A 72,089-nucleotide genomic window follows, 5' to 3' on the forward strand; every position below is an offset into this window, starting at 1 on the left:
TCGACCTTGACCTACCCATCCCGCTGTTGCCCATTATATTCCACCCAGACCATTCCATCAGTGAGCTTAATACAGTGAGCTTAGTCCAGCAGATTCGTGAATACACATACCATTAACAGATCGTGCACATATCGTACTACATAAACGGGGCAAGGAAGGGTGTATCATTTTGTTATAGTGTTATATAAAAGTTAAGTAAAGATTCCTTTTTAGACCTAGCAAAGGATTGGGCAGATGTTCCTATGTTTCTTGACCTCGGCATTTGAATGAATATTGTGGTCAGTACTATTTTCAGCAGCTTTTACTTTCCTAACGTGAGTTAGGTACTCATTGGAGCTGGGTAGACTCCAGTGTTTCTTCCAGACTTTTTTCTTCGGTGGGGGGGGGGGGGTACTTGAAATTTTCAGGGGGGGGGGGTGGTAGACTTTCTTAGGGGGGGGGGGGGGCTCCACAATGTGTTTACGTGGATGCCGATGCTGCCACATTATGTCGTGGTATGGGGGTGGGGGTTACCAAAATATCATATTATATGAGGCTTGTGTAGGTCGAAAATGTCCCAGTTTCGTTTCATTTGTGCGTCGAAAGAAAGCTAATTGTAAAGCATTAACATAACTCGTTGAACATAAATTCATCAAATTTTCTAAATACGTCAAAAGGCTGCGACATTAGCAATTACGTTTTTTCCCAGGCCCAAAGTAAAGTTGGTGGAACTGTTGCTCGGGTGAAGCTAGGGATAATCTGTTGCAAGACGTGAAGCCAGGGATAATCTGTCGCAAGACGTGAAGCCAGGGATAATCTGTTGCAAGACGTGAAGCCAGGGATAATCTGTTGCACGACGATCCTTAGGGTGAAGCTAGGGATAATCTGTTGCAAGACTATCCTTAGGGTGAAGCTAGGGATAATCTGTTGCAAGACGTGAAGCCAGGGATAATCTGTCGCAAGACGTGAAGCCAGGGATAATCTGTTGCACGACGATCCTTAGGGTGAAGCCAGGGATAATCTGTTGCACGACGATCCTTAGGGTGAAGCTAGGGATAATCTGTTGCAAGACGATCCTTAGGGTGAAGCTAGGGATAATCTGTTGCAAGACGATCCTTAGGATGAAACCAGGGATAATCTGTTGCAAGACGTGAAGCCAGGGATAATCTGTTGCAAGACTATCCTTAGGATGAAGCCAGGGATAATCTGTTGCAAGACGTGAAGCCAGGGATAATCTGTTGCAAGACGTGAAGCCAGGGATAATCTGTTGCAAGACTATCCTTAGGGTGAAGCCAGGGATAATCTGTTGTAAGACGATCCTTAGGGTGAAGCCAGGGATAATCTGTTGCAAGACGATCCTTAGGATGAAGCCAGGGATAATCTGTTGCAAGACGATCCTTAGGATGAAACCAGGGATAATCTGTTGCAAGACGTGAAGCCGGGGATAATCTGTTGCAAGACTATCCTTAGGGTGAAGCCAGGGATAATCTGTTGTAAGACGATCCTTAGGGTGAAGCCAGGGATAATCTGTTGCAAGACGATCCTTAGGATGAAGCCAGGGATAATCTGTTGCAAGACGATCCTTAGGATGAAACCAGGGATAATCTGTTGCAAGACGTGAAGCCAGGGATAATCTGTTGCAAGACGATCCTTAGGGTGAAGCTAGGGATAATCTGTTGCACGACGATCCTTAGGGTGAAGCTAGGGATAATCTGTTGCACGACGATCCTTAGGGTGAAGCTAGGGATAATCTGTTGCACGACGATCCTTAGGATGAAGCTAGGGATAATCTGTTGCAAGACTATCCTTAGGGTGAAGATAGGGATAATCTGTTGCAAGACTATCCTTAGGGTGAAGATAGGGATAATCTGTTGCAAGACGATCCTTAGGATGAAGCTAGGGATAATCTGTTGCAAGACTATCCTTAGGATGAAGCTAGGGATAATCTGTTGCAAGACTATCCTTAGGGTGAAGATAGGGATAATCTGTTGCAAGACTATCCTTAGGGTGAAGATAGGGATAATCTGTTGCAAGACTATCCTTAGGGTGAAGATAGGGATAATCTGTTGCAAGACTATCCTTAGGGTGAAGATAGGGATAATCTGTTGCAAGACTATCCTTAGGGTGAAGCTAGGGATAATCTGTTGCAAGACTATCCTTAGGGTGAAGCTAGGGATAATCTCTTGCAAGACGGTTCTTAAGATGAAGCCAGGGATAATCTGCTGCAAGACGATCCTTAGGATGAAGCCAGGGATAATCTATTGCAAGAAAATCCTTAGGGTGAAGCCAGGGATAATCTATTGCAAGACGATCCTTAGGATGAAGCTAGGGATAATCTGTTGCAAGACGATCCTTAGGATGAAGCCAGGGATAATCTATTGCAAGACGATCCTTAGGATGAAGCTAGGGATAATCTGTTGCAAGACGATCCTTAGGATGAAGCCTGGGATAATCGGTTGCAAGACGATCCTTAGGATGAAGCTAGGGATAATCTATTGCAAGACGATCCTTAGGATGAAGCTAGGGATAATCTATTGCAAGACAATCCTTAGGGTGAAGCTAGGGATAATCTCTTGCAAGACGATCCTTAAGATGAAGCCAGGGATAATCTGCTGCAAGACGATCCTTAGGATGAAGCCTGGGATAATCTGTTGCAAGACGATCCTTAGGATGAAGCTAGGGATAATCTGTTGCAAGACGATCCTTATGATGAAGCCAGGGATAATCTATTGCAAGACAATCCTTAGGGTGAAGCTAGGGATAATCTCTTGCAAGACGATCCTTAAGATGAAGCCAGGGATAATCTGCTGCAAGACGATCCTTAGGATGAAGCCAGGGATAATCTATTGCAAGAATATCCTTAGGGTAAGCCTGTGATAATCTGTTGCAAGACGATCCTTAGGATGAAGCCAGGGATAATCTGCTGCAAGACGATCCTTAGGAGGAAGTTAGTAATAATCTGTTGCAAGACGTGAAGCCAGGGATAATCTGTTGCAAGACGATCATTAGGATGACGCTAGGGATAAACTGTTGCAAGACGATCCTTAGGATGAAGCCAGGGATAATCTGTTGCAAGACGATCCTTAGGATGAAGTTAGGGATAATCTGTTGCAAGACTATCCTTAGGATCAAGCTAGGGATAATCTGTCGCAAGACGATCCTTTTACAAATTAGCCAGAAATGATTGGGACGCGGTCAAATTAGGAATAAATTCTACGGGACTGTGGCATGGAAGCTGTGGGCGAGGGCAGAGTTGTGGGCATGTCAGATGTTAACTGGGCACCGTGTTGGACAGGGCATTGTGTTTAGGGCATTGTGTTGATGGCATCGTGTCTTGGACAGGGCATTGTGTTGTAGGCATCGTTTGAGGGCATTGTGCAGGGCATTGTGTCTTTGACGGGGCATTGAATCGGGGATATTATTTCATTGATGGGGCATTATATAGAGGGCATCGCGTCTTAGAGTGGGCATTGTATCGGAGCAGTATATCTTTAACTGGGCATTTTGTGCTGAACATCGTATCTTTGATGGGGCATTATCGTCATTGGGGCATCGTATCGGATTGGGCATGTTGAACAAGGCATCACGTCTAAGGCTAGGCATTGCGTCAAGTTTTTTTCCTGGGCATTAAGTGTCGTGGGTATTATTTGTCATGGGGCATTGTGTGTATAGGGAATAATATGATGTAGGCATTGTGTTAAGAGGGCATTGAGTCTTGTGGGAACTGAGTTTCGAGGACATTGTGTGGCGTGGGCGTCGACTACCGAGAGCATTGTATCGTAGATATTGTGCCGTGGATAGGACATTGGGTCTTGGACTGGGCATAAGATCTTGATTTGTCGTAATCTGCACACGATCGTAGTTTCGTGTGGTGCCGTAATATTTGCACTTCTGTGTGACCGTGCCAATCTGAGCCTAACTACGCCCAGTGTACGCATGTCCAGGTGGGACCTTGTTACAGAAAAACAAAAAAAAACAAAAAAATCAAATATATTCACCGGACCCGGACGAAAATAACCGGAACTAAAGAACATTTTTTTCAACCCCCGTCCCGTTTCCTCCTCGCCGACTCACGCGCGCTCGTCCACGCAGTTCTAGCGTCGCCATGACAACGCCAGAGAGATCTGCGCGATCGATATGCGTGGTGACCTGTGCGACACAGCCGTCTCGCGCCCAGGCAGCAACGCGAGAAACGGTGTGACTCACAGATAGGATCTAACCAAATTTTATCCTACTGCGGAAATATATCTAAAAAAAAAAAATTTAAATCCGAAATTTTAGGATAAGTTTATCTAAAGTAAATTCGAAACCTAACTTGTCAAATTTTTATACAATTTATTTTGAATTTTTAAAAATTTCTGGGATAATTTCCTGAATTTTTAAAAATTCTTATAGAAAATAACCGTGATGTATATAAAAATTCAATAAAATATAAAGTTTCGGTATGATCTTATTTGTTTTAAATTAATGAAGGATACTTTGGTCAATCCTACATAGGAAGTAAATTGGCTTAGATTTTCTGACGTGAAAGGTATCATTGAGTTTGAGCGCAGGCGTCCCGCCGGTTTTCGATTGGCCGAAAGCAAACAGAATCAATCGTGGCTGTTTTTTTTTTTAATGCAGTGGCACTGGCATCACAGTTCTGTGTGTGTGGGTGGGTGTGTGTGAGTGAGTGGTAGAGCAAGGGGAGAGCACTTCCATCAAACAGTTTGTTGGTGAGTTCCACCGTTGCTTTTGATGTGCGGACGTCCATGGGTGGTGATGTCACTCGCTAGTGCGTTGGTCTGTTTGTACTGAGACGCGAGGGGTGTGAGAGACGTAGCTGTGTATGTTAATGGCCAGGGATGCTGTCCGGCCGTGGTATTCTTGTCTAGATTACGCCGGTGCCCGTAGAGTTGCAGGATGTCTTTAGGAGACGGCTCCTCCTGAGAAATGTTCACGAACTGAGCCGGCCGCGGAAATTACACACCCGTTCATGTTCCTAGTGGTGAGTCCTACAGTGGAGTCTCAGCGTGTTCAGAAGGGATTTAACGCCGTGTTCCCTGGTGTGTTCGCTGTGTTATTCTCTGGAAGTGTCGTCTAACAGTGCTTGTAAGTATGTCGTGGCCTTGGTAGATTTTAATTGTTGACATGTGACAGTGACACACATACACACACATGCACACACACACACATACATATATATATATGTATATATCTAAATATATATATATATATATATATATATATATATATATATATATATATATATATATATATATATATATATATATATATCCGAACTGCCACTCTAATCCAAACAAGGTGGTGCCATCCACCAAGGAAGGGGGAGGGGAGTGAGTAAGTGTTTGATTCCCGCGTTCTGTACCCGTTTGTCTGGCTACCGAGCCGATATTGACCGTATACGAGAGAGAGAGAGAGAGTAAACCTACACTCAAAGTGTAATGAATGAAATGCTGTCTCTGTTATGATCCTGTTATTGTCACCTCAATGTATGAAAGCAGATTAAAACAATTAATTAAAGATACATTTTATACATGGAAAGTAAACACGATTTGTTTAAAAAGTGTGAATATAAGATACGTAAAGATCGCAATATATACAAAGAATACGTTTTCAAAAATGTACAAATAATTACTTAAAAAATTTATTAGTTTATCGAGCTAATCCCAAGTTTCTGCTGAAAGAAGCTGCTCAAGGGATTAGCAACAGTTATGTGATGGGTACCTTATATGAGGCTTGATCTCCCTCCTAGCCTAGAGTATAGACCTTTTCTGGTGATTTAACCCATTTATGTCTATGTTGTAGATAAAATAATGACTTTTTAAACAATCCTTTTTAATGCCATGTGATACGTAACTCGATGACCCACTTCTATAGCCAAAAGTGTTAAAAGAAGTAGCAATTTAAATGACACCATGATTTAGTTTAATTCCGTCCAGAAGGCAGCTAAGGGTTATGTATGCTAGTTACACGGCAAGAGGCAGCAAGCGAATCAGGAGCAGCATGCGGCTCTTATACCCTGGTCTATGACATTATCCCCGATCAATACCCCCACCTCCCCCTCCCTCGTTATCCTTACCTTAAGTTTAGCAAGCCCCCCTTGTCAATTACCTCCTTTCAACTACGCCCATGATAATTGTACATCGTGAATACCTATTATAAACGTTACCGGAAAGATGATATATCGGCCATTTTATACAAAGCTCAGGCTTTCTACAGCATACCTGGGCTGACAGTACGAAATCGTGAATCATAGTTTCCATGGGGGTTCTATTGAGTACCAAAATGAGGTAAGGGAAAACTTTAAATTAAATTAAATAAGCTTATTGGCTATCGAAAATGTCCTTACTCCTAAACAAAGCAATACTCTGGTTTTTTTAATTGCGCTATAATATTACGGGGGGGGGGGGGGGGGGTTGCGGCAATTTATCTAGTGGGTAATGTCGGATTAGGGGGTAAGTGACGAAAGCACTTACCCCCTCCCCCCTCCCCTTTCCACATTTACACGTAGTTGACTTAATAAACGCGGCTCTTAATTTGAAACAAAATTTCGTTATTGAAAAAAAAAGAAAATTACAAACAAAAAAATAAGAAACATCAATATGCAAATATATCACTTAAATGGTTACCTAAACAACTGAAAGTGCGGACGCTAAATTTATAACTTTGAATTTGGCCATGTATGTATTTTAAAAAAATAGACTATATATTTAGTACATTTATCTTTTTTTTCTTCTTTTTAGTAAAATACCAAACTGAAATCTATACCGTATATGTTCATATAATTGGACGTGGTTTAAAGTGATAATTACCAACTCTATCCCACCAAGCAGTTTACATGTAGCGAGCAAATTAAATTCGGGTACCGTATTTGTTAAGATAAGGTCACTTAATATAATTGGATGGCGTGGTCGGACCGCAGAGTGTGCGGCTGGTAATCAGAAGGTCTCAAGTTCAGATCTCTGGGCTGCGCCGGAAGACGGCCCTGAGTCTACCTAACTCTAACGGTTAACCTACTTACGTTAGGGAAAGTAAAGGCGGATGGGTATACCATTAGCAAACATATACCTAAGCAGTTAAAATTTAATTTAAAAATTGTGTTACCCGACTTACGTTAGGGAAAGTAAAGACTGATGGGCATACCATTAACAAACAATCGTATACCCAAACAGTACAAATGCAATTACAAAAATTGGGACACCTGGCTTAATGAAGGAATGCAAAGGCGGATAAGTATATCATTACTATCATTAGCTAACAATAATATACATGAGCAGTTAAAATTGCTTACAAAAAATTGTACTTATGATCCATGTAAACAGCAAGTTCACATACAATATTGTTGTATATTACAGAGTTTAACGTTTGGTTCAAACTGATCTATTAAAGCATCATTACACGACAGCCTTTAACCTTACCCAGTAAAACATAGCATCCCATTACACGAATTAACATTTCAAGATGCGTAAAATAACTAAGTAATGACGGATATATGGTATACCATTTTATTGTCCATCATCCCCTCCTCACCCCCAACCCCCAACCCCCAGGGAATTGTCACTAGAGCTTTTTGGTGAATTACTTAAAGGTGGATGCAAGAGTGTGCGTGATAGAGCTCTCGTGTGTGTGTGTAGGTGGGGGGAGGGGTAGTCTATACTGGTATGTTTGTGTGAAGAAGCTATGGACGATGTTAAGCATCGATTGAGAACTCCAAGTTTCCAGAATTTTCCCCCGCCATCTTGTTCCGATATTCCCCCTTCTAGTTTCCAACGAGTCCTGATCCACGTGTTCATTTTCTACACCCCCCTCCCCCCACCCCCACCCCGACCCCCGTGTTCCTGGGTTTCACTTCTCGACAAGCTACAAGATGGCGTCTTATAATTTCTTACAAGCATTTATGTGGGGAGAATCTTCAATGTCCCAACACGTCCATAAATTATTTGTCATAGAACAACTGGGCTAATAGAAAAGTTTTACGATGCAAGAGTCAGCCAACATTGCACACACATTTTTTGTATGTCGCTAAGTTCTTCCATCTGTAAAAAAAAATCTTGTGTTGTTTTGTTCTCCAACATCTAACAAAAGACCATCATCACACTAAAGTCCAACATAATAGCCCAGCCATACAGAAAAAAGCCCATTACATAAAAAGCCCAACATGACGCAGAAAGCTCACCATGATACAAAATGCCCAACATCAATGTCCAACATCATACAAAGCCCAACATTATACTAAACCCAACATCACACTAAAGTCCAACATAACTCTAAAGTCAAACATAACTCAAATGTCCAGCAATACAGCAAAAAGCCCAACATGACACAAAAAGCCCAACATCACACAAAAAGCCCAACATCACACAAAAAGCCCAACATCACACAAAAAGCCCAACATTACTCAATACTTCAACATCACACAAAGACCCAACATCATACAAAAAGCCCCACATCACACAAAAGCCCAATATCATACAAAAAGCCCAACATCATACAAAAAGCCCAACATCACACAAAAGCCCTACATCACACAAAGACCCAACATCACACAAAAAGCCCAACATCACACAAAAGCCCAACATCACACAAAAGCCCAACATCACACAAAAGCCCTACATCACACAAAGACCCAACATCACACAAAAAGCCCAACATCACACAAAAGCCCAACATCACACAAAAAGCCCAACATCACACAAAAAGCCCAACATCACACAAAGACCCAATATCATACAAAAAGCCCAACATCATACAAAAAGCCCAACATCACACAAAAGCCCAACATCACACAAAAGCCCAACATTACTCAAAACTTCAACATCACACAAAAGCCCAACATTACTCAAAACTTCAACATCACACAAAAGCCCAACATTACTCAAAACTTCAACATCACACAAAAGCCCAACATCACACAAAAGCCCAACATTACTCAATACTTCAACATCACACAAAGACCCAACATCACACAAAGACACAACATCATACAAAAAGCCCAACATCACACAAAGACCCAACATCATACAAAAAGCCCAACATCACACAAAGACCCAACATCATACAAAAAGCCCAACATCACACAAAGACCCAACATCATACAAAAAGCCCAACATCACACAAAATCTCAACATCACACAAAAGCCCAACATCACACAAAAGCCCCACATCACACAAAAAGCCCCACATCACACAAAAGCCCCACATCACACAAAAAGGCCAACATCACACAAAAGCCCAACATCACACAAAAGCCCCACATCACACAAAAAGCCCAACATAACACAAAAGCCCTACATCACACAAAAGCCCAACATCACACAAAAAGCCCCACATTACACAAAAAGCCCAGTATAACAACAGCATACAAAAACTTCCATTCGCTATCAAACAAGAGTTATTCAACGGCGGCCAAAGAGAAAAATAAAAAACCAGCCACATTTAACGACTGAATAGATTTGCATGCCAAAATTTACACCGATATTAAGTCACGTACCGACCATTTTATGATGGTATTCAGACATTTGGAGCGTTTTTTAGTGCAAAGCAGCAACATTCAGACCAAAGCTTGTTACACTACGTCTATATTGTTTTCACACATTTGGAGCGTTTTTAGTGCAAAGCAGCAACATTCAGACCAAAGCTATGGCTACATAAGGACTTGTTACACAACGTCTATATGTCTGGTCTCCTTCTATGCTCTGTCTTTGCTCACTCTTACGTTATATGGTGTTCTTCCACCTCTCTCCTCTCTCTCCTCCTCTTCTCTCATTCACCCATCTACATCATCTACATGACTCAAAAAAAAAAGAGTAAGGACCCTAGAGCTAGCGATCCATTGGGCAGATGAAATAGAGTTCACATGTTTCTTGACCTCGGCATATGAAGGGAAGGTGTGAACAGAAATTTTCCAAGGTGGACTCAGGGACGTTATACTTACTTGGACCCAGATTCGAACTCGAGACTTTCGGGTTAGCAGTCCAGCTTAGGCCACACCGTCCAATTACTTGACTCGGCGCCCATCTATACCATCTACATCTCTCCCCTTCACCCATTTATACCATCTACATCTCTCCCCTTCACCCATTTATACCATCTACATCTCTCCCCTTCACCCATCTATACGATCTACATCTCTCCCCTTCACCCATTTATACCATCTACATCTCTCCCCTTCACCCATTTATACCATCTACATCTCTCCCCTTCACCCATCTATACGATCTACATCTCTCCCCTTTCACCATCTATACCATCTACATCTCGCCCCATCACCCATCTACAAGACTCAAGCCCCCATCTATTTCTCATTCCCCAAGTCTCTCTCTCTATACCCTCTTCTACCATTTGTTCAAACCCATCGCGTTTTCTCAAGGAAACACGGCTCCACCCTCCCCATTCACCCCCTTCATGCTGATTCCCACCAGGTTTAATAAAACAGGAACCGACTTCAACAGAAAACAGTCTAGAAACTAAACAGACCGGCCGAGGAAAAGACGGCTGTAGCCTATATGTGGAGCATTGATCGTTGCTGAGTCCCAGGCTTTTATTCTAACCCACCCCTTCATCCCCTCCCCCCCCCCCTACCCCGACCCTTTTTGTAACTTAGTGAAGCTGGGACATCAATCACGCAATGGCCGATCAATTTTGGAGTGTGTGTATGTGGGGGTTATAGAGGGGTGGAGGGGAGGTATCCGATAATCGATCTTTAGATATCAGGCTAATTAAGTTCTTTAAGGCAGGTGCAGGTATTAAGCTAATTAACTTTTTAAAGAGAGGCCAGAGGTGCAGGCTGAAATGCACAAGAACATGACAGTCAGATTTAGCGTTGTCTGTCACGGCATTCTAACCCTGAGACTACTGTACAGCAACTACCTAACAGGTGACTACACCATCAAGAGTGTCTATGGTATCATGTGACTAAAACATCACGTGACTGCAGTATCACGTGACGACAACATTTCTTGACTACAGTATCATGTGACTACAGTATCATGTGACTACAGTATCATGTAACTACAACATCACGTGACTACAGTATCATGTGACTACAGAATCATGTGACTACAGTATCATGTGACTACAGTATCATGTGACTGCAGAATCATGTGACTACAGAATCATGTGACTACAGTATCACGTGACTACAGCAACACTTGACTACAGTATCATGTGACTACAACATCACGTGACTGCAGTATTATGTGAATACAGGTTCACGTGACTCTACGGTATCATGTTGCTACGACATCCGTGACTATACAGTATCATGTGACTGCATTATGTAACACCAACTATAAACATACAACAATATCCTAACAGCCCAACACTACAGTACAACAATAACTACACTGAACCATATCACGCCAATGGCGGATAGAGTGGGAGGGGGGGGGGCGGTAGTTTTGAAAACAAATTCAGATGTAAGTCTCTGAGAACCCCGGGTAACCCTCTAATTTGCCTAGTTCCTACCAACATCCACTCCTTCATCATATAAGGAAAAGCTCAAGTTTATAGTAAACGGATTTCAATAAACCAGTTGTGGTGATCAGCTGCAGTTTCTGCTATTAGTCCATGTAATGAAATATTACGCTGAGTGCGGCTCCCAAATATTGTTGTTATGTAAAAACATAACATGCCTCTTTTGAAAAATAAATGTTGCCCACCCTTGAGCTAAACCAAGTTTTAAAATTAAATAATTTCCTCGTTACAAGCTCGACCTTATCTAGCGGAAAATCTAATTGACGAAACATGTACAAATTTTGAGAAACGAGATCTTATTCGCTTTAAGAATCGATACTCAACCCCCCCCCCCCCCGTCCCCCCACCCCTAATCCACTGCTACCCCCCATCTTGCTAAGCACTAGAATGCGGAGTTGCAGAATTTAACGACAAATAAAATTAGGGGGAAAACAATACCCGCGGGAATATTTTGCCCGTCCAAGATATTTAAACATAGGCAATAAATGCCATCTCATTAAAAAGGTTATTTCAGCTAAATATGCATTGAACATGCTGTCTGGCCTTTATGTAAATTTGATGTGAGAGGTCATGGAAATAAATAGAATGGGGGGGGGGATGGGGTGACAGATAGAGTTGAGACAGAGATGTAGATAGATAGATGGGTGTACAGGCAGATCGATGGATCAGCAGATCGACTTACAGATAAAAAGGCAGTCAGACAGATAACGAGATACAGAGATAGACTAATACACACTGATACACACGGATACACACGGATACACACTGATACACACTGATACACACTGATACACAATAGATACACACTGATACACACTGATACACACTGATACACACTGATACACACTGATACACACTGATACACACTGATACACACTGATACACACTGATACACACTGATACACACTGATACAAAGTGGTTGACTGGCTGTGTCAAAGAGACTCTGGAGCTTGTAAAAGGGGCCCCCAACCCCAGATTCAAACTTTCATTGTGCATTTATTCCCCATCATAGCGTGATGATACTCATCAGCTTGATGGAAATTTACGCGACAAATTATTTGTTTTTTTTTTTAAATTAAAGTACTAATAGGCTTAGTACAGTACCGTTCCTGGAGGGGGGGTGGCGCTCGAACTTTTTATCTGTGGACACACGGAATTTTTCCGGTCCAGTCCACTCCTTCTGATACAGATAGGTAAGCAGAGACTGACAGATAAATAGATATGCAGAAAAACAGATCTGCTGCTGATACAGATAGGTATGCAGAGACTGACAGATAAATAGATATGCAGAAAAACAGATCTGCTGCTGATACAGATAGGTATGCAGAGACTGACAGATAAATAGATATGCAGAAAAACAGATCTGCTGCTGATACAGATAAGTATGCAGAGACTGACAGATAAAAAGATATGCTGAAACACACACAGCTGGATAGATAGACAGACAGACACACACACACACACACACACAGATATATAGAGCGAGATTAATCTTAACCAGCGGTGGGTAAACCTTTCAGTAGCGAGCTATTGTCTTTATTAATTAAGCTAAAATAATTGACAGGGCGAAAGCTACAATTTACATCTTACACTTAAAATTTTAGACACTACTTCAAAGCACGTATACTCACAAGTATTTATCTATTAATTGATATTTTCTTAAAGCTAACAAAAAGAGAAACATCTCTTCCATTCAAATACCCGTATATCATTTCCTAAGCCACATAGATCCTAGTTATACATGAGGCCATTCATATTGTAATGTCTTATCAACTTGCTGAGCAGCACGAATGAACATTTTGTGTATTGACAAACAAAGATTGACAATACATCCATTGTTCATTCTTCAGCAAATTTTGTATCCATTCATCTATTTCTGTAAAGATGTGTTTATGTTGTTTTCTTGTTTTGTTTTGTAATGCGTCTTTGAAAAACGGATTTCAATTTTCCGAAACTGAATGCAACGTCAGTTGTCCCATTATCGCGTTTCTCTTCCAAAGAAAATGGTTTTTATCATCCGATTGAGGGACATTTCTGTATGTACGTAGGTTGGACGGCTCTGTTTACACAAGATGTGATCGAGCGAAGAAATCGAGTTTGTATAAAGCACAAAACTTGCAACTTTACACTGGTGACAACAAACAATTTCTTTTTCTTTTATTCAATCTAGTTTCTTGATTTTTCCAACTTCTCGATAGATTCACTTTTGATTTGTTCTAAGAAAAAAACAAACAACCGCCAGTTTCTTTAGAGCCGTTGATGATTGATGTCAGTCTTTTGCCGATTTAGACTCCGCCCCCTTCTATAGTCCCACTTTGGTACAGTCAGCCCCCCCCCCCCACTAATGTAACTTCAACCTACACCTCCCACCCTTAAGCGAGTTTTCTTTTTTAAAACAGGTAATTATGTCTTACATACGGTCAAGATAAGGTATATTAATCAATTTTTGTTACAAATTTATACGCAAACTTAGTGGGAAATAACTTCGAAAATTCAGTTTTAAAAATTATTTAAAGGTTTTACGTAGTATTTTTAAACCGCCCCCCCCTCCCCCCGTCATAACATATCGTAACAAAATACGAATCCTCTCAAGACGATCCCTTTATGGACAAGCAGCTATGAGTAAGAAAAAATTGATAGTTAACAAATTTTAATCACAACAGCTTGTTATAGTTCGAATATTTGGAGTTCTACAACAAGCCTCTGTGTCCGTCGAATTTAACTACTCATCCCAATAACTTCTCTACATATTCTCCAATTAATACATTTATTGTCCTTAACATATCTTTATCTCATTTAGCTCATAGAACTCCGCAGTGAATTCCATCTTTTTATCTCACTTAGCTCATATATCTCCGCAGTGAATTCCAATCATGCTGAATAAAAATAAAACAGACAAATTATGTTTCTCAGTGAGATTTAGGCTGATTGTAATTATTCTGTGAATAGTTTATTTACATACAAACTGGACATTATTGTTTTGAGAATGTATTTTGTCATAGAGGCCAGGCTGTATTTTAAGTCTAAGGGAAGGGAATCGCGTACCTTTTACATCCCTACGTCCAGAACTGCAATGTGTTAACCACACTATCACTTCACATGCCGAGAACACGGAAACAGAAACAGGTGAACTCTGCTTCACCTGCTCCATCAACCCTCAGCTTCGACGGGTAACTGTACTTTCAGAATTACCTAACTTGAAAAAAAAATTTAATCAGCTCAACTAGATTTCTTAAAATTGAAGTTTTTCTCTCTATGAGATCATTTAGTTATCTAGCTTGGTTGTTTAGATCGTGAATAACAAAGCGCCATAGATTTTGTCTCCTAGTGAAACAATTAGGCTGATATCCGCTACTTATTGTGAATAATTTACAACTAAACATCCACAACCAGATGCTGTCGGCTCTGATCAGGTTATGCTAATACAAGTTTCCATAAAACAACGACCTCCCGCGTGATACAACGTCATAGAATATCTCCGTAATGAGTTGCAAGCATTGAATGTTTATTTTGTAACATTAGCATGGCTAATTTAATTTTGGGATGGTCTCATGGTAGTCATCTTTCCGATATAGATACAGTCAAATTCCGGTCCCACACAGTCAACTTTTAGGTCTCACTGCAGTCAACTTTCCGGTCTCACGGCAGTCAACTTTCCGGTCTCACGGTAGCCATCTTTCCGGTCTCACGGTAGCCATCTTTCCTAGTCTCACGACAGTTAACTTTCCGGTCTCACGGCAGTCAACTTTCCTGTCTCACGGCAGTCAACTTTGAATCCCACGGCAGTCAACTTTCCGCTTTCCGGTCTTATAATGGTCAACTTTCCGTCTCACGGCAATCATATTTCCGGTCTCACGACAGTCAACTTTTCTGATCTCACGACACTAACCGTTCCCCATCCTCCAACACTGTATCACACGTCACAAAACGCCAGCCGACTAGTATTACGTCACAAGACTCAACCCCTCCCCCTCACCTCATCAAATACCCATAACTCTGACACTTTTATTTTCCAGAATGACAGAATCTCACATTTCTTAGCTCCCCGCCCCCTCTCCACCCACACGCGCTGCTAGTTGTCGACAATATCTGTCTGTCGCCTCCCCCCCCCCCCCACCTCCATAGACGCTACAACCTTTTTCTACGTGATTTGCACGTTATATTCATGTGCCCCAAATATAAATCACGCAACATATTTTTACAAGCTTGACTGAAGTCAAAACATCTGTTTCTTGCGGGAGCCGGACGTTTTCCCGAAAGACACTTGCCCGAATGCCGTTTGCCCGAAGGCCGATTTCCCGAATGGACACTTGCGACAAATGCCCGAATGGACACTTGCCCGAATGCGACAAACGCCCGAATGGACACTTGCCCGAATGCGACAAATGCCCGAATGGACACTTGCCCGAATGCGACAAACGCCCGAATGGACACTTGCCCGAATGCGACAAATGCCCGAATGGACACTTGCCCGAATGCGACAAATGCCCGAATGGACACTTGCCCGAATGCGACAAATGTCCGAATGCCACTTGCCCGAAAGCCGTTTGCCCGTAGTGATACAAATTACGTGATTTTTTTCCCCGAAAGAGTTCACGAAAAGGTTAATCTCCGCAAGCCATGAAATCACGCACGTGTTTTTTAGTACCCACACAAGTCGAGACAATAGACATCAATTTACTGCGACTCTGTCGTGTTGACGCATTTAAGCAGCTTTTAAGTAGACAACTTTTTAACCGTTCTCAAATGCAGGCCGCAGGGGAGGGAACCACGAATACATCTTCGTTTAGTTCTCTCCCTTTGTGGGGTGCAGTTAATAGAACGATTATTGACACATTTTTTTTTCTCCGTGCTAGTAGTACTACACTGCCTCGCATTAACTTTTTCAGAGCTGTTTGTTTTATAGATTGTGTACAGTTTTATGGAGAGGAGGGTTTTTAAATTCCAGAGTGATAGCATTGCTACTATTCTATCATAACATGTCTAAATTTCTAACATTTTTTATACGTGTATTTTTTTTTTTAAATGATGTATATTTACCCCCCCCCCCCCCCCCCCCGCTTCCACACCCGTATAACTTCTCAATTAACTTCTAATTAGATTTCTGATATTTAGTTTCTTTAAAAGAGAAAAAAACTTGTCCGTTACTGCAATTTATTTTCTGAACACCGGCGATAAACCTAGTCAAATAACGTCTTCAAATAAATATTGTACAATAAAAACAAAAAACAAAATCGCTAAGAAAAATAAAATTTAAACACTATGAAAATGTATATTAATTTATATACCCATACACACATTAGTTATATTATATATAGGCCTATATATAAATGGTTATAAATATACATATAATATACTTTTCTATATGCTGGTGTGTGCTATACAAAACTACTGTCTACTAGGAACAGAAACGTGTGTTATTTAGTCAAAATGTCAGGGGTCAAACAGCAGTACACTCGTGAAAACAAAACAAAAATAAACCTACGGGTCTGTTCCTTACAATTTTAAAATCGATCTCTCAACGATTAAGTTACCCGAAAGAGAAACTTGAAGAAAAAGAGACAGTGAGAGAGAGCCAGAAAAAAAATCGCTACCGATATTACCGCGTTACCATAGCAGCCGAAAGTTTTGTCTGGTAATTATTTGATTTTCTTGATGTTTTATTTGGGCTATAAATCCCAAGGACGAGAGGGAGGCAGATAAGAGGGCAGATAACAGAGGCGGATCAGAGCGACGGATAGGAGTGGTTGACTGACAGAATCAGAGTTTCTTTCAGGCATCCCTTCAGGGGAATGAGATGTTCTTCGGGGCTTAGCCCCCCTCCCCCTCCCCAAACGAAATAGAATTTGTATAGAAAATATATACTTTTACCAGTATCTGCCCCCTAACAAAATTGAGTCCGCCCCCCCCCACCCCACCAGAGAAAAAAGTCTGAAAGAAACACTGCACAGAATAACATGTAATAACACAAATAAATGGCATTACATTTACAAAGTTACATTTTTCTGTCTACATTTCGACTGCAAAACTATATATATATATATATATATATATATATATATATATATATATATATATATATATATATATATGTGTGTGTATGTATGTATGTATGTATGTATTTATATCGATATTTTGAAATGAAAAAAATACAAACACATCAATTTTAGGACAAAAAATAAACTTAACATGCATGCGAGACTCTTATTTGAATTCTAATTCGGCTTTAATTAACATGTTTATTTTTTTCCCCCCAGAATGCATGTGACGAAAGAAATAATTGCAGCATAGTGGTGATTATTGAGTCACGTGGGGGGAAAACCGGAAACGAATGAGCAGAATTGATGTTCTTTGAATTGATGGTCTCTGCCATATTTTAGGCAGGAAAAAAAACTGCAACGTCAGAAATAAAAAATTTGGTCGGAAGTTGTACAAAACTGGCCAGAACAGCTTGCCAAGTTTCCTTTTCTCTGCATATCAGTAAATAATCTGCATCTGGAGGGAGAGAATCCATACAGAGGAGAAAGGCGGTGTAACTCAGAAAGGAAGTTCTGCATATTGACGAAAATTGCAGACTACCATACTGAAATTTATTCAAATTGATATTTTCTGCTCTCCGAACTTGGAGACGATGATGTAAAGGGAGGCAAAAAGAGCTAAAAAATACAATTATAGCCCTTTATTTTATAACAAAAAATCAAATTTCATTGGATTATATTTATTGATTACAAATGGAGTAAAGTAAGAAAGACTACTTCAGAGTTTAAACGTGTTGATTACATAAAACAAGAACACAAAGCTTTCCAGCATGTTGGATTTCATTACCTTCAGATAAGAAAACAGAAAAAAAACAATAACAGACTTATTTTAACAACAAAATAACCAACAGAGACCCAGCTGTGGGGGTCTCAGATCAGGTCCCGTACCGGTGCCCACCCCAACCGCCACAATTCAGGCGCCCGACCCCACAGACCCCATCTCTTATTTTCAGTATCTTTTCGTCTCCATTTCCGCAAAGTGCGCCGCTACCCTCCCCATCGCCAAAATTTCGTTCTCAAACTTCAAAGATTCCTTCGGGTCCGGGATGAATTTCCTGCGACGCCGGTTCTCGTCCGGGGACCTCCAGGGCGAGGCCAACGAGAAGGAGGAGCCCCCGCATGTGGGGCCCCTCAACTTCAAGAAGGGCCCCAGCCCCAGCGCGCCCAACTCCCCGTCCAAGAGTTCGAGCGCGGCCAACATCGGACAAAGGTTCTTCTCCTCCACGGCCAAGCCGGCCATCAACAAGGACAGGTGTAAGACGCTGTTGGTCATCGATGATGAGCACACGGACTGGTGAGTTGATCTCTGTTGTTTTAATTTTTTTTTAGACGTGATTCACTATCTTGTGTTGTCGGCTGATCTCTTTAGTTATGATTTTACCACCATTGTGGTGAGTTGATCTAATGTTGTTGTTTTGTTGTTAGACGTGATTCATTACCTTTGTTGACAGTTGATCTTTATGTTTCATGACTTCACCGCCATTGTTATGAGTTGGTCTCTTTGTTTTCTGATTACATCATCCCTGAGGTGAGTTGATCTCTGCTACTTTTTTTAAGACACGATTCACTACCTTGTGTGGACGGTTGATCTCTTTTGTTATGATTTTACCACCATTGTTATGAGTTGATCTCTTTGTTTTCTGATTTTCATCCCTGAGGTGAGTTGATCTCTGTTGTTTATTTAAAGACATGATTCACTACATCATGTTGTCAGTTGATCTCTGTGTTTTATCATTTCATCACCAAATGTGGTGAGTTGATCTCTATGATTCATAACCTCACAGCAACTGAGGTGAATTGACCTCTTTGTTTTGTTATTTCACCGCCACTTTGGAGAGTTGACCTCTTTGTATTTTTCATGATACACTTTCATGTTTAGTGAGTTGATTTCGTCTCTTTGTGACTATAGTGCTAGAAGAGTTCGAATCTGAGACGGGAAATCCTTAGATTTATCGGTATGGTGTGGTCTAAGGATAGTAACTTTGACTACTAATGCGAAAGTCTTGTCCGTCGATCTCTGAGACGTACTGAAGTCGAGTTGGTGTGAGTAAAATCGGCTGGATACAGTGCTGATCACAGAAACCCTTCATACGCCGTGGTCAAAGTAACAGATGAACTCTACTGTACCTGCATTATAGACAAACTGTTACCGCTTGAAGAAATCAGCCCAAGTTTAAATCTGAACCTTAACGTTAAACTCATCACATGTCTCTTAAACTAACCCTTACTCTTAAAGAAAAAAAAATCTAATTTCAAAGCCCTATATGTTAGCTTCAACCTCACCACCCCCCCCCCCCACACACACACACACACCACCCCTTCCTACATACAGTACTGAACTCAACATCTTTTTTAAAATTCAAATATTATTCTTGCCCAATCACCGCCTAATAAAGAATCTGTTCAGAGCTAGACTCGTTGTTCTCTAATAAAACGGGGAAAGCGAAAATCAATTCCTTCAATGGTCTATTTAGATCTCGCACGCCATTTACTGGTTTTCTAATGGAGTTTTCTAATTGACGTCTTCCCCTTTTCTCTAAAAAAAACAACAACAAAACAACTATGAATGCAATTTTTCAATGGAACAAATTAAAGTCTCGTTAGACAAAAGTCTGATTTTGTCTAAACGAAGAAATTAGATTTCAAATAAAGAAATTAATTTAAATATAATTCACTTTTCATTATTTTGGAGCTGTTTAATTTTATTTTTCAAAAGACTTAATTTGTGTCCAAGAAACATCAGAATTTATAATGAAACTAATATAAAACTGCCCGGAATTTCCCAAGATAGTTTACTTGCATGCTGACTAGTATGCCTACTTTTAAAAAAAAGTTTTAATATAAAGGACTCATGGGATTTTTTGCTTTTAAAATTTTTCTAATAACCGAAAGGAAACGTGAAAAAAAACCGAGTTGATCAATACGAACTGGTTGGTTTCCAGCAAATCATTTTTTTTTTCTTCTCCTTTCCTTACAAATGCCCAACATCCCCCCAGGCAGAACACTACTGAAAAATCTGGCCAGTATTCAAGAACGACAAAAAAAAAAGATAACTTACTTCTTTACCAGCTATGAATTATGGGAAATGATGTAATCAACGTTATAAATTAAATAATGATTGAGTTTAACGTTTTAAAAAATATATTCCTTTTCTGCAACTTCATGGATTATATTGTGTACGTAAGATTCCTGAAGACTTAATGAAAATGGTGCCAGACGTTATTGATGGCTGAGAAATGAAGGGGAAGACTCGTCCCGTCCCCTGTCCCTGGTTACGATCTCCCCCCCCCCCCATCATCTAGTGCAAGTCGAATCGATAGACCATTTCACATCAGAGTTATCTAACACAAGGCGCCTCACACTTGTATCACTTTCTACCCTCAACATCAGCTATTTTTTTACTTTCTTCTCTGATTTAAAAGTATAGTACAACATTTATTGCTCTTCTTCTTTCTCTTCTTCGTTGTACAATTAGTTGGGATTTCTGCAAACCTATTAAGCATTCTGTGTCAGAAATGTATGGTCAGTTGGCTCCGATTTCAGCCTGCTTTTATTTCTGGATTTGCTTTCATAGCTTTTGTCCATCAAACTACAAGGCAGCATTTGTTTGATTTTAGAGTTTTCTCTCCCAGATGAGTTGCTTTCTCCAGCTAATATATGCGCCTCATCTGCCTGTGATCTCGGGACTTTCATGTTTGCAATAGTGCTCTCTCCCACCATATCCAGTCGTCAACATGGCATTTCAAAAGAAAAGCATAATCTGCCCCCCCCCCCTCTTTCCCCAGATATTGATACCACTCACGTTTCGGGCTCACAATGCATATTTGGGGAAGCGCTGTATATTTTTAAGCTGACAGGATCGAATACAGCCCATGTAAGTGAATACTTAAAATAACAATTGGAATGTATAGTATGTATACACCCGCAAACGTAATATGGCGATTGTAATGTACATTTATTTTTCTCAAATAGCCTACAACATTAGCTTACAAATGTTGAAGGTGTAGCTCAATATTACTACGACAGTTTTCTATTTGACTTTAAACCCCTTTTGATTTTCCCCTAGCGCACGAGGTAAAAAAAATTTATGTATGTAAACCTCAATCCTTTAATAGTAGCGACAACAAGCTTTTGTCGTCATAAAATCGTTTGAACCTCAGGGTTCGAACATAATGCCTTTAATTATTTTAATAGAGAGCGTTCGTATCCCGATTCTGGAAAACCTGCGTCAATCACCAGTTCGGTGACACACTGTAAAGGGTACGCACCAAACTGATCGGGAAAACACTTGTGCAACCAGCTGCGTCACTAGTTTAGGTGTCACCCGGTGCAACCGCCTTGTGACGTCACTGTGTGTCACCCTTACCTGCATCTTCACTGCGCCAGGTGGGATGCCGGAAACACACCTTGAAATACCTGGAAGAGAGGACTTGTCTTGGTGTTCATGGAACAAAAATGTCGATGCTATTCTTGAATTAAAACTCCTTAACATTGGGGTATACGAACTTAGTGCTTACCATCTGTTATGTTTTAGTTTGTAGACTAAAGTCACCTTCGACACTTGTTAAAAGCAATTAATTATTATTCCTATCCCCTCCCCCAACCCCAAATTGACAGTCCCGTCAATCACCAACACATTTAATACCAAACCCCGACAAAATGTGTTGCTAAATTCCCCTTAAGATCAAGAGTTATTCACTAAAGAACAAATTACGGAACTGAAAAAATCCGCTAGCCGGGAGTGATGGAGATTTTCTCACCGGTATAGTGATCGATCTACGCTTCAAGCCGTGATAAAATATTCCGGGGAAAAATGTTGGGCTACACCGGAACTGTTAAGAATATAATTTTTCAAGGATATTTTGATTTTTGTTTGATTCAAAAGTTCTGATGGACGTACTGGCCCTGTTTAAGTTTGGTAATTTTAAGTTTTAGTGAGCAAAAGATAAGAAAATTTTTAAGACTAATCAGCATATGCTGTTTTTTTTACAAAATTAAAATTAAATCTTTTTGCACAAATTAAAAGCAAGAGAAAAATAAAAGACCGCAACACTGGACCACAACATTGGACCACAACACTGGACCACAGCATTGGACCACAACACTAGACTACAACACTAGATCACAACACTAGACCACAACATTAGACCACAACACTAGACCACAACACTAGACTACAACACTAGATCACAACACTAGACCACACCATTAGACCACAACACTAGAACACAACACTGGACCACAATACTAGACCACAATACTAGACCACAATACTAGACCACAACACCAGACCACAACACCAGACCACAACACCAGACCACAACACCAGACCACAACACTAGACCACAGCATTGGACCACAGCATTGGACCACAACACTAGACTACAACACTAGATCACAACACTAGACCACAACATTAGACCACAACACTAGACCACAACACTAGACCACAAAACTACAACATTGGACTACAACACTAGATCACAATACTAAACCACAACACTAGACCACAACACTAGACCACAACACTAGACTACAACACTAGACCACAACACTAGACCACAACACTAGACTATAACACTAGACCACAACACTAGACTACAACACTAGACCACAACACTAGACCACAACACTAGACTATAACACTAGACCACAACACTAGACCACAACACTAGACCATAACACTAGATCACAACACTAGACCACAACACTAGACTACAACACTAGACCACAACACTAGACCACAACACCAGACCACAACACTAGACCACAACACTAGACCACAACACTAGACCACAACATTAGACTACAACACTAGACCACAACACTAGACCACAACACTAGACCACAACACTAGACCACAACATTAGACTACAACACTAGACCACAACACTAGACCACAACACTAGACCACAACACTAGACCACAACATTATACTACAACATTAGACTACAACACTAGACCACAACACTAGACCACAACATTGGACCACTACACAAGACCACAACACCGTCCGACTTCATTAAATGTCTCAATCATCTAGGAAGAACATAACATTGACATTTCTGTCTGTTTGATAGGGGTTCAAGGTACAGGGTGCTTAACTTTACACCTACAACAGTGGTTCTTAACTTGGGTTAGATCGAACCCCAGGGATTTCGGCGAGTCAGTCTCAAGGGTTCGACGAACGTCTAGACACACATCCGACTACTATGGTTCACGATCAGATTTAGTCAGTGCGGACATTAGAACTATTAAGTACGGTTCGGTGAATGCGCTTATTAAACTAGTGGGGTTCGTTACTTCCAAAAAAGGCTAAGAACCACTGAGCTACAAACAAAGAAACAAAACATCCATTAACAGAAATAGCCCCAGTCCACCTGATCTCTTATTGCGCAATACAACAACCTGCAGAAAAAAAACCCCACTGAAGTTAATAAAAAACAAATAAGCTGACAAAAACCATGCCTCAGATGTGAGCGACGCTAAAAAGAACCACAGACCTTCATGAGGGTAATGCCATGTCAATACAAACAGTACTAAAATGTAAAAATAGAACTTACTGGTTCAAGTGCACACACATTATTGTGGCGCTATGGTCATGTAACTGGTTGGCAGAGTATCTTCCAGGCATCTCTTCGGTGTGGGGGGGGGGGGGGACACTTGATATTTTCGGGATGGCGGTCGCCATTTTCCGAGGGGGGGGGGCGGACACTGGTAAAAGTATGTTTTCTATGTAAATTCCCTTTCGTTGGGGGGGGGGGGGGGTAGACTTGCTTCGGGGAGCCCCCTCGAATAGATGCCCCCAAAAAAAGTCTACCGCACCCCTCCCCCCCCCCCCACCCCAAAGTCTACCCCCCTCCCCCCCCCCCCCCCGAACGAAATGGAATTTATTCAGAAAATATATACTTTTGACAGTGTCCACCACCCCCCACCTCGGAAATTTTAGTCCACCCGTCCCCCAAAAATTTTCAAGTACCCCCCCCCCCCCCCCCCCCCCCGGAAAAAAAAGTCTGGAAGAAACACTGCTGGTTGGTGCTGTAAGACATGTCATTGAACACCTAGACGGAAGTACGTCATTTTAAAATAGCTCTTGTTACCTTGACATTTCGTTATTAATAATCGCAAAATTAATCCTACTTTAGAGATTAGCAGTTTATTTAGAGATTATTCCAATTTTTTTCTTCTTTTAAAAACACCCCCACACACACTATCAATAAAACAGATTTTTCTTTTTGTTAATTTAAAAATTGCCGTTAGAAGAAAATTATATTGGCAACTTGAGGCAACGAACGACAAAAAATGTTTTTCAATTTTCATCAACAAGGTGGCTTGTTATTTTTTAGACCAGATTTTTTTAAACAACTTCTTAAAAATTTTGTTTCCTAAGAAATTGTGTAAAACGCTAGGAAAATTCATTAACTAACGCATTTCTTGACAAGCTAAACAAAAAGTGCGTTGTTTTGTTAAAAGCTTGTTTTTTTTTCTTACACGCCGAGTGTAGAGATTATTACATTGTCGTCATACCCGGCTGGTCTTAAGTTTGTTAAGGTTGCGGTACATAAGCACAGCAAAGATAAAGATATATATGTTGCCCTCTGGGATATATATATATATATATATATATATATATATATATATATATATATATATATATATATATATATATATATATATATATATATATAAACACATTTAATATACACACACACATATATATATATATATATATATATATATATATATATATATATATATATATATATATATATATATATATATATATATATATATATATATATATATATGTAACTGGGGTAGGCCTAACTACCAGTTACAAATGATAACGAACGAGAAGCCGAGACACAGTGTTGGTCTGATGCAACCGATAACAGGTGGCTTATTGGGTCGGGCTGATAACAACCTCAAAGCCAACGCGTGCTATTTTGGGAAACGGTATTCAGACGGCCTGTCAACTTTGATGGATAGGATGCAGATGTTATTTTACGGACGGTACGTTTGAACTACGCAACTGGTGGTCGGAGATCGAGTACAAGTATCGATTACGGAGGAATACAAGTACGGAGACGAGTACGGATACAAGGCATAAATAGGAGGGGACGGCAGAACTCTCTCTCTCTCTTCCCGTTTCAGCGAGCTCTCTTCCCGTTTCAGCGAGCTCTCTGCCCGTTTCGAGGCTCTTGCCTCTTTCATCGCTCGCTTAGATCAGTCAGTCTGTGTGACTATGTCAAGTCGGTTATAGAACGGGTTAGCCGAATTGTGTTAAGGAGGATTATAGACATGTGGATTCATTTATATAAAGCCTAGTGAAGGACTGTTAGGGGTCAGTTGATTCAGACTATTATTGAGAAGCATTCCTGTTGATTTATTGTGTTATTATGAAGCATTTCTTGATTCATGTAATAAAGGATCAATAGCGAACCTGCATCTTGAGTATCTATACTGTGGTCAATGTTGTCTAGAATGAGTGGTTAAACTCGTTAACACGTGGCACTACAGGCAATTAGGTCTCATTACATGTGGCGTTGCGAGCATGGTAACTGTTGGCTCGTTACAATTGGCGTTGTCGGCAGGATAAATGTTCGCTCGTCACAATTGGCGCTGCGAGCAGGGTCACATTTGGCGCTGCGAGTAGCCTAGGTCACATTTGGCGTCGTCGGACAGGATGAATTCAACTAGACTTGCCGATTTAGGCACCTATAGTCAACCTTGTGCATAACTGTGTTTAGTGTGTGTGTGAATTCGGACATTCAGGAACTGTGAAAATTGAGGAACGAGGAAAAATTTTTCATACACACACGGTAAGAAAGAACTCTTTTTTTTTAGTACTTAAGGAAGAAAATGTCTACTCTGGACGAGAAGCAGACCCATATAGTGGTCCTACCCAGAGAGTCCCATATTAACAAATTTTACGGGGACGGAGATCCAACTTTAACCAACAGGTTCAGTGAAGAGGTCAAAGCGGCCTGGGCCTCGAGACATATGTCACCAGAGGAAAGATTAAGACTGCTGATGGGCAGTATAGGTGAAACGGTTAGGGCAGAGGTTAAGTGCCACGATAGGACCGTCCAATCAGATCCAGATAAGGTGCTGGATCTGATTATGGAGACCTTTGGGGAGAGACGGTCGGGAGTGCAACTGCTATCGGGATTCGTGGGCTTAAAGCAGAGAATGGCGGAGAGTGTGATGGAGTACTCACACAGGATGAACAGGGCCTTTGATTTGGTAAAGGGCAAATCACCGGACATTGATGTACGCCTACTGAGGGACCATTTCATCGAGGGGCCAGCAACCCCGATCTTAAGGAGAGAGTTGAAAGAGGAGGTCCACAGAGACCAGCAGTTGACCTTCCTTCAGGTCAGGAACTCAGCGATCCGCAGGTCCGAGGATGAGGACCAATCGAACTGTTCGGTGGACAAAGTCTCTGTGCCTGAACAGAGACAATCCCCACCCACAGGGGCCGACACGATGGAGACCATGATGGCTCAACTGTTGGCCCACCTAGAGAAGGTTGACCAACGCTTGAAGTGGTTGGAAAGCAGGTCAACAGCTGAGAATCAGGAAAAGAACGGGACAAAACAGGGACGGGTTGGACGGCCGCGTCCTGCCAAGCCATCACTCCAATGGACGGCAGACGGTCGACCAATTTGTTTGTCTTGTTCACAACCCGGACATATGGCACGGTACTGTCCGGTGAAACGATCGCCCTCTGTAAGGCAGGTCAAGGCTACAGAGCGGCGAGGTAATGACTTGGTAAACAAAATGACACAGAAACACAGTAGGGAGAAAAAGAAAGGCAAAACACAACTAATGGAAAAAATGAACTGTGAAATGAACTTGAATGTTGAAAAGTTTCAAGTGAACAATTTGTTGGTAGAGAAAAATGATGATAAGAAGAAAATTGGTAGACTTAATAAAGGAATTCAAAGTCTAACCAGGAAACTGGATAGGAAAAGTTCATGCAAAGTAAAAGCACAGGAGAAATGTTCATCTTTAGAGTGTCTGTTATCGGAAGAAGTAAATAAAAATAGTGGACAACAGAACAGTGTTGGCAAACTAGAAAAAGTATCAGATATTGAAAAAGAACTTCAAATTACAGCAAAGTTGGGATCCATCGAACAGCGATGGGCAGCAGAATTGGCACTCTTTGACCTGGAGAGAAAATATCGCCCAGGGCAGTCCAATGGTAATGCTGACGCGTTATCAAGGAATCCTTACGAGAGACCGGGCGATGAGGAAGAAACGCTGACAGGAGTATGTGAGGTCAGAGCGTCAACAGATATCCCTCATGGGGTACAAGTGATGCAGAACGGGCAGACCGGGGTGGAGCACATATCCACGGAACCCGAACATATGGACAGTAGTGATTTTATTTGCCTTAATCACAAAAAGATAAGAGATACCCAGAGAACGGATAGTGGCTTACAACCGCTATTGAAATACGTCCAGGAACAAAAATTCCCAGGAAGAAGGGAAAGAGAACAATTTGGTCGAGAAACAAAGAAAATACTGAGTCAGTGGAACCGTCTCAGTATAAAGGATGGTGTTCTCATGCGGAGAATTCATGACCAAATTGATGGCACAATACACCAGGTGGTGGTGCCTGGACAGTTAAGAGAAGAAGTGCTAAGGTTGGCACATGACAGGGCAGGACACCAGGGTCAGGACAGGACGCACAAAATATTACGACGGAGGTGTTACTGGCCCAATATGGAAATGGAGGTCAAACGCCATTGTGAGGCTTGTGTGAGGTGTCAGCATGCGAAAATGCCAGTTGTCAAAATGAGACAGCCATCAGGACACCTACTAGCGACAAAACCACTAGAGATTGTGGCGATGGACTTTACGTCGTTGGAGCAATCATCGGATGGGACGGAACATGTGTTGGTAATGACTGATGTATTCACCAAATGGACTGTGGCGGTGCCCACACGAGATCAGACTGCCAAAACAGTGGCAAAGGTCTTATTAGAACATTGGTTCATCAAATATGGCATACCAAGACAATTACACTCTGACCAAGGAAGGGCCTTTGAGTCAGAAGTAATTAACCAACTGTGCAGTCACTACGGGATCAACAAATCCAGAACAACCACATTTAATCCGAAAGGAAACGGACAGTGTGAACGGTTCAACCGCAGCATGCATGATTTGCTGCGTACGCTAGAACCTGAACAGAAAAAACGTTGGCCTGATTTTCTCCCAGAGTTGGTATATCTATACAACTGCACACCCCATGCCACAACCGGCTTTACGCCATACATGTTGCTGTTCGGACGGGAGGCTCGACTCCCTCTTGATTTGTTCCTAGGAAAAAGGGAGAGTATGACTGGCTCATACACCGCACTGGAATATGTGAATGAACATATGAGAAGAATTAGAGAAATGTACAGGGTAGTACAGGAAAGACTAGAACATGAATCTCGGCGAAGGGAACCGCCGATACAGACGAAGGACCCGCCACTCAAACTGAATGACAGGGTATTACTGCGTAGCCACCCGTTAGGCAGAAACAAAATCCACGATCTCTGGGGACAGGAGATATGGCAAGTCGTGGAGATGCCTAAAGCAGCAGGTGGCCCCTTTAAGATAAGACCCATCGATCACGCCAAACCGGATCGGTGGGCGAATATTGCTCAATTAAAGAAATATTGGAATAGGCAAGAAGAGCAATTACACACAGAGAAACCCAAGACAATTAGGGAACCGGAAGTTATAACGGAAATTCACATACCCATTCCGGAACCATATCACCATCAACAGAACAACCGCGATACGCAAGGGGAGGATACCGGCAACAATGAGGATCCCGGTCCCTCCAGAAGCAGAGAGACAGTAGACCATCAGATAAGTGGTCCGCGGAGAAGTTTAAGGAACAGAAGGAATACGAAATTTTTTGTCAGCAACCATCAATTCTTTCATGGTCGCGCTGGTATGAAAACAGACTGTTCAAAGAGCTATAGAAGTGAACTGGTGAAGGCACCAAATGGAAAGGGTGGATGTGAATTCTAGAACTGTTTTGTGTCTCAGGAAGATGATGTAGACACAGTCGATATGTGAAATAGGTAGAACTGTCAATCGTATACGAATGGAACGTCGTGGACAGTGAGTGGAACAATAGATTTTTTTACGACTGTGCGATTGACTTTGGAGGAGTGCACCTGCCAGGCGTTGTTTGTGGTTGAAAACACACAAAAAAAGCAGGGGTGGATGTAACTGGGGTAGGCCTAACTACCAGTTACAAATGATAACGAACGAGAAGCCGAGACACAGTGTTGGTTTGATGCAACCGATAACAGGTGGCTTATTGGGTCGGGCTGATAACAACCTCAAAGCCAACGCGTGCTATTTTGGGAAACGGTATTCAGACGGCCTGTCAACTTTGATGGATAGGATGCAGCTGTTATTTTACGGACGGTACGTTTGAACTACGCAACTGGTGGTCGGAGATCGAGTACAAGTATCGATTACGGAGGAATACAAGTACGGAGACGAGTACGGATACAAGGCATAAATAGGAGGGGACGGCAGAACTCTCTCTCTCTCTTCCCGTTTCAGCGAGCTCTCTTCCCGTTTCAGCGAGCTCTCTGCCCGTTTCGAGGCTCTTGCCTCTTTCATCGCTCGCTTAGATCAGTCAGTCTGTGTGACTATGTCAAGTCGGTTATAGAACGGGTTAGCCGTATTGTGTTAAGGAGGATTATAGACATGTGGATTCAGTTATATAAAGCCTAGTGAAGGACTGTTAGGGGTCAGTTGATTCAGACTATTATTGAGAAGCATTCCTGTTGATTTATTGTGTTATTATGAAGCATTTCTTGATTCATGTAATAAAGGATCAATAGCGAACCTGCATCTTGAGTATCTATACTGTGGTCAATGTTGTCTAGAATGAGTGGTTAAACTCGTTAACACGTGGCACTACAGGCAATTAGGTCTCATTACATGTGGCGTTGCGAGCATGGTAACTGTTGGCTCGTTACAATTGGCGTTGTCGGCAGGATAAATGTTCGCTCGTCACAATTGGCGCTGCGAGCAGGGTCACATTTGGCGCTGCGAGTAGCCTAGGTCACATATATATATATATATATATATATATATATATATATATATATATATATATGCATATAAACACACATTTAATATACACATGAATATTTTTATATTTTTACATATAGTATAGTATTATATTTATACAAATAGTATTATGTATTATTAATACTAATAGTTTCGCTGTCTGACAAGAACGCTCTGTCTGACAAGAACGCTTTGTCTGACAAGAACGCTCTAGAGAAAACACAAGCAAAATAAAAACATGCACAGTAATTCGAAAAACGAAATATGACGTCGACACATTTAGCGTAGAGTAGAACATAATCTCAAGGCGGAAAGTGCACACAGTAAAATGACGTCATTGATTATCGCGTAAACATTGAAAAAAAGGAAATGTTGTCTAATCTAAATGGTTTGCGTGAAGAGTTTCTTGCATACAATTCTTCGGGTAGGGGCGAAGCCCCACCCCCCGCGTAAGAACGTCTGAGCCCCCCCCCCCCCCCTCCACAACTCAAAAGAAATTTCCTCATCGATACTCTATAATAAAATTACCGCCTAATTAATGTGTCTAATCTAAAAAGTGGTTTTCTTGCAATGGGACGGTAGACATGTTTTTTTTTTGGGGGGGGGGGGGGGGGGGGGGGGTGGTGTGTGGGTTTGTTTCAGTGTTTCTTTCAGACTTTTTCCTCCCCGGAGAGGGGTGGGGGTACTTGAAATTTTCGGGGGCGGGGGTAGAATTTTCTGGGAGGGGGCGGACACTGGAAAAAGTATATAATTATATTTCGTTGAATGGGACGGTAGACATGTTTTTTTTGGGGGTGGGGGGTGGTGGAGGGGTGGGGGGGGGGTGGTGTGTGTGGGGGGTGGGGGTGGGGGGGGTGGTGTGTGGGGGGGTGGGGGGTGGTGTGTGGGGGGTGGGTTGGTTTCAGTGCTTCTTTCAGACTTTTTCCTCCCCGGAGAGGGGTGGGGGCACTTGAAATTTTCGGGGGCGGGGGTAGAATTTTCTGGGAGGGGGCGGACACTGGAAAAAGTATATAATTATATTTCGTTGAATGGGACGGTAGACATGTTTTTTTTTGGGGGGGGGGGGGGGGTGGGGGGTGGGGGGGGCGGTGTGTGGAGGGGGGTGGTGTGTGGGGGTGAGGGGTGGGGGTGGGGGTGGTGTGTGGTGGGGGGTGGGGGTGGTGTGTGGGGTTGAGGGGTTGGGTTGGGGGTGGTGTGTGGTGGGGGGTGGGGGTGGGGGTGGTGTGTGGGGGTGGGGTGGGGGTGGTGTGTGGGGGGGGTGGGTTGGTTTTAGTTTAGAGAAAAGAGACAGCACTATCAGCCTAGCGCCCGTTGTACCCTTCCTCAACGGGCCATTTTTCTCGTACAATAATAATTACCCCCGAAAATACGCAATTGTTTTAGGTAGTTAGAGAGGTCATTATCAAAAGTAGGGGAAATAAGTAAAACTATTTATTACAAATCTATATAATGTTTGAATTAATTACGTATTTCCGTTTTATTTTATTAAAGTATATAATTTTTCTTTATAATAAGCTATAACTATGTGTTATTTATTCTACAACATGTTTATTTGTTTCTTATAAATGTAAATATATTTTAATAATATATACTATACTGTAAAATCACGGTGTAAGATTACAGAAATTAAATTGATATAAAAACGCACTATGCACCCATGTACACTATTAGCAATGCCCCACAATTTTGCAGTATTACAACAAACATGTTGAATAAACTAGTACAAAATGTTAAAAAAAAATATTATATAACAAAATTTTTTATTTTATTTTTTATATTTAGAAGTTTTGTATTAGATCTATGTATAAGTAAACCATCCTAAATGAATGAAAGTAGGCTACAAGTAAGAAAGAAATATTACTATTGTAAATCTGTATCAGTCCTCACAAGCCGGTGATGAAAACTGTAATACTAAAGCGAACACACACAACTGACGCTGTAAATTACATGTCTGAGGCAAAAAAAAAAAAAAAAAAAAAAAAAAAAAAAAAATTTTTTAAAAATATTACATAACAAAATAAAATAATGATGCTCTCTGTCCAGAATGCTTATGACATACCTAAATCTTTTCCTGTTTTTAAATCTTCTATGATAGTTACATAAAACATAGCTCGATACGTTGTGAAAGGTTTTATATATATATATATATATATATATATATATATATATATATATATATATATATGTAACGAGACTATTTGCCTGTAGTGCCAAATGTTAACGAGTTCTGCTCGACAACGCCAAATGTTACCGAGTCTAACCACTCATTCTACACAACATCGACCACAGTATAGATACTCGAAGATGCAGGTTCGCTATTGATCCTTTTATTACATGAATCAAAGAAATGCTTCACAATAATATAATGAATCAAAAGGAATGCTTCACAATAATAGTTTGAATCAACTGACTCCCAACAGTCCTCACTAGTCTTCATATAACTGAATACACATGTCTATCGTCCTTCTTAACACAATATAACCAACTTGATACTGCCACACAGACTGACTGATCGAGAGAGAGCGAGAGACTGAGCCGTCGCCTTCCTTATATCCCCTTCGTATCCGTAGTCGTATTCGGTTCTATCATAATCGTAATCGTAATCGATTCTAATCGTTGCATCAGAATGTTAATTACGCCGCTTCTGTCGTACAGTCCGATTTAATATAACATCTGCACTGTTTCGTCAGCCAAGTCGTGTCAAAGTTGACAGCGCTTGTCGTATCCTTCCAAACTACGCCGTGGCTTTATGATCGTTATCAGTTGGCTTATCAGTCCAACACCTGCACTATCGCGTTCTCAACAATAGTGACTAGTAACTAGGCCCACCCTAGTTACATATATATATATATATATATATATATATATATATATATATATATATATATATATATATATATATATATATATATCGGAGTGCCATAAATTGTGAGGTGTTAAGTCATGCCGAAGAAGAACCAAGTTAAAGTTTAAACTCATCTTTCAGACCCCATGACCCTTGCTACGCCCCTGGATACCCCCCCCCCCCCTCCAACCCCGCCACTGCCAACCGCCGCCATTGATCTCCTGTCAAGCGTGAGCCGCTTCCTGATGTTTTGTAAACACGTGACTTTGTTCCCACAAGTAATTAAAGCAGGTTTTCCTCCGTCGGATCAGTCGCGGTAACGGTGGATGGAACAAGGATCGGTTCAAACACAAACACACATACTCACTAACATTCAAACACTCACACACTTAGACACTCACATTCACACACACGTACTCACTCACATTCACTCACATTCAAACACACACACACACACACTTAGACACTCACATTCACACACACACACGTACTCACTCACATTCACTTACATTCAAACACACACACAATCGCACGCACACACACACGCTCACACACACATAAACACTCATACTCCCACACACACGTACTTACAGTCACACACACAGTCACACACTCAAACACTCAAATTCTTGCAGACACGAACTCACGCACATTGACACAAACACACGCGTACTCACACACACACACACTTTCACTAACATTACAAACACACTCACTCATGCACACATATTCATACTCACTCACTTACACACACACACTTAAAGACGTTGACTCACACACCTACTCACACACATTCAATTGCATCCACGCTCACACACACGCACACACAAACACACAAAAAACATCCACTAGAGTGAAGTAAGTCTTCATTAATTTACAAGTGTAACATAGAGGAAAAAAATACTATCAGACTAGCATTAGCAGGGGCGTAGACCATTGAGTGGGTTCTAATTCCTTAATGGAACACTCGATGACAAAACGAACCCTGTAACTAATTAAAAGCATAGCTCTACAGTCACCGTTACATCCAAATTAAGCATAACAATAATTAGCCGATTACAAGACGGAAACAGTATTTCCACAGCTGAGGTTTTAGCTCTTTAAAGGCTGCACATTGTACTACAATGTTAAAATGGAAGAGTATTGTGAGTAAGAACAGTATTGAACCAAGTCATATTCCGTATTATAAAGTAGTACAGAAATAAGGCATGTACTGACTTATTGTAACAAAGTATGGTGGTAAAGTATTTACTTAGTACAACAATGATGCCTCAATACTGTTCGGTAACGCTGTAGTATTGTACACCTGTACACAAAATACTCTGTTGTACCTGTTAGCACCCTTGTACACAATACCTGTACGCAATACATGTACACAATACCTGTACACAATACCTGTACACAATACATGTACACAGTACATCATTAGCAGATTAGTTAGTCAGTGATCTATAACGATAATTTCTCTTAGCTGCGCGGTAATGTCTGAAGCTAACAGACAACGACGGCAGATGTACATTTTGTGTACGTTTTGTGTACGTTTTGTGTACGTTTTGTGTACGTTTTGTGTACGTCTAATCGACTTGTTCATGACCGCGAAATAAAATAGTAACATGCGACCTACTTATTTCGCTTCAGGCTGGGCTATAATTGATTTGATAGGAAGTCCATCAGTGACTTGGGGAAGATCAATTGTGAAGCAATTAAAGGATGATGGAACGAATTGGTCTGAGCTGTAGACAACCTCGACAAATAGAGTTGGTTTGAGAAATGCTGTCTTGACTCGCAAATATTTTAAAAAAAAAAAAGCAGGGAAAAAAGCACTTTATCTTGATAATTAGATGCAGCGTCTTCGTGTTACAATACTTCTTCATCTTCGTTCTTAATTGTATTATTGGAGGTGATATCATCCAACATAATTAAGTATCAGGGATCAACTTCAGCCTTTTTTTAAAATTTGGTTCTATAGCTTTTGTCCAACCAAGAACAATACGTTCATCAGCAGTTGCTTGATTTTGGAGTTGTCTCTCTTAGATGGAATGATAGTCCCCAGCTAACGAGTCGCATCTACTTGAGGGTCTAAACTCGTGACATTTGGGGTAGCTATCATATGCTCTCCAATCCGACCATACAATTATGAAGTCCTGACAGATTTGAATATAACTTTGTTATTTTTTTATTTTTTTCTTTCGTTAATTTGGGATTTTAAAATAAATATATTTCAACTTCTCGAATTGTACAGATCGTGTGTCACTGTGGCAAAAAAAAAAAAGATTTTTTTTTAAAATCTGTACACGCCAACCTAGCCAGGTAAACGTTGAGAAGGTCAGATGATCACAGCTGATTAACGTATTTCTGCCTGCTCTCTGTGTCACGTCATCGTCGAGATTTCCCCCCCCCCCTCCACCTTGTAATCAGTCTTGTGGTTATTATAAGAATTATTTCCCCTGCTCCAGTAGTAATCGAAGTCAATTGCGGTATCGCTTTTTACTTTGTTCGTGATCAGGGTTGGGTTCGTGATGAGGGTTGGGATGGTGGTTTGTGGTAATCGAAGTTTAATGTGGTATCGCTATTTTTTTTGCATTATCGTGGTTAGGGTTGGGTTTATGAACAGGATTGAGTATCAAACTAGGATTAGGGTTTTAAATTACGATAAGTTTCGAGGATTTTAGGCTTGAATGAACGGTTTAAAATTAGGTTAAGTTTCCGGCTGTGGGTCAGGCTGGATAATTAGATTTAGCTTTATCATTGAAGTTAAATTGGGTTCGTTCAAGAATTAGATTAGTGTGCGCTTCTTCTCTTCTCCTTATCACCCCCACCCCACACAAAAGAACAAAAAGCTTTAAGAACATCAGCTTGTCTAGAATCCCACCCTAGATTGTTCTAAGTAGCATTAAACATGTAAATGATAAAATATTCTTTTATTAGCAAATCTGGAGTTTAAAAAATCTTATACAAAAATAAATTTGGTATCAATAATAAATTAGATGAGCCTATCCTCACTTTGGGTACGGCGTGGTCGAATGGTGGAGCGTTCGATTGCTAACTTGAAAGTCTCGTGTTCGGGTCCCTGGTTAGAATTGTATCACGACCCTGAGTCCACTCAGTTCTGAAGGATACCTGAGTTACGTAAGGGAAAGTAAAGGCGGCTAGACATAGTACTGACCATACTATCCCTTTTTATTCCCTTTTGGGCCGCCAGGTTCGAAAGGGTACTGTACTTACTTTACCTTTTTTAAATCCTAACTTTGCCTTTGAAAAGTTTTGAAGTTTTATAATAAACTAGAGAGAAGCTATACTTTTATTTAAAACTATGCCATCAACATGAGAAGTCAAAGAAGTATTGTTTCTAAATAATCCTTCGTACAGACATACTGTATCCCCATTCCCTTCAGCAATCACCCACACAGCCATCTTCAACACATTAATTTCTACCCGTTTTCCTAACATATCACTCCCTCACACATCACTCCCTCACAAACCTCACTCATCCTCCCATCCCTGTCTCCCCACACGTCAACTCACTCAAACCCCTTTACCCACACATCTCATTCCCACACATGTCCCCCACACCAAACCCATAAACTCATCCCCCATAAATCAATCCACACCCCCTTCCCCACATATCAACCCACACACCTTTCCCCCACACATCAACCCACACACCTTTCCCCCTCACATCAACCCACACACCTTTCCCCCACACATCAACCCACACACCTTTCCCCCACACATCAACCCACACAATTTTCCCCCACACATCAACCCACACACATTTCCCCCTCACATCAACCCACACACCTTTCCCCCACACATCAACCCACACAATTTTCCCCCACACATCAACCCACACACATTTCCCCCACACATCAACCCACACACCTTTCCCCCTCACATCAACCCACACATCAAAGTCCACCCACACCCTTATCCCCTATACACCAACCCATACCCCATCCCACACACATCAACCCACACACCTTTCCCCCTCACACCAACTCACACCTTCATCCCCACACACAAACCCACACATCAAAGTCCACCCACACCCTTATCCCCTATACACCAACCCATACCCCATCCCACACACATCAACCCACACACCTTTCCCCCTCACATTAACTCACACACCTTTCCCCCACACATCAACCCACACACCTTTCCCCCTCACATCAACCCACACACATTTCCCCCACACATCAACCCACACATCAAAGTCCACCCACACCCTTATCCCCTATACACCAACCCATACCCCATCCCACACACATCAACCCACACACCTTTCCCCCTCACATTAACTCACACCTTCATCCCCACAAATGAACCCACACATCAAAGTCCACCCACACCCTTATCCCCTATAAATCAACCAACACACCCATCCCACACACATCAATCCACACACCTCCCACACTACCTTCCCAGCGTTTAACTACATCTGGTCGTGTTTAACTTTCTAATATTTGTCTCCAGCTAATAATTAATCTCGCTTATTACAGCGGAACAAAACTATTATCAGCAGAAAAAAAAACCAACAGAACACTCAATTATTTTTACGACATTTCACGAACGAAAGTAAACATTATTTTTTCATTCTCTTTCTAACTATAATAAAGAAAATATTGAATGTGAATGATGAAAAAACAGTCCCAAATCCCAGCCCAATTAGGGGAGTATTACAGTAATCTTAAAATAACTTTTGTGTACTTTTAAGTTTTAGCTTTGATTTGTTTGTGCGGCAGGGAAAAAAAAGGTTTTAATTAGGCTAGATTTTACCTGTTTAATTTAAAACCAAATGACTAAGTTGCCTAAATTAGTTTAGTTAGGTTAACGCTATTTTTATTTGTATATGCATGTAGCAATATATATATATGTATATATATATATATATAAGTGTGTGTGTTTATTTATAATTTATTTATTTATTTATTCAAATTGATGAATATATTTTTTTTATTATTTATTCATTAATAATGTCCAATGTCTTTTCTGTTTTTAGGTCCAAGTATTTCAGGGGGAAGAAACTCTTCGGTGACTGGGATGTACGAGTAGAACAGGCCGAGTTCTCGGAACTGAATCTGGCAGCGTACTCAGACAGTGGCACCATGGTAGATATCCAGGTCACAAGGAATGGCAGCAAAGTCGTTAGGTAACTCCCCCTTCTATGGTATATTTAATTGTTGGGTAACTGTTCTATTTAAGTAACTATTAAATTATTTTAACTTATTCTACGATAGTTTTAGACAGATTTTTCCAACAAGATTTCTTTTAGTAAGAAAAGGCCATTCATGCCAATCTCTGTCTTTTACAATTTCTTTCTGTAAAAGCCAGACATTATATTTGTCTGTGTAGGTCCTTCAAACCATACTTTGTCTTATACAACATTTTGACTGTGTAGGTCCTTCAAGCCAGACTTTGTCTTATACAACATTTTGTCTGTGTAGGTCCTTCAAACCAGACTTTGTCTTATACAACATTTTGTCTGTGTAAGACTTTGTCTTATACAACATTTTGTCTGTGTAAGACTTTGTCTTATACAACATTTTGTCTGTGTAAGACTTTGTCTTATACAACATTTTGTCTGTGTAAGACTTTGTCTTATACAACATTTTGTCTGTGTAAGACTTTGTCTTATACAACATTTTGTCTGTGTAAGACTTTGTCTTATACAACATTTTGTCTGTGTAGGTCCTTCAAGCCAGACTTTGTATTATACAACATTTTGTCTGTGTAAGACTTTGTCTTATACAACATTTTGTCTGTGTAAGACTTTGTCTTATACAACATTTTGTCTGTGTAAGACTTTGTCTTATACAACATTTTGTCTGTGTAAGACTTTGTCTTATACAACATTTTGTCTGTGTAGGTCCTTCAAGCCAGACTTTGTATTATACAACATTTTGTCTGTGTAAGACTTTGTCTTATACAACATTGTGTCTGTGTAGGTCCTTCAAGCCAGACTTTGTATTATACAACATTTTGTCTGTGTAAGACTTTGTCTTATACAACATTTTGTCTGTGTAAGACTTTATCTTATACAACATTTTGTATGTGTAGGTCCCTTAAGCCAGACTTTGTCTTATACAACATTTTGTCTGTGTAAGACTTTGTCTGATACAACATTTTGTCTGTGTAGGTCCTTCAAGCCAGACTTTGTCCTGATACGCCAACACGTCAGGGACGCCCAGCAAGACTGGAGGAATTTGTTGTTGGGGTTCAAATACGGCGCCATCCCCAGCATCAACTCGCTGACAGCTGAGTACAACTTCTTGGACAAACCATGGGTGGTGAGTGATGCTGTTTGGTTCATGTTGGGGTGGTGGTGTGTTGTTCATGTTGGGGTGGTGGTGTGTTGTTCATGTTGGGGTGGTGGTGTGTTGTTCATGTTGGGGTGGTGGCGTTTTGTAAATGTTGTGGTGGTGTGTTGTTCATGTTGGGGTGGTGGTGTGTTGTTCATGTTGGGGTGGTGGTGTGTTATTCATGTTGGGGTGGTGGTGTGTTGTTCATGTTGATGTGATGGTGTGTTGTTCATGTTGGGGTGGTGGCGTTTTGTAAATGTTGTGATGGTGTGTTGTTCATATTGGGGTGATGGTGTGTTGTTCATGTTGATGTGATGGTGTGTTGTTCATGTTGGGGTGGTGGCGTTTTGTAAATGTTGTGATGGTGTGTTGTTCATATTGGGGTGATGGTGTGTTGTTCATGTTGATGTGATGGTGTGTTGTTCATGTTGGGGTGGTGGCGTTTTGTAAATGTTGTGGTGGTGGTGTGTTGTTCATGTTGGGGTGGTGGCGTTTTGTTCATGTTAGGACGAACGAATTTTAATCTGCTATGGGGCTACAATTTTGACCAATCCGTTCCATCATCCTTTAGTCCAGACTACTACATTTCGTCCATGATTTGTTGATGATGCTTTGTCAAGGGGTACCGACGTTTTGTCCATGTTTGCGAATGTATTGTCCATGTTCGAGTGCTGTCGCTTTGCCGACGTTGGGGTTACGTTTTGTCCATACCCCACCCTGCCCCTTCATTCCCCATTCCACAATTCTAACGTGACCAGTTAATTTATTTATTGTTTCGCAAACGCTGTTTCAAAATATTGAAATTTGACAGCTTAAATCAAATTAAATTAAAAGACGCTGAAGCTCCAATTTCCCGCAAACACGGGGAGCCTTGTGTAATGAGAAAAACAAACCATGACAAGCGATCAACTTCTCTATTGTATCCCGCACTTCCCCATCCCCACCTCGTGTGGAGTGGGCTAAAACTAGAACTCGATCTTTTTTTAAGTTTGTGTTTTTGTTTTAGTTTGACGGGACAGGATGTGCAGTAGTGTGGTAGCTGTAGGGGGGGGGGTGCGAGTTGAGAGGCGTGGAGGGTGTTAAATGGTGGTGTTAATTGTTAGATCACGCCAAAGCTAATATTAAATGGTGCAGTCAACTCGGGCAGATGAGGCTCGTTAGCTGGGGACAGCCACTCTTCTAGGAGAGACAACTCCAAAATCAAACAACTGCTGCCTTTTAGTTTGTTCTTGGTTGGGCAAAGGCTATGGAAGCAAATCCAAAAAGAAAAGCAGGCTGAAATCGGAGTCAATGGCCCCAATTGCGCATAGCCAGTTGACACGTATCCTTAATTGTGATGGAGGCGTGGTCGAGTTGGCAAAGCTCATGGTTGATAAATTCGAAAAAAATCTCGAGTTCATACCCTCTGGCAGATAAGGCTCGATCCCTACTAACACTAAAAATTAAGAACGAAGAAGAAGAAGAAGGTACAGTCAAAGTTGGTGTGGCTGATATCAAATGGTGCAGTCAATATTGGCGTCATCGTCACTGCTGGGATATGGGCCACCAACCAAAGATCTTCAGAGTCCTCTGTCCTGTGCCATCTTCACAACCTGACTCCAGGTGAAGCCTACCTTTGTTGTTTTAGACTCAAGGTCCGTCTCCAGGTGTTTTTTGGTTGACCTCTTTTGCGTTTTCTTGAGGATTCCACCTCGCTGTCTGTCTGGTGATGTTGATTGGCGGTCTATATGTCGGCAATAAGTCCTGATTTTAAATGATGCAAACAAAAAAAAATGGTAACCGATATTAAATGGTGCAGTTAAAGTTGGTGTGGCTTATGTTAAATGGTGCAGTTAAAGTTGGTGTGGCAGATATTAAATGGTGCAGTTAAAGTTGGTGTGACTGATATTAAATGGTGCAGTTAAAGTTGGTGTGGCTTATATTAAATGGTGCAGTTAAAGTTGGTGCGGCTGATATTAAATGGTGCAGTTAAAGTTGGTGCGACTGTGACTAAATGGTGCAGTTAAAGTTGGTGAGACTGATGTTAAACGGTAAAGACGTTAAAGTTTGTGTGACTGATGTTAACCGGTGTGTTTAAAGTCGGTGTGACTAAACCAAATGCTTGAATAAAATCAATTCCTCCTGTGTTCACCGATCCAGCGAAGACGTATCTTAAAATTTGAAAACAACACCAAATCGATACTGACAAAATCGATACGACTCCTACAAAATGCAGTAGCATCAGAAGTGTTAGTAGAAATATTGACACGTTTAGACTGCCATCAGAAGTGTTAGTAGAAATATTGACAAGTTTGTACTGCCATCAGAAGTGTTAGTAGAAAAATTGACAAGTTTGGACTGCCATCAGAAGTGTTAGTAGAAATATTGACAAGTTTGGACTGACATCAGAAGTGTTAGTAGAAATGTTGACAAGTTTAGACAGCCATCTTGGCATTTTGAACCAACCGCTTATTTTTGCATTGGGGGAGGGAGGGGGTTTGGAGGGGGGGGGGGATGTGTTCAAGGCCGGATTAGACATCTAAATGCAATCCCTGGAGAAACTAACTGAAAAATCACTTTAATTATATATATATATATATATATATATATATATATATATATATATATATATATATATATATATATATATATATATATATATCACTTTTCTGTTTTTACCAGATACATTCGGTTCACCATTCAAAGCTTTATCTCCTTTAAATTGTGCATTTAGATGCCGATTCTCTCCCTTGGGTCCCAGACTACAAAAAAAATCTTTTTTTTTTTGTTGGAACTGTTAGAATCATTTAACGTTGGGATTGAAATCTTCGACCTCACTGGCGTCTTTCAGTGTTTCTTCCAGGCATCACTTCCTGGAAGAAACACTGGTGACTTTACTCACATACCATGGGAAAAGCAGGTCAGAAAGAGGCGCTATGTTGTTTTGTTGTTCTAATGTTTCGTCCACTTACTGAAAAATGTCATTTACATACTGAACAGCCTATTAACTTTTCGGGAGTAGACTCGATGATCCCAGTTTGATTGAAGTCTTAGAGTGGGATTGGGGGTGTGGGGGGTGGGATTTTTAGAAGTTTAAAAACTCAGATTTATTACTTTGTTTGCCAACGCGGTTCATATTTGTGTGCATACACTCCCACTATAATGGCTGGACTAAATGTTAATTTAAAGGTTTAAAAGGAATATTCAGCAAGTTGGAGAATGTCAATAACGTTTTTAAGTTGTTCATGCCGTTTCTAGATTATAACTAGATTATGAAGCTGTCATGGAAGGTAGACGGTAATCCTGAATTTGATCCAATAGTTTTGTCATGGAGATTTTAAGTGAATACTTTTTCAGAGCTAAAACATTTTTAATCATAAAAGTTAAATTTGGAAACGCCTGAATTATTTTAAATAATTTTTTAACAGTAAAGTTGCTTAGAAATCTATAAATTAAAAAAAAATAATTGTTTTCTTTATTTTTATTTAGCTCAATGAGTTGCAGTTTTTGAGTGACACAATATTGGCGTTGCGTGCGTCTTTTAGAGCCGATCCTTGTTTTGTTACTCCAGTGTCGTGCCGGACGAGGCGATTTGAAATCGATACACAGGGGGTGTACAGGCCTCAATTAGACTCGCCCAGAAGAGGGAGCTGACTGTCCATGCAAACATTTCTCGCGTTGCTATTGATTAAATCACGACTTAAGAGTTGGGGGAAGGGATGGGGAGGGGCATAGGGGAGGGGGGAGGGGATGTTGGTGAAAGTTTGGATTTAACTTCAAACACACTATTTATTTGTCTTTGTAGCGTAGTGTAGAGTTGGGAAAACGTATGTTTGAAGAGGAAAGTTAGCCCCAATAGATGGGGGGGGGGGGGGGGTGTAGGCTGAAATCTGCTGAGGGGAGATAAGTCTCGGCAGTGTCAACAATGGTGTCGTGATGTGGATTTTGTATGATTTCCGGGAGAAGATGATGAGGGTGAATTGGGGATTTGAGAGTACGGGAAGGGGGCTTGATAGAATGTTTGAAAGCTAGAGGCTTTGTGGAGTAGGGATGGGGATTTGAGAGAAGGGGAAGGGGGCTTGATAGAATGTTTGAAAGCTAGAGGCTTTGTGGAGTAGGGAGTAGGGATTTCAGAGTAGGGGAAGGGGGCTTGATAGAATGTTTGAAAGCTAGAGGCTTGATAGAATGTTTGAAAGCTAGAGGCTTTGTGGAGTAGGGAGTAGGGATTTCAGAGTAGGGGAAGGGGGCTTGATAGAATGTTTGAAAGCTAGAGGCTTGATAGAATGTTTGAAAGCTAGAGGCTTTGTGGAGTAGGGAGTAGGGATTTGAGAGTAGGGGAAGGGGGCTTGATAGAATGTTTGAAAGCTAGAGGCTTGATAGAATGTTTGAAAGCTAGAGGCTTTGTGGAGTAGGGAGTAGAAGGGTTGCAAGGTAACGAATATATAGTGGATATTGGGTAGGGGTGGGGTTTATGAGGATGAGAGCAGAAAGCACAAAAGGGATAGAAGTTAATAAATATGATCAATTGAGGGAATGGTAACAAATAAGTGTTACATAGTGGTTACAAATATTTAAAAGCAAAGTTACCTTTTCGAACTTAACGGTCCATGGCGAAGTGAAGTAGAAGTCACTTGTTTCTGTGACATCGGCATAAGAACCTCTTTAGCACTGAGGCCCATCTGCCTTTACGTTCCCTAACGTGAGGCAGGTACTCATCCGAGCTGGGTGAACTCAGGAACAATTACGAGGCAGGGGAAAATGTAAACAAAGGCCTAGATGGAAGATGTAGGAAGTATCGACTGGATAGAGGACAAATGCAGAAAGTCCACACACACAAAAAAAAAACATAATCTCTAGAAAAATGAGTTTATACATCTCATTCCAATATTAAAATAGTGCAAAATATTATGTTAAAACGTTAAAACAGTATCTGAATTCTATTTTTCTGGCATTTTATACGAGTGCTCTTGAATGACAGCCAATATAAGTATAAATGTACATTGATTTCGGAAAAAGCTGATTTATCTTCTATACAGTCGATATATGGCTCCAAGGAAGGGATAGCAAAATATAGAAAAGAGGGGGGGGGGGGGAACACAGAGGTAAAAGGAAATATCAAATATGAAGCTGTGAAGATGGTTAGACAACACGGACACGAGTAGAGAGAAAGAACATACAGAAAAACTAGCGTGAAAGTGAGCTAATATGAAATCAGATGAAACAAGTTGCTACCAAGAACTTTGTCTAATAGGTTATCGATTTGAAGATGTTTACTTAAAGTTGAAGCCAGCGATCCGGTAGTTTAAGCGATGGTCTATCAATTAGTCGAGCGAATCTGAATGATTCTGTAGCTATTGAACATCTTATTTCTATAACGGGCACCACGCCGGGGAAAACTCTCGAAGTTTCCATTAAATATTTGAAAAGTTGTGTTCGGTGTGATTAAAATAATTGAGGTTGTAAAAACCTGATTGTGAGGGGTTTTTTTTTTGTCGGACTTTACAAAAGATTAGACGTATTTTATGTTTATTTTAGTAATTCCGGTAACTAAACAAAACATTTAAAAGGCCAAAAAAACTGTTTTTCTCCTCATATCTATGTCCACAATAAAGTCGGTGTGTGTCCATTGCGGGTGATTAAGCCCCAACATCCGCACCTTAGTACACACAGATAGATTCGCACCGACTTGCAGTAACACGCACTATCCAAGCTGCTTCAAATAACTGCGTCATCTATCATGGTATGACTTATTCGCACAGCTCCACTCTAATGTTCACCAATCCGCACTGATTCGCACTTTTCGCACTGATTCGCACTTTTCGCACTGATTCGCATTTTTCATCCTAGAAAATAATGACAGCATGACTAGCACTTAATCTTTGGCACGTCGCAAATAGACCCTACTACCTTTAAAGTTCACCTCTGTGTACCCTGTTAGTTACTTTAAAAACCCACTATTTTAATATCAAAATTTAAAACCATCTTAGGATTACTTTAAATTTTTCTATGATTGAAAATTTGGACTCAACTTTTGATGGTTATTATTTCTTGAACCATCCGACCTTCACCCCCACTCCCCCCATCCCCCACCCCCACCCCTATGTAATCATACGCATTACTCTACTCTGGGCGAACTAAGCCCATTTATCGACGTCCCGTATTAAATCTAGACTAGCTCCGGGGGACGGGAGAGGGAGCACACATGTCTGTAAAACCCCGGGGGGTGGAGGGTGGGGGTGGGGGGGGGGGGCAGGGAGGGAGGGAGAGGCGTGATTGGGGTTGGACAATCGATAGCAGTAAGCTGTGATCAAATCAAAGAATTGAAGAGGAGAGAGAGAGAGAGAGAGAGAGTAAGAGAGAAACTTTTTTTTTTAAAAGATGAGGACGACGATGAAAAAAAAAAAGCAAAAAAGAAATGTGTTTGAGTGTTTTATCTAAGTGGTTTCAATGTTTCTGTATACTTATTTACATAAGGGGGTGATCAAATCTTAACGCAAAATTACACATACAATTGTATGGCTATGTTATAGTGAGTATCACGCATAATAAATTGTAACATAAATTTTTATTTTTTAAAAAAAACTTTGACTTTAAATAAACTTCAATAAGTAAAATTAATAACTTTTTTTTTGGAAAAAAAAAACCCCTTAAAAGGTAGAAACGTTGAGGTCTTAATAATAAATTTCCTTACACTTCGTTACATTGTAATGATATATACATATTAATGAATTGCCCCCCCCCCCCCCCCGAACGAAATGAAATTTATATAATTTATATAGAAAATATATACTTTTAACAGTGTCCGCCCCCCCCCCCCCCAAGAAAGTCTACCCCCCCCCCCCCCGAAAATTTCGAAAAAGTCTGGAAGAAACACTGCCCACTTCCCTCCTTATTTCTCTCTTCTCACCCCCCCCCCCCCCCCACCCACCAAACTACAGCTTTGCTCACTTTCATTTCGAGTCTAGCATTTTACAACATCCGATTGATTTTTTCTTCACTTGGATAAGAAAGAGTTCCACTCCAATTCAGACGAGTTTGTGGGAAGGGGGAAAAGGGGCGACCAGTCGAAAAAAGAAAACCAAACATTTCCGTTGTGGTGGCCTTATTGTTGTCGAGACCAAAGCTCCTGTGGGTAATCAAACAACTGCCGTCCTGGGCGAATCCGGCTTTTGGCATTTGAAATTTCGTTTCGATACCAGCTCTCCGTCAAAGAGATAGATGGTGAATACGATGTTTAGTGAAAAGTACAAGGTGAAATCGATACTTAGTTAAATTTAATTGGCGACTACGATACCTAATTGAAGATACATTGCGGTATCGATTCTTAGTGACATTTACTCGCTGTGTTGCGATACTTTGTGAAATTTAGCAATCCGTAACGGTACTAATTGGCAGACTATTGTGATAATATCGATAATATCAAGCGGAAGCGATTGAAAATGTATCAATCGGAACGATTTTTCTTTATGCGCTGCAGGTTGTGCATGTGTGGCGTTGCCTAGCAACGGGCGTGTCGCTCGGAAGAAGTCAGTTTTTGTGTTTTTTTTATTGTTTTTTTTTTTACTTTAAGCTAATGCGATTAGAAGCTTTAGCATGACCTGGGGTGACACAAACAGGAATTCCATTGACATCCAGCCTTAGGGTGTCACACTACAGGTCCATTCACTGCCTGCCACAGGGTGTCATAAACAGGTCCATTCACTGCCTGCCACAGGGTGTCACAAACAGGTCCATTCACTGCCTGCCACAGGGTGTCACAAACAGGTCCATTCACTGCCTGCCACAGGGTGTCATAAACAGGTACATTCACTGCCTGCCACAGTGTGTCACAAACAGGTCCATTCACTGCCCGACTGTCACAAACAGGTCCATTCACTGCCTGCCACAGGGTGTCACAAACAGGTCCATTCACTGCCTGCCACAGGGTGTCACAAACAGGTCCATTCACTGCCTGCCACAGGGTGTCACACTACAGGTCCATTCACTGCCTGCCACAGGGTGTCATAAACAGGTACATTCACTGCCTGCCACAGGGTGTCACACTACAGGTCCATTCACTGCCTGCCACAGGGTGTCATAAACAGGTCCATTCACTGCCTGCCACAGGGTGTCATAAACAGGTCCATTCACTGCCTGCCACAGGGTGTCATAAACAGGTCCATTCACTGCCTGCCACAGGGTGTCATAAACAGGTACATTCACTGCCTGCCACAGGGTGTCATAAACAGGTCCATTCACTGCCTGCCACAGGGTGTCATAAACAGGTCCATTCACTGCCTGCCACAGGGTGTCACAAACAGGTCCATTCACTGCCTGCCACAGGGTGTCATAAACAGGTCCATTCACTGCCTGCCACATGGTGTCATAAACAGGTCCATTCACTGCCTTCCACAGGGTGTCATAAACAGGTCCATTCACTGCCTGCCACAGGGTGTCATAAACAGGTCCATTCACTGCCTGCCACAGGGTGTCATAAACAGGTCCATTCACTGCCTGCCACAGGGTGTCATAAACAGGTCCATTCACTGCCTGCCACATGGTGTCATAAACAGGTCCATTCACTGCCTGCCACAGGGTGTCATAAACAGGTCCATTCACTGCCTGCCACATGGTGTCATAAACAGGTCCATTCACTGCCTTCCACAGGGTGTCATAAACAGGTCCATTCACTGCCTGCCACAGGGTGTCATAAACAGGTCCATTCACTGCCTGCCACAGGGTGTCATAAACAGGTCCATTCACTGCCTGCCACATGGTGTCATAAACAGGTACATTCACTGCCTGCCACAGGGTGTCATAAACAGGTCCATTCACTGCCTTCCACAGGGTGTCATAAACAGGTCCATTCACTGCCTGCCACAGGGTGTCATAAACAGGTCCATTCACTGCCTGCCACAGGGTGTCATAAACAGGTCCATTCACTGCCTGCCACAGGGTGTCATAAACAGGTCCATTCACTGCCTTCCACAGGGTGTCATAAACAGGTCCATTCACTGCCTGCCACAGGGTGTCACAAACAGGTCCATTCACTGCCTGCCACAGGGTGTCATAAACAGGTACATTCACTGCCTGCCACAGGGTGTCATAAACAGGTCCATTCACTGCCTGCCACAGGGTGTCACAAACAGGTCCATTCACTGCCTGCCACAGGGTGTCCCAAACAGGTCCATTCACTGCCCGACTGTTACAAACAGGTCCATTCACTGCCTGCCACAGGGTGTCCCAAACAGGTCCATTCACTGCCCGACTGTTACAAACAGGTCCATTCACTGCCTGCCACAGGGTGTCCCAAACAGGTCCATTCACTGCCCGACTGTTACAAACAGGTCCATTCACTGCCTGCCACAGTGTGTCACAAACAGGTCCATTCACTGCCTGACTGTCACAAACAGGTCCATTCACTGCCTGCCACAGGGTGTCATAAACAGGTCCATTCACTGCCTGCCACAGTGTGTCACAAACAGGTCCATTCATTGCCTGCCACAGGGTGTCACAAACAGGTCCATTCACTGCCTGCCACAGGGTGTCATAAACAGGTCCATTCACTGCCTGCCACAGTGTGTCACAAACAGGTCCATTCATTGCCTGCCACAGGGTGTCACAAACAGGTCCATTCACTGCCCGACTGTTACAAACAGGTCCATTCACTGCCTGCCACAGGGTGTCACAAACAGGTCCATTCACTGCCCGACTGTCACAAACAGGCCTATTCACAGCTTGATACGGAGGGGGTGACACCAAACCCAAAATCAAAATTGTTGAGGGAGGTTGGGATAGACACCCTCTACCGCCCCGGGTGACACAAGACCTAGTGACGTCACTGATGACGAGTATCATTAACGTCAGCTGATCAAATCGATACACATACCAATTGAGCGTTAAATTGTCAAATACAAATCGATACAAACACCCATTGAGCGTTAAATTGTCAAACACAAATCGATACACACACACATAGAGCGTTAAATTGTTAAACACAAATCGATACACACACCCATTGAGCGTTAAATTGTTAAACACAAATCGATACACACACCCATTGAGCGTTAAATTGTTAAACACAAATCGATACACACACCAATTGAGCGTTAAATTGTCAAACACAAATCGATACACACACCCATTGAGCGTTAAATTGTCAAACACAAATCGATACACACACCCATTGAACGTTAAATTGTCAAACACTAATCGATACACACACCCATTGAGCGTTAAATTTTTGAAATACAAATCGATACACACCCATTAAACATTAAATTTTCAAACACTTGTATGTTTTGTTTGCAACACAGTGTAATGCCTGAAGCTGATCTATACATGTACTCATTAACCTTATAAGAGCCAATTTGTTTTAGTGCATTTGTTGTGATATCGATTGCTGCTGTAAATTATACAACGACATGTTTTTAAGTAGCCTGCAGATATTTAAATTTAAGGTGCAAAACACGTTTTATGATTCACGTTTTTTACATCAATAATTTTTTTAAAAAATTTCTTGTTTCAAGATGGGCGAGATTCTGGGTAATTGAAAAGCTAAATCATGTAGTGTGTGTGTGTGTGTGTGTTGGGGGGGGGGGGGGGCATTATTAATGACCTGATTAGCATATTTGTTTTTGCCTTTAAGTTCCACGAATTCGATATTTTTTTATATACCATAAATTTTAAAATGAATTTGATTCTTTCTTAATTGTAGGACAAATCTCATTATGCTTTTAGCAACCATTAACCTCGGTGGTCAAATGGATTACACTTCATTAATCTAAAATCATTTAATCCGTTGATTAAACCTTACACATTTAATCTCGTGGAAGGCTGATGAAATCGCTCAAGCGTATAGTCTCCACATTACCCAATGCTTTTAATGGCTCTAGCTCTGATAAACGTCACGGGAAGCTGCATACTTTGCACACGGCTCCATGATAAACGTCACGGGAAGATGCACACGGCCAGAGGCGTAACGACCCTTCCCGGCGCCCGGGGACAAACTTTTCGATTTGCACCCCCCCCCCTCAAGATTTCGATTTGCACCCCCCCCCTCAAACTTTCGATTTGCACCCCCATCGACCTTTCAATTTATTTTTCCAACCCATATGCCCCCGCCCCCCCCCCCCCCCTCTCGCTACGCTACTGCACACGGCTCCATGATAAACGTCACGGGAAGCTGCGTGCTTTGTACATGGCTCCAAGTTTGGATTCCAGAAGCTCTCGATACCATTTTTACACATTAAAAATACAGTCTAGCAGTGTAATTTTTAAAAACACATGTAAATCCGCATTCGTCTATCTATTATCTGTATTGAATTTCTAGGATTAGTGGACTTATTTGAAGTATGATCATTGTATTCGTTTGTATTGGGCTCGTTAGCTGGGGACAGCAACCCATCTGCTGTCTTGTAGTTTGTTTTGGGTGGACAAAGGCTATGGAAGCAGATCCAGAACAAAAAGCAGGCTGAAGTAGGAATCAACGGGCTTTATGGCGCATAACATGTTGACACGTAATACTTACTTGTGTTGAAGAGAATGTGTGGGCATATTTTTCATGTGTATATTTGTGAGATGGTGCGGCGTGGTCGATAGGTAGGACTGTTTACCTGGAAGTCTTGAGTTCGTCGAAAGTTTAAGCCAGTATTTCTTCCAGACTTTTTTCTCCGGGGGAGGGGGGGGGGGCGGGCTCTTGAAATTTTCGGGGGGGGGGTCAACATTTTTCGGGAGGGGGGGTCAACATTTTTCGGGAGGGGGGGCGGACACTAGTAAAAGTGTATGTTTACTATATAAAATCCATCTCGTTCGGGGGGGGGGGGGGGGGGGGTGGTATACTCTACTTCATGTACCCCATGAATCCCCATGTCCAAAAGAATAACTTTAACATTTGTGACCTTGCATATATATATATATATATATATATATATATATATATATATATATATATATATATATATATATATATATATATATATATATATATATATATATATATATATATATATATATATATATATATATATATATATATATATATATATATATATATATATATATACATATATATGGTGTACATGCACGCGCGGGTGAGCACTAGCTACCCTGAAGCGCGTGAGCACACGTTACTGTTGTCCACCTATCCTCATCCATGTGGTCACTCACCCCCCTTTCACTGGTCTGTCCACAGTTCGCTCAGCTGATCGAGATCCAGAAGCGGCTCGGTAAAGAGGTCTTCCCTCTCATAGATCAGGCATACTACCCCAACCACAAGGAAATGGTGAGTAACATGTGGGTGAGTCAGATTTTATAATTATACATTATATGTTTCTTCTATAGAAAAAACCAAAAAATTAAAAAAAAAAACACGCGATTGGTCAGAATTTATTTTGACCAATCGCCGTGTTGGGATGCATCGGCTTCTGTCAGCCAAAAGTGAAAACAACTTCCGGTTACAAGACTGCATTCTGCTCATCAAGTTGGTTTGGAAAACTCGGAGAAACGGGTTTTGGTTTTAATAGAATAGTTTTAAAAGTTTGATTTTGTTGTAGTTGGAGTAACTGTTTTTAGATAGTAGTAGAATCTTTAAAAAAAAAATATGCAAAAATGTGTGACTTCTTCAAACTCTCGGTTATCCCCCTTGAGGTTATATGTCGTAAGTATTTCCCTTATTGTATTAATTGCTCCTAAAAAATTTATGTTTGTAAAATTATTTGTAAATTTGTTTTCTGTCTTTATGAAAGATTTTTTTAAACAATTCCTAGGCTTAATTTTTTAATCTAATTTAAACAAAATCAAACAACCGTTTAGAGTGTATTAGGAACTGGCTTGTGTAGACGTATATCAAAGAGCAATGATTCTGCTTTATTAGTAGATCACAGAGTGCAGTCCATGTTAATTTTGTAGAAACACTGTAGAAAAAAAAGATTAGAGTAGTCTGCCTTTATTGAATAATAGAGTTCGAGTTGTCTGCCTTTATTGAAAAATAAAATTAGAGTTGTCTGCCTTCGTCCCGAGTTACTTCCCCGCACATATCACATTTGGCTGACAATGCCTTTTTGTCATAGCATAGAATTTTATATCATAATTTTCAAATGTCAGTCTTGTTTGCTGCGATACCTTTTATGTATTAGTTTAGTAGATTTTCATATAAATAAAAATATAATTTTGGGTAGCGCTGTCTAGTTTGCTATGATACCTTTCATGTGTAGTTTGTCCCTCGTCTGTTTTTTGTTGTAATCTTGAGCGCCTGGGCAAGTTTTTAATGATCAATTAAACCATAAACTGCTGCATCTATTTTTAATAAACTACGACAAGAATCAATGTAAACCATTTATCGTCAACTAAGTCAATATAACCTGCGCTATAGCCACAAGATACATTAAAAAACCTAGGCCAATGATGTTCCTAACGAGTCAGATCTCTGAGTTACATTTATATTAAATTAAGCCTTAAAACAACCCCCAAGTAATGTACATCAGTTATTCATTATTTACTGCATCGATGTATATAGAGTGAATTGCTATTGATTTAAAAAAATATCCTAAAGCTCTTAAGTAGTTAAATTCAAAGATGTTAATAATTTGATTAATTTATTTTCAATGAGTCGTCGGAATATATTTAGCTTAATAAACAAAATTTATCACGCTTCTTCATTTGAAATTTATTGAACACAATTATCTCCCTTCCCTGGCGCTCATATTTCGTGTTGTTAAAAGCATGCACTGAATTAGTTTGGTTGTGTCGTTGTTTAGGGTGTGTGTGTGGGGAGGGGGGGGGGGAAAGCCCATACATTCAATTATAAGAAAATATTGATAGAAATACGATTTCCCTTTAATAGTTATTGCATGTCGTTGTAGTATTGATTCGTCCTGATGGAAGAAGAGCACTTGAAAAATTAGAACTTGAAAAAAGGAATTAAAACGTAATCATTAATACATTTACTTGTTTGAAATATTAACGCGGTGATGGCCATAGGCTGGGTAGAGATGTGGCATCAGTCTTGGTCCAATAGGCAAGCAAATTGGTTGTTAAATTGGCTTAACTTATTAATTAATTTCTGATTGATTGGCCAGTAGGGATGACTAATATGTAGTTAAAGACTTTAGGATTATTAGTTTCTACGGGAAACCACATCTTTGATATATATACAAGTATATATTTATTTAAATTATATTTATTTAAATCTGCATATATATATATATATATATATATATATATATATATATATATATATATATATATATATATATATATATATATATGGTTCCATGAAAAATGATCTCGGGACAAATGATCTCAGACAAAATATCTCAGACAAAATGTCTCACGGACAAAATGTCTCACGGACAAATGATCTCAGGACAAAAGATACCAGGAAAAATATATCAGGACAAATGATATAATGGACAAATGATCTCAGACAAAATATCTCAGACAAAATATCTCGCAGCACTATATATCTGACTAGACACAAAATGTCTAAAAATAGATAGGTGATAAATAAAAGTTGTCTTTGAAAGATCCTAGTCTAGTGGGGTTAAATATGTGATATATCCTAGTCTGGTAGAGTTAAATCTTTGATATATTCTAGTCTAGAATGGTTAAATCTTTGATATACCCCAGTATAGTAGAGTTGGTACGGTGCCAACAAAAAATCGACTGGGGTGAAGGGCGTAAAATCTGATGGCGGGGCGCCAGGCAATGGTATAAACATTAAATAGACGTGAGGCGGGTGGGCATTCTTTGTTACGGTCATTTTTATTGGTTCACTCTAATTTGTGTAGGGGAGGGGTGAGGATATTTATGTCGGTTGTTGGAGATACGCGAATATATATATATATATATATATATATATATATATATATATATATATATATATATATATATATATTTATTTATTTATATTTATATATATATATATATGTAGTGTGTGGCTGTGTGTGTATGTATGCGTTTGTGTATTCGCATGTATGACAACGTTTCTGTGATCAAAGCTCGGATCATGAGAGCATGCGTGCGCATGTTAAGTGCCTGGTGATTAGAACGATAACATTGATTGTGATCCCCGCATCACGTGACGTGCAGGTGGTTAATTCATAACGGTTATCAATTATCTGGGGTTTAACGCGAGTGTCTGGGGGGGGGGGGCGTTAAGTCTCCGGCATGTGTCTGCGTTACATCTGCGCCCCGTCACGACTTTGGTTAGAGCATAACGATTACATGATGTAACATGTAATGGACATGGTGTTTCGTGACACATCATGGTGGATTAACCACACAATAGAGGAACTTAAATACCGCGATACAACATCATGTAATCATAGCAAGACCACAATCTAGCAACTATCGTACATAACAACATGATTTCTTTAAATGCTACTATATATATATATATATATATATATATATATATATATATACATATATATATATATATATATATATATATATATATATATATATATATATATATATATATATATATATATATATATCACTACCATTTTGAAAACAATAAACTTCGAAAACCTAGATCAGAAGACTGAAATCGCAACCCCCCAGCCCCAATGCCACTTAATATTTCATGGGCCTACAAACAACTGCTGTGTAACTCCTGATCTTTTTATAGATTCTATCAGCCACAAAGAGAACCCCTCCCATAGCACGGCGCACGGTACCATACGATGGTCACACCTCTGGTGAATCTCAAACGCTGAGATTGGTGCCAAGCTTTCTTTGATAATGTGGCATAAAAGCATCTGAATGGTACTTTCAAACACTTCATCTCTTCATTGCACAAACGCACAGACACACACGGACACGCAGGCACACAGATAGACATTTATACACACACACACACACACACACACACACACACTCCAAAAATAACATCCATTCCAAAACTTTATGTGATGCCAACAAAAAAAACCCCTATACGTACTCTCATAAAGATCATGTTTAAAACGTGTCATATCCCCAACCCTCCACCCCCAAACTCCCACAATGGACTCAACTCATGTGACCCCCTGCTATACAAATCGATAGTTCTGTTGACGTTAACGAGGGTGGCCAAGTTACAATTTTATATACGTGATCTATTGCGGGGTGAATAAGGGGAAATAACTAACATAGTGTTAAGCAGGGAAGTAAGCACGTCTCTCAAATTTGCCCTACATTGCTTGGCTCTCCAAATACGGCTAGGTCTATGTTGTTTTTTAAGCCCTCTGTTTTTTAAACTCCACCAAAACTTGAATTTCAGAATATTTTTTTAAGCCAAAAATTTAATCCTAGGGGGGGCCCATCTAAATTTTTTTTCCTGGGGGGAGGGGGGGGGCACCAAATTTTTTTTTCCTGAGGGGTTCATCGAGATTATTTCCTGAAAGTCCATCGAGATTTTTTCATTGGGGGGGGGGGGGGGGGCATCGAGATTTTTTCCTGGGGAGCCCACTAAGATATTTTCCTGAGGGCCGACCTGGATTTCTCCCGTTAGACCGACAGGCCAGTCCACCCCTATATATAGATGTGTATTACAAACCTCAAAGATATAACCTTGTCTCAGTGTTACAAGGTTCACGCCTTTGTTACAACCATCCCAACATAATGTCTGCCCCTTATATATCCCTATTTATAACCATCCCAACATAATGTCTGCCCCTTATATATCCCTATTTAGAACCATCCCAACATAATGTCTGCCCCTTATATATCCCTATTTAGAACCATCCCAACATAATGTCTGCCCCTTATATCTCCCTATTTAGAACCATCCCAATATAATGTCTGCCCCTTATATCTCCTTATTTAGAACCATCCCAACATAATGTCTGCCCCTTATATATCCCTATTTAGAACCATCCCAACATAATGTTTGCCCCTTATATATCCCTATTTAGAACCATCCCAACATAATGTCTGTCCCTTATATCTCCTTATTTAGAACCATCCCAACATAATGTCTGCCCCTTATATATCCCTATTTAGAACCATCCCAACATAATGTCTGCCCCTTATATATCCCTATTTAGAACCATCCCAACATAATGTCTGCCCCTTATATCTCCTTATTTAGAACCATCCCAACATAATGTTTGCCCCTTATATCTCATTATTTAGAACCATCCCAACATAATGTTTGCCCCTTATATCTCCCTATTTAGAACCATCCCAATATAATGTCTGCCCCTTATATCTCCCTATTTAGAACCATCCCAACATAATGTCTGCCCCTTATATCTCCCTATTTAGAACCATCCCAACATAATGTCTGTCCCTTATATCTCCTTATTTAGAACCATCCCAACATAATGTTTGCCCCTTATATATCCCTATTTAGAACCATCCCAACATAATGTCTGTCCCATATATCTCCTTATTTAGAACCATCCCAACATAATGTCTGCCCCTTATATCTCCCTATTTAGAACCATCCCAACATAATGTCTGTCCCTTATATCTCCTTATTTAGAACCATCCCAACATAATGTTTGCCCCTTATATATCCCTATTTAGAACCATCCCAACATAATGTCTGTCCCTTATATCTCCTTATTTAGAACCATCCCAACATAATGTCTGCCCCTTATACATCCCTATTTAGAACCATCCCAACATAATGATTGCCCCTTATATCTCATTATTTAGAACCATCCCAACATAATGTTTGCCCCTTATATCTCCCTATTTAGAACCATCCCAATATAATGTCTGCCCCTTATATCTCCCTATTTAGAACCATCCCAACATAATGTCTGCCCCTTATATCTCCTTATTTAGAACCATCCCAACATAATGTCTGTCCCTTATATATCCCTATTTAGAACCATCCCAACATAATGTCTGCCCATTATATCTCCCTATTTAGAACCATCCCAACATAATGTCAGCCCCTTATATCTCCCTATTTAGAACCATCCCAACATAATGTCAGCCCCTTATATCTCCCTATTTAGAACCATCCCAACATAATGTCTGTCCCTTATATCTCCCTATTTAGAACCATCCCAATATAATGTCTGCCCCTTATATCTCCCTATTTAGAACCATCCCAATATAATGTTTGCCCCTTATATCTCCCTATTTAGAACCATCCCAACATAATGTCTGTCCCTTATATCTCCCTATTTAGAACCATCCCAATATAATGTCTGCCCCTTATATCTCCCTATTTAGAACCATCCCAACATAATGTCTGTCCCTTATATCTCCCTATTTAGAACCATCCCAATATAATGTCTGCCCCTTATATCTCCCTATTTAGAACCATCCCAACATAATGTCTGCCCCTTATATCTCCCTATTTAGAACCATCCCAACATAATGTCAGCCCCTTATATCTCCCTATTTAGAACCATCCCAACATAATGTCAGCCCCTTATATCTCCCTATTTAGAACCATCCCAACATAATGTCAGCCCCTTATATCTCCCTATTTAGAACCATCCCAACATAATGTCTGTCCCTTATATCTCCCTATTTAGAACCATCCCAATATAATGTCTGCCCCTTATATCTCCCTATTTAGAACCATCCCAACATAATGTCTGCCCCTTATATCTCCCTATTTAGAACCATCCCAACATAATGTCTGCCCCTGTTATCTCCCTATTTATAACCATCCCAACATAATGTCTGCCCCTTATATCTCCTTATTTAGAACCATCCCAACATAATGTTTGCCCCTTATATATCCCTATTTAGAACCATCCCAACATAATGTCTGTCCCTTATATCTCCTTATTTAGAACCATCCCAACATAATGTCTGCCCCTTATATATCCCTATTTAGAACCATCCCAACATAATGTTTGCCCCTTATATATCCCTATTTAGAACCATCCCAACATAATGTCTGTCCCTTATATCTCCTTATTTAGAAGCATCCCAACATAATGTCTGCCCCTTATATATCCCTATTTAGAACCATCCCAACATAATGTCTGCCCCTTATATCTCCTTATTTAGAACCATCCCAACATAATGTTTGCCCCTTATATCTCATTATTTAGAACCATCCCAACATAATGTTTGCCCCTTATATCTCCCTATTTAGAACCATCCCAATATAATGTCTGCCCCTTATATCTCCCTATTTAGAACCATCCCAACATAATGTCTGCCCCTTATATCTCCCTATTTAGAACCATCCCAACATAATGTCTGTCCCTTATATCTCCTTATTTAGAACCATCCCAACATAATGTTTGCCCCTTATATATCCCTATTTAGAACCATCCCAACATAATGTCTGTCCCTTATATCTCCTTATTTAGAACCATCCCAACATAATGTCTGCCCCTTATATCTCCCTATTTAGAACCATCCCAACATAATGTCTGTCCCTTATATCTCCTTATTTAGAACCATCCCAACATAATGTTTGCCCCTTATATATCCCTATTTAGAACCATCCCAACATAATGTCTGTCCCTTATATCTCCTTATTTAGAACCATCCCAACATAATGTCTGCCCCTTATACATCCCTATTTAGAACCATCCCAACATAATGTTTGCCCCTTATATCTCATTATTTAGAACCGACCCAACATAATGTTTGCCCCTTATATCTCCCTATTTAGAACCATCCCAATATAATGTCTGCCCCTTATATCTCCCTATTTAGAACCATCCCAACATAATGTCTGTCCCTTATATCTCCCTATTTAGAACCATCCCAACATAATGTCTGCCCCTTATACATCCCTATTTAGAACCATCCCAACATAATGTTTGCCCCTTATATCTCATTATTTAGAACCATCCCAACATAATGTTTGCCCCTTATATCTCCCTATTTAGAACCATCCCAATATAATGTCTGCCCCTTATATCTCCCTATTTAGAACCATCCCAACATAATGTCTGTCCCTTATATCTCCCTATTTAGAACCATCCCAACATAATGTCTGCCCATTATATCTCCCTATTTAGAACCATCCCAACATAATGTCTGCCCCTTATATCTCCTTATTTAGAACCATCCCAACATAATGTCTGTCCCTTATATATCCCTATTTAGAACCATCCCAACATAATGTCTGCCCCTTATATCTCCTTATTTAGAACCATCCCAATATAATGTCTGCCCCTTATATCTCCCTATTTAGAACCATCCCAACATAATGTCTGCCCCTTATATCTCCTTATTTAGAACCATCCCAACATAATGTCAGCCCCTTATATCTCCCTATTTAGAACCATCCCAACATAATGTCAGCCCCTTATATCTCCCTATTTAGAACCATCCCAACATAATGTCAGCCCCTTATATCTCCCTATTTAGAACCATCCCAACATAATGTCTGCCCCTTATATCTCCCTATTTAGAACCATCCCAATATAATGTCTGCCCCTTATATCTCCTTATTTAGAACCATCCCAACATAATGTCTGTCCCTTATATATCCCTATTTAGAACCATCCCAACATAATGTCAGCCCCTTATATCTCCCTATTTAGAACCATCCCAACATAATGTCAGCCCCTTATATCTCCCTATTTAGAACCATCCCAACATAATGTCAGCCCCTTATATCTCCCTATTTAGAACCATCCCAACATAATGTCTGTCCCTTATATCTCCCTATTTAGAACCATCCCAATATAATGTCTGCCCCTTATATCTCCCTATTTAGAACCATCCCAACATAATGTCTGCCCCTTATATCTCCCTATTTAGAACCATCCCAACATAATGTCTGTCCCTTATATCTCCTTATTTAGAACCATCCCAACATAATGTTTGCCCCTTATATATCCCTATTTAGAACCATCCCAACATAATGTCTGTCCCTTATATCTCCTTATTTAGAACCATCCCAACATAATGTCTGCCCCTTATATCTCCCTATTTAGAACCATCCCAACATAATGTCTGTCCCTTATATCTCCTTATTTAGAACCATCCCAACATAATGTTTTCCCCTTATATATCCCTATTTAGAACATCCCAACATAATGTCTGTCCCTTATATCTCCTTATTTAGAACCATCCCAACATAATGTCTGCCCCTTATACATCCCTATTTAGAACCATCCCAACATAATGTTTGCCCCTTATATCTCATTATTTAGAACCATCCCAACATAATGTTTGCCCCTTATATCTCCCTATTTAGAACCATCCCAATATAATGTCTGCCCCTTATATCTCCCTATTTAGAACCATCCCAACATAATGTCTGCCCCTTATATCTCCTTATTTAGAACCATCCCAACATAATGTCTGTCCCTTATATATCCCTATTTAGAACCATCCCAACATAATGTCTGCCCATTATATCTCCCTATTTAGAACCATCCCAACATAATGTCAGCCCCTTATATCTCCCTATTTAGAACCATCCCAACATAATGTCTGTCCCTTATATCTCCTTATTTAGAACCATCCCAACATAATGTTTGCCCCTTATATCTCCCTATTTAGAACCATCCCAACATAATGTCAGCCCCTTATATCTCCCTATTTAGAACCATCCCAACATAATGTCAGCCCCTTATATCTCCCTATTTAGAACCATCCCAACATAATGTCTGTCCCTTATATCTCCCTATTTAGAACCATCCCAATATAATGTCTGCCCCTTATATCTCCCTATTTAGAACCATCCCAACATAATGTCTGCCCCTTATATCTCCTTATTTAGAACCATCCCAACATAATGTCTGTCCCTTATATCTCCCTATTTAGAACCATCCCAACATAATGTCAGCCCCTTATATCTCCCTATTTAGAACCATCCCAACATAATGTCTGCCCCTTATATCTCCCTATTTAGAACCATCCCAACATAATGTCTGCCCATTATATCTCCCTATTTAGAAACATTTCAACGTAGTTTATGCCCCCTCATATGCCTTCTCATAGAACCCTCCCAACATAATGTCTGTTTATATATTATTATCATCCTTTTTAGAAACATTACAACTTACTTTATGTTTCCTAGATCCGATCTATTTACGCCGCTTCTCTGCTCATCTCTCCTTCCCCAAATTCCCCCCCCCCCCCTCCTCACCCCACAAGGAAGAATGTCTGGAATATTTCTGCGCAGCTAACTTTTAAAACCAGATTGAGCTCTCTTGATGCCGTTGTTACCCCAGGTTTAAACTCAACCCCCATTCTCGCTCGGCCACCGGGTGTTTCCTCATGCGTACTTAAAAGCCCATTTGCTATGCAGTCTCCGTGAATCGTCTGCATCATCAGTATCTTCCAGACTTTGGATAACTGGGCACTTGATGAAAACTTCTTATGGCATCATTGTTGGGCTGACTTTTCTTTAGCTACTTAATATATTCTACTTTTATTACAAGCTTTTATTTAACTCACTTCCTCGTCAGTCGTCAGTCGACAGTCTGTCTGTCTAGACGGAAACGCAGGAGTGAAAATTCGGACAGTTCTACTTGACCGACACGATTCACAGTTGGCACGTGGGTCAAGACATGAAGACAATGCAATCTGAAACTAAATTTGACTTAATTGGATGCCTAATTGATTTTTTATGAATTAATTAAAATTTGGACCGAATTAGTAGGCATGTCTAGCCAACCACACCACACGCGTCATCAATAGCTGCGCCATCACGACCACGTAATGGCTGCGTTAAAAAACCATTGCGCGCCTACTGAACGTGATATTCAGTGGGCGCGCAATGGTTTTTAGTCATGTAACTCTATTGTAGATAAAACATGTAAAGTACTGAAAAAAAATTCATAAAAAACGTTTTAATATCAAGCTTTTATATAATGATGCACTAAAAAGTAGAAAATAAATTATAGACTACTATTTAAATAACTATAAAGAAAAGCGTGGGTGTCTTCCTTAACATTAGTAAAGGTATCCAATAGATACTAAAGTGACCCACGCTTTTCTTTATAGTTATTTAAATAGTAGTCTATAATTTATTTTCTACTTTTTAGTGCATCATTATATAAAAGCTTGATATTAAAACGTTTTTTATGAATTTTTTTTTTTTACTACTTAATATATTCTACTTTTATTTTGCTACTTAATATATTCTGCTTTTATTTTGATACTTAATATATTCTACTTTAATTTTGATACTTAATATATACTACTTTTATTTTGCTACTTAATATATTCTACTTTATGTTGCTACTTAATATATTCTACTTTTATTTTGCTACTTTTTAATATATTCTACTTTTAATTGGCTACTTTTTTCTTAGGGGTCGTCCATAAATGACGTCACACTCGTAGGGGGGAGGGGGGGGGGTCCGTAATTTTGTGATGGTGTGTGATGAGGGGGAGGGGGGGTGGGGTTCAGATGGTGCGACGTTACACTTTTGCATTATAAAAAGGCGATGTTAGAAAACGAATTTTAGACGTTATTTTGCGTTTTAGAAAACTGTTTTAATAAATTGTAATAGGAATTGATTAAAATACTCTTTTTTGACAGAGTTCAGACAAAATTTTAGAAAAATATCAATGTTTTAAAAAAAATTCAACTGCAATTTTGAGGGGGGTTGTAGGCTGAGGTGTGACGTCATTTTAGGGGGGAGGGGTCTGGCTTTTTGTGACGACGTGTGACGGAGGGGATGGGGGGATGTAAAAATCGTCAAAAAAAGCGTGACGTCATTAATGGATGACCCCCTTATAGCAAATTTTTTGTTTAGGTACTTTTTTCCTTCAAATACCTTTTTTCTTTCGCTACACGAAATTTTTTCCGCTACTTTTATTCATTAGAGGTAAAAAGAGATTCAGATGTCGTTGCGTCTGCTTCATTACAAACTTTAACATATTGTTAAGAGATCGTGTGACTGAATGAGCCGAAGGACTTGGGTTCGAGTCCCGGTGAAGATCAACCCAACTATGAACAATCAGTGTTTTTATGCAGACTTTTTTTCTCCGGGGGGAGGCTCTTGAAATTTTCGGGGGGAGGGTGGACTAAAATTTCCGGGGGGGGGGGGGGGGGGACGGGGGGGGGGCGTCGGACACTGTAATTTCCATTTCGTTCGGTGGGTCGGTAGACTTTCTTCGGGGGAGCTTCGAAAGGTTGCCTGGAAGAAACACTGTGAACAATGCCTGGCGACGGTCACACAAATCTTGTTTTTGTAATGAACTAGGAACCAGATCAATCCATTTGTCCCATTTAAAGCCATGTCTCAGAGAAATAGTTTTTACTGCACGACAGCTCGGCGTGTGGTGTTTTAAGACGTAAACGGTTTCAGACTTTTAAAACATGTCCGTAATTTTCCCCGGCTAAAGTTAGGGCTTTTTACGAATTAAAACGCAGAGGTAAGCAAAGATACACGGTCAGGTGGTCAAAGGGGGGGGGGGGGGAGTGGGTGACTTATCGACCCTTGTTGGACATCAAGGTCTCGCTGAACGAAGCTGGTCAATTTCAGACCAATGTCACTCGACACAACACGATACCAACGACCTGGCCTCACATCAGCAGTATTGATTACCCCCCCCCCCCACACACACCCCACACACCCCACACAGCCATTGTTTACATGTCATCCATATGTTCCATCCACATATAATTTCCGGAAGGTCAGGCGATTTGCTCACAGCAACAAATTTCCCAGAACACTGTTGTGTCAGGGAGTTATTGCCCCTGTTTGTGATGGATTGTAAATTTGCACCCAGCGCGAGGCGATGCCATATCGAGTTACGGTCCCTGAACGGTCACAGGATAAAACATTGTTCCGTAGGTTTTCATTGAAATGATCTTTTATTTTTTTTAACAGAATAATATCTGCGTATTCGTTTAACTACACTAACAGAAATAAATCTTTTAAAATAAGAATATCAATACGAAGTAAGTAAAACAATGAAGTGCAATGTTTTTTGTTTTCAGACTTTTTCTCAGAGGAAGGGGGGGGGGGGGGGAGAAGGGGCACTTGCCATTTTCGGGGGGTACTGAATTTTCCAGGGGTGGGGGGAGGCGGACACTGGTAAAAGTTTATATTTTCTACATAAATAAATTATTCTGCTTAGTTTAGGGGGGGTGCGCCCCCATGAGATATGCCTGGAAAAACTCTGATGAAGTGTTCCCCTATTTGTGTCTTAGTATTAGCAACACGAACGAACAAAAATAAATCTTTTGAATAAAAGAATATCGGTAGGCAGTAAAGCAATGAAGTGTTCTCATAAAGCACACCGTTCAGTTGATCAACTATCTAATAGAGTAACAAAATCACATAACACAGTGAAAAATGATCACTTCAACAATAACAATGAGAAAAAAATACACATCATAATGGATAGTTGTAACATCAAAAATAATAAAATCACATTCAACAATCAAAAGAGTTAATAATCTCAACTCTCAGAAAAGACAATATCTTTATAAAGAGCTTCTGTTTACTTTAGAAACTATTGTGTATCCATTTCTGCTCTTCTTCTTCATCTTCCGTTTTTTGCGTTGGAGCGGATTTCCTCCAACACAATTAACTCATACGTGTCTGGCTGTTTCCTCCGCTTTTAGCCTGCTTTATTTATAGGATTTTTTAAATAGCCTTTCTCCATCCAAGAACAATCTAAGCCAGCAGTTGTTTGGAGTTGTCTCGCCTAGAAAGTTCCTGTCTCCAGCCGTCGAGTCTCATCTGCCCGGGGTTTCGAACTCGGGACTTTTTGGTTCACCAACCATGAAATTTACTGACCCTACCACGTCGATCATCTTTCTGTCCCGTTGCCAAGTGTTCTGATCGTCTTCCTCCATTTCACTCCCTGCTCCCATCAACCTGAGCGTCGCCTCGTTCCACCTCATAAGTTTTTTTTACACCCTCTTCTTGTTTCATACATCGTTCTGACCTTTCTGCATTGTCCATGCGATTACTAAGAATCGATTCTCATCAATGGAAATGAAGGCAGGCAATGGCTAGCATTAACATCTGTGGAGTCGAACCTGTCCGGTGTAATGAATGACTCGGGTACTGGCTATTTACGTACTCTATGGTGCGGACATGAAGTAAGGCGCGGGGGGGAGAAGAATTTGGCAAGTTTGGAGTAGGTCAGTGAAGCTGGGAATATCAAGGCAAAATATTATTCAGGGTTGTTTGTGTGTGTGTGTGTGAACATAACTTATCAAAACCCTTCAATAAATTTTATTACTAATTTATTTTACGATATTAAAACATGGTCTTTTTTTATCTCAAGGGAAGTAATTTTATTTTTTAAGAAGGGATGTAATAACGTGTTTTACTGATCAGAGTTCCAATACTAATTTCCAATACTATTTTTTAAACCCGTATTTTCTGTTCACTTTGTGAACATTAAAAAGACCATTTCGTTTTCGTGCTTACAAATAAAGTAACGCCGATTTAATTTTCTTGCGATTTAGAGAAGAGCGGGATGCGAAAGCTATACACCAGCGGTCCCTTAAAGGTTGAAATAGTGGACGAAAATTGTGTACTTTGATTTCACAATTTCTGTTGCGTTGCTTTCCACAGCTCCTAATTAGCTTGAATTTAAAAAAAATGATCTATAATTAACAGTATTTAATAACAATTGCAGACACCAAACAGAATCTGTATTAAATAGATTAAGATTAGATTACAGTATCACCATTACATCGTTTCAATAATGTTCCAATAAAATAATGTTAGCCTTAAAAAAAACAATATTATCAACAACAAAAGTTAAAATATTTAAGCACACTGGCTATGTGTTAAAGCGCACATCACACATAACCCCTCTATTTTTAGAACCGCCGACCAGCACGCAATAGACAAGCCATTAGGGGCCGCATACAGAGCCAATGTTACTCTGGGAGGGTTCGCTAAATATGCATGTAACTGGGTGGGGGGGGGGTACCCTGGCGTGAAAGGTAATGAATTACCCGAACCCATGCTACAGACGTGAGGTGGAGCTGTGGTGCCAAAACGCCATTTTATGGAAGCTCGTGCATACAGCTCCTGTCACGTTACGCTGGGCTGCTCGCGTTTTGATTGGCCATTATTCATAGATGTGTATTAGGATAATTTTTTACTGGTGGAATAGGTCTATATAAAATACGGAAATAAATAGATTTGTGGATGGGATATATATTATATATACATTTTATATGCATATGTACTTTATATACTTTATAAGTATGTCAGTACTTTATACTTTATATATGTTAATATATTAATATATTATTATGGATCCATATATATATATATATATATATATATATATATATATATATATATATATATATATATATGCCTTGCTATATATATATATATATATATATATATATATATATATATATATATATATATATATATATATATATATATATATATATATATATATATTTGTGTGTGTCTGTGTATGTGTGTGTGTGTTTGTGTGTGTTTTACTTGAACATATATCCAGCTTTCAATAACCTTCCAGCCTGGCTAACCTGATCATTGAACTGACCACCCAGTGACCGTTTAGTGAAATTAAAATCGATAGCTCTGTTGGTGCCAGCCTAAAACCCGGACTGGGAATAGACAGATGTACCCTATCTGATCGGCTTTCTCTTTGATATTAGAAACATTCACTTAATACCTGTAGTTTTACACACAGGCATACACACCAATATATTAACATATAGATAGAAAGACAAATAGATATAGATATATAGATAGTAAAAAGTACAGATAAACTGTTCAAAATGGCAGTCAATTGATAGTGTGGTCAGCACTATGCCAGGCCGCCTTAATTTTCCCTAACATGAGTCAAGTACCCATTAAAGCTGGGTCGACTCAGGGACGTCCAACCGACTAGAGCCCGTGATCCGAACTAGACTTTCAGATTGTATATATATATATACACTATTACATATATATATATATATATATATATATATATATATATATATATATATATAAACGACTTATTTATTTGAGACTTGATTGGCCAAACATAAAAGCGTCTCAGACAAACTGACCACGGGTCAAGGTCTGATTTCTTCTCGCACGTTCCAAATCTCCTGACACATAATGCCCCACGTAACTGCCCTATCCGCTGTCGCTGTGTGTGTGGGTGGGGGGGGGGTATCTTGTATTGATCCAGCTATTTATCCGAGATCTCCCTTTTTCCCGCCTGCAATTCCCACACCAACATCACAGGACGCCCAGCCCACTGGGGGAGGGGGACAAGGGGGACGATAAATACAAGCATCCCCCTCCCCTCAGGGTTTAGAGATGCCTGACTTTTGGAAGATTTTGTTTAAAGAATATTTTCACTGCCAGTCTAAGATCTAAATGACAACACCTTATATATATATATATATATATATATATATATATATATATATATATATATATATATGTGTATATAACGCACCGATAGTAGCATATACGATGATGTCTGTATAATATTAAAAATATTAAATTTAGACTGTACCATATATCACTAGATATAACACACTGACTCTATCAATATCTCAGCATCTGTACCTTTATAACCTGTTGGCTGTACCGTATAACTCTCTGACTGTACCGTATAACTTACCGCATGTACCCATATAACCTGTTGGCTGTACCGGATAACTCACTGACTGTACCATATAACTTACCGCCTGTACCTATATAACCTGTTGGCTGTTTCGAATAACACGACAATCAGACTAGAGATCAATCAAAGCTCTGATCAAACGAGAGAGGTGGGGGGGGGGGGGGGCTACTGCAGGAGTAACTCGTTCGGGGGCTGGGGAGGGGTTTTTATTTCGTCGATAATAGTGATAGGAGTTTCCGTACATTCACCAGAGGTCAGTATATATATATATATATATATATATATATATATATATATATATATATATATATATATATATATATATATATATATATATGTGTGTGTGTGCGTGTGTGTGTGTGTGTGTGTGTTTGGGTGTGATTTTTTTTTTGGGGGGGGGGGGGGTCGAGAGTTTTTAAAAAAGTGAGTATAAGAATTTCAAGTGGTAAGATTCAAATGGGCATAAGACCATAGGTGTTTGTATTTTTTTAGAGTTTTAAATTTAATGGTAATAAAACAGATTTATATAGAGAACGGTCCAGACAGGAGGAGATGAAAATATAAAAAAAATGCTGGTAATGAAAGATAGATAAGAGAGATAGAAGAAAGTGGAAACAAATAAAAGCTACCAGACGGAATAAGGTAGAGAAAAAAAAACAATAAAATTAAAATAAAGCAACGTTGTAATTTTAGACTTCTAAAACCATGCAATTCTAGACTTTTTAATCGAATTCGATCTCCCGGGCAAAGCTTGGCACAACAGCTAGTAAATTTTATGTCTTTGTATTTGATGCTGTTACATTTTACCATGAAGTGCTCTGTTATGCGATGCAGCATACACAAATTATAAGGTACCCCAATAAAGAGGGCACCCCGTCAAAAGAGCGCACGACAAAAGAGCGCCGACATAAGAGCGCAGACAAAAGAGCGCCGACAAAAGAGCGCAGACAAAAGAGCGCAGACAAAAGAGCGCAGACATAAGAGCGCAGACAAAAGAGCGCCGACATAAGAGCGCCGACAAAAGAGCGCAGTCAATTATAAAAACACATGTTGTAAGCTAAACAAATATGGCATTAAACAATCGGCGGTACGATAAAACGACATGTGTTTATTTATATATTGTAGTTGATATGGTATAAATGCAATTTGAAAATATGTCTAGCCCAATTAACATGGAGAAGATCGAATCACAGAAAGGGAAGGTAATTATTCTGGTCGAAGGCTACAGATATCGAAAGGACAGAGCAAATGCTGATGGAAGTACGACATGGAGATGCTGCAAGAAAGATGGCTTCCGAGGACGGATGAAAATGATGAACGATGTTGTTCTGTCATCATCGGAACACAATCACGCTCCTGATCCGGCTAAAAACGAAGCTAAAAACATCAATGATTTCTGTACTGCATTCGAGCATTTAGTAGAAGCTAGTCCTGCAGAAATTATGCCACTGGTAGATTATTGGGAGGATAGTTACATAGGGAGGCGAAGGAGAAACCGTCGAGGTGACCCACGCTTCGCTCTTGCTATTTGGAATGTCCATAATCGTGTCTCTGAAAATCTACCACGTACAAACAACTCAGTCGAGGCATGGCATCGCACATTCCAACAAACGGTAGATTGCAATCATCCTTCCGTTTTTAAATTGATCAACCAGTTTCGTCTAGAACAAGATCACATCGAAATCGAACTGGAACGTCATCTGGCTGGAGTTAATCAACCAGAAGCTTCAAAGAAAAAATATGTTCAGCTGAACCGAAGATTGCAGGGGATGGCTTCAACCTATGTTAATGATTCAATGATGGACTACCTACGGGGTATAGCCCACAACTTAGCTTTATAAATGCAACTATAAAGAAACATTTTATTAATCTGAACTTATTTTCATTTTGTTACATTTCATTTCAGTTTATATTCTCACTTTAGGCCTAACAAAGGCCTAAAATCTTTGTATGTGTTAGTACGTTGCGTTTTGAATAATTCGACTTCATGTTGATTATATCAGTTTTTTAGTTAAAGAAACTGAACAATTAGTTTTTTAATGAAACAATAAAGAGTTAGCTTCAAACGATGACGTCTGATCTGAGTTAATTTTCTTGTTCCTATTTATTAAATATGGTTTTTCGATTTTTAGTTTACGCTCTTATGTCGGCGCTCTTTTGTCGGCAAATCGATGCGCTCTTATGTCGGCGCTCTTATGTCGGCGCTCTTTTGTCTGCGCTCTTATGTCGGCGCTCTTTTGTCGTGCGCTCTTTTGACGGGTCACCAATAAAGAGAGCTATGGAAAATTTCAAAATGTGTATGTAGATAGATATACATGATTGTAAAAGTCTAGATTAACATTGTTTGAAAATACAAAATTTACACGGTTTTAAAAAACTAGAATTACATGGTTTTAGAGGTCTAGATTTACTTGGTTTTAAAAAGTCTAGATTGACATGCTTTCCAAAGTATAGATTTAAATGACTTTAAAAAAAAAGTATAGATCTGCTTGATTTAAAAAAGTCTAGATGTAAACTACATGATTTAATAATCTAGAACTACAAAGTTTTTAAAAATCTAGAAAATAATCTTTAAAAAAAAACTTCCGGGCAGTCTGTACAGCAGACGTAATAAATCTTTGTCACGTGACCCAGGAGCACTCAGGCCTTTCTTAAGAGGACTTCTATTCACACAGAGAAATTAAAAGAGTGGACTAGGGAAAGAGGGACGGGGAGGGGGTGGGGGTGGGGGGGGGGGCTAAGCGCTTTTAGACTCGATAACACTAATCAAGTTATCCTCCAATCCCCCCCCCCCCTCGCCAAAGTATAGCATAGTCAGAAATAGTCTGAACTTAAAATAATTTATTGAAGTACCTCCTTATCATTAAGAGGATTTTTCTAGTTGGGGTAGCGGTATAAAGGAGAATTCATTACCTTTATAACTTCTCTGTACATATATATATATATATATATATATATATATATATATATATATATATATATATATATATATATATATATATATAAATGTATATATATATATTTATTTATTTATTTATATATGTGTAAGTATATGTGGTTGTATATGATGTATTGATATTTAATTTAGATTAGTAATGTGTTATACATGTGTAATAACTATTCTTATACTACTGTGCACGTAAATTTGCATGTTTTAGGGTTTTAATCGAATATTTTGATCATGAGATTACAATAGCGTATATGTATTTCTTCATACGCCAACAGTTTTGGAAATATTTCTGATGGGGGTAGGGTATATGTGGGTGGTACTATGTCCGGGTCACAAGAGATAGGAATAACATTTTGACTGGGGGGGGGGGGGGTTAGGGTTAGGTACAATGAATAAAGAAATAGCTGTTATTGCGTATTGAGATAACTTCCCAATAACGAATCAGATTACCATGGTTTTGTTTTTAATTTCCGAAAAAATAGTGGGCATGATTGGCTTAAGAATAGGCTTGCTCTAGAATCTAGATATATATGAGTATATGGTGTGGTCTGTATATTTAAAAAAAAACTTGGCTAGAACCGTGGCGTCGCTAGGTCGGGTTGTCGCCTGGTGCGGTGCGTACCCCCGCCTCTGAGACGCTGCTCAGCTAGAATAATACGAATCAGTTATGGAGCTATGTGGCGTCGCTAGGTTGGGTGTCGCCTGGTGCCTTGCGTAGCCCCGCCCGAGTAACGCTGCTGTGCTTTAATGATACCAAAATTCCTAGAAAAATGGCAAAAATCTAGTGTTCAGATAAATTAATTGATTGTCAAGTTGTATTTTATAAGTAGTTCTGTGGGTTAGTCGAAATATTTGTTTGGTTAGCCCAATCAATACACATTGTAAGGTTTTGGGTTAAGCTTAGAATTACATTAGCTATTAAGATCAAATGTATGGAGTAAGCTATACATTGGGTTACGACTATGGTTTCTGTCTGACTAGC

At 40.1% G+C, this 72,089-nt stretch overlaps 1 protein-coding gene across 1 annotated transcript; it reads left to right on the plus strand.

Moving 5' to 3' along the window:
• Nucleotides 1-18,338: 18,338 nt before the first annotated feature.
• Nucleotides 18,339-51,994, plus strand: LOC131932798 (synapsin-like; the record flags this gene model as incomplete). The annotated part of the gene is made up of 4 exons (XM_059289711.1): nt 18,339-18,790; nt 38,439-38,588; nt 39,576-39,726; nt 51,890-51,994. Coding segments are annotated over exons 1-4 (654 nt in total), but the record flags the coding sequence as incomplete, so codon positions are not given.
• Nucleotides 51,995-72,089: the final 20,095 nt, after the last annotated feature.

The sequence above is a fragment of the Physella acuta genome, unplaced genomic scaffold (assembly GCF_028476545.2).
Source record: "Physella acuta isolate Inbredline_101_S28 unplaced genomic scaffold, ASM2847654v3 ptg002284l, whole genome shotgun sequence".
NCBI lineage: Eukaryota > Metazoa > Mollusca > Gastropoda > Physidae > Physella > Physella acuta.